Raw genomic sequence first — 66,739 nt, forward strand, 5'->3', positions numbered from 1 at the left:
TTATATTTGATGCTTGAAGCGAAACAACAATAATCTTAGCCTGTTGCTTTTGCAATCGTAAGTAGCTCAGAATACTTAAGGAGTTATCTCTCACTGCAGAACAGTACAAGAATTTCTGAAATCCATTGGGACAAAAATTATTGATTTTATATGATATTTTATCTCAGGACATTTGAATAAGAAGCTTAATTATGGATCTTGGTATTGTGGATTCTATTGAGAAATCACAAAAGATCTTTTGTGATAATGAAGAAGCCGTGTCCTTTTCAAATAACAAGAGCTCAACATCGTGGAGTTAAAATAATTTGTTATTAAAGAAAGGACTGAGAATCATCTGGTATGTATTGATACAATTAGAACGAACGAAATGACTCGAATCCCATTAATAAAGAGCTAGCACCGGGATTGTATTCCCAACATATAAAGAGGATGGGTCTTTTTTATTTCTTCTTATGTATGACAATACATTATGTGAACACATTTGTGTATATGAATTTGATTATCTATGACTTTGTGTATTATTGATTTTGCATAAAGGATCTCTCATATTGGTTAGAGAGAATAGCAGAATAACAATATTAAAAGACCAGCAGAATATGTAAGAGACCAACCTATTCATAAAGGTAATTTCAACATGCTTAAGCACTGAAGGTGAATTATAGTATAGTACATGAGAATATGACATTTTATAAAGGAGTGTTCATCTCCATAACTCATATGATTCATCATTATGGTAAAGGTAGCACGTGAACCCAATAAAGAACTAAATCGAGATAATGGTATAAACATCGATTTAATACACTTTTAGTGTCAATGGTTCAACTGAAAGAATGTTAAACATATGGATCGGGTCCAACTCATTGGGTGACCCGATTTAGCATTAAAAGTATAATGGGGTAGTGGGCATCATAGTGGAAGGTAGTTATTGCTATAAAGAAGGAGGTTATGTGAATGTGTTCACTGTACCGCCATTCCTTCTTTCACTATATAAAGGAGTGGCTAACTGCAATGAATGATGAAAAACCATTACCACACAGTAACAACCTTAGCCTAGCCCACATTCGGTTCAATGGTTTCAGGGTCCTGCTCACCGTTGACCTAAGGCTTGGGCTCATTGTGGGCGTCGACCGAATGAGAAGAACGTCGATTACCCACACACACACTCTATGACATCAACAAGTACACTTTCTATGTATGTTGATGTAGGAAACACCAACAATATAACAACGAATTCTAATATTTTTTAGAAAAGGGTATAAATGTCTTATAATTTTTTTTTGTTTGAAAGGCAAGTTGGGGTTAGGCGGACCCACCGGTTACTATTCAACTTATCACTGGGGTTTGAACCCTCAACATCCCACCACAAAGGGACGTGCACTGACAACTCCTACCAACCACTCCTAGCCCCTGTTGGTATATATGTTTTGTAATTTTCCACAATCATAAGTTAGCTGAAGTTTTTCTTCTTGGAACAAACATAAGTTAGCTAACAAATCTGAGTTGGAGCGGTGGTCTGTTATGAGTAGGGATGGCAGTGGAACGGGGTGAGGGTGGGGGACAAAGTTTTCATCTCCAATTCATTCTTAGTTTCATGTCCTTCATCCTTGGTTCAAACAGGGCATGACTTTATTTCTTTGGTTGTCGCCTTCCAAAAGATGAGAGAAACAAGAGCATGCGAACTCGTTAAGAAGGAGAGAGGAGAGATTCGACAAAAAGTTTTATGTTTGAGTTATATATATATATATATAATTTTATAATATATAACAGTATAATAATATTTTTCTTAATAAGGATCAGGATGAGGCGAGGGCAACAGTAAATCCATCTCCACATATGTTTTGATTTTAACTTCCATCCCCGATCCAAACTGGGCGGAACCCCGTTTCTCCCACCGTTCCACTGCCATCCCTAGTTACGACAAAGTAAACTCGAGTGTGTTTTCTAATTTTCCATAGGTTCAGGCGTAAGTTGTAAATTTATTCTTTTTTCTTTCTCCTCTTTCCTTCTTTTCGTTACCTTTCGATCTGTGACAAGAATACTCGTTCTCTTTTGGTATTTTTTCTGGTTGATTTTGTAGTTCAGGGCGAGATAAGAAGGAATCACAGAGAAAAAGGCGCAGAAGGAAACAGGGTACGCAGTCCACAGGTACCTCAGATCTCTCTCTCTCTCTCTCTAGGATGAAAATTTGAATTGGAGGCGAATTTATGCGTTGGCCGTAGAGGATTCGTCATAGGAGGGAGATGGAAGGGCTAAATGTGATCCTGATGAAATAGATTTGACGATCCTTTGCTAATAGTCGATTTATCGCTCTTCTTTGATAAGAAATTGCTGCAATTGCTGTGTTCATTCTATGATCCTGAGCTTTCTGATTTCCTCTCTCTCTACTGAATTTGTGTTTCTTTTGAGTTGATTCGCTTTTGCTTATATTGTTTCTGGAAGGAGCTCTTATCTATAATTTTTATAATGCCGAAAACGGATAGCGGGAAAAGGAAAAGAAAGCAAAATCTCGTAAAACCATCTCTCTCTCTCAAGTGGAAAAAATATGGGAAGTTTGCGGTGCAGTCTTTTCCATTGTTCCAAACTAGAAAATTCCTTTTCGTATGAAAAATTTCTCCTTCTCCCGAGATGGAGAAATTTATGACAAGTCTCTCTCTCTCTCTATTTCTTTCTCTATTGAAAGTGAAAAAAATGAGAAATTTTTGTTGAAAAGAAAACGTTGCAGTTTTTTCATTGTTCCAAACTAGAAAAATCTTTTCTTCTTATGAAAATTTTCTCCTTCTCTCGAGATGCAGAAATTTATGAAAACTCTCTCTCTTTCTCTCTCTCTTGCAATTCGGGTTTCACGGCACACAAACAAAATAAAATTTTCATACGAGAACTTCTCACATGTAAATTTTTCTTTGCATATGAGATTTTTTCTGCCTTCCAAACGTGGCCAGAGTTAATTTGCTTTTATTTATAATTTTTTTTGAAGGAGCTATTAAGTCTATATTTTTATTTATTTTTTCTTTCCATGGAAGCGTGAAATCTTCTCGCTGGTTGGAATTTTTCCTATGTCCGATCGGGCTGTCTTACCTCTGGAAAACGAAGATGTTGTGATATAATTCCCTGCGTTTGCCAAAGTTTTGCCTTCTGATCTATTAACAGCAAAAAGCAAACTGTCGAGCATTATGTTCTTCTTCTTCTTTTTCCTATGTATGAAATCTCCTTATTAGCTTCAAATTCAAGATCTTCTTCAGATCAGGCTCCTTGCATGTTTTGGTATCACGTAGGCTGTGGGTCTTGGAAAAGGTGGTCTAGAAGGATGAACATAACTGGTACAGATAGAGTAACAAATAAAGGCTGGAAAGTATTTCATGTATTGGCCTTTTGTCTTCAATTGGCAACTAAGAAACATGCAATTGCATTAATTGAGGTTGTAAATTTGTTAATCAGAGACATTAGCTCCCTCGCCGACCCCAATTGTTTTGGGATGAAGGCGTAGTTGTTGTTGTTGTAGAGACATTAGCTCCCTCTTTAGGCAGGAAATATGTTCAGAAGCATATTAGTGAGCAATTCTTGTCTCAAGGTGGAGCACAGACATTTTTTTACATCCAAAGAGTGAAATGACTGTTTTGGATTTAGAGGACGGGGGTTCTGGAGTCGTTTAAATTTGTTTTTTCCTTTTGTTTGGTCAATTTGGTATGGGATAAATAAAATCATGATAAAAGTTGGATCATTTTGTTTGAACTCCTTTAAGTGCACTTTGATTTTCTTGAATGCATGTTTTCTTAGCAAAGTTGGGTTTCTAATTTTAAAGATGTTTAGTTTGATTGGATGTAAGCTTGTACTGTTGTTTCTTGATTGGATGTTTGCTTTTATCATCTGTATAGATGTCTTGAGCTCTGTTTTTTCTTTGTAGTTGGTTAGAGAGCAAGAGAGAGGGAGGAGACACATCCAATATTCCATCTTCTGCTGTTGAGGTTCCCTTCCTCAATGGCTACTCAGCTCTTTGGACGCCTTCTTCGACACACTTCTCTTGATAAAATGTCCCTCCTTCGCAGCCGAGGCCTCTCCTCCACGGCTATACCCATCCGAGCAACCCTCTTTCCTGGTGATGGAATCGGCCCCGAGATTGCTGAATCCGTTAAACAGGTCAGTGCCCCAAAAGTCTCCTTTTCTCTTTCTTCTTGTGGTGTTCCTTTTTTCTCTTCCCACATCTGAATGTAACATGAATTTTATCACCTCGAGCTGGGGAATTATAGAATGGCTTGTATATATCTGGGTTTACCTGTACAGTTGTTTGATTCAATAGACTGAGGCTTTCTTGTTGAGGCCCTGGATTTGCTGAGCCATGTTTTAACATAGCAAATGTTGCTCAATTTCTACGATGTGCAAATATATTAGAACTGGAAAAGTATTGAAAATGATGGCAATCTTCATCTAGATGAACTTGAGATTCTAAACTTGCTTCTCTGTTTGGATCATTCAATGTCTTAAATTGGGTACATAAAAAGGAAAGAAAGGACTTCCAAGTCATATGTCTACAAAGACATTAATAAATTCTGGAAAGTGATATTTTGTTTGGTAACCTTCAATGCCATGTGGACTAAAAGCATATATAAATAGGGAGGTTGCAAGATTGAATTCAACCATGAGAAGAATCTCAAAAGCTTGTAAAAGAACGATTTGGTAAGAAATTGTTATTGGAAATGATTATGGAGTAAAAGGAATTATGTTCTACTCTTTAATTAAATATCTTATGCACAATGAGTATAGTAACAGCAAGCAACACATTGGGGCCAGCTTAAGCCTCTCACAGAGATCTGGAGCAATGAAATTGTTGCATATTTAGAAACATTGCTAGTTTGTCATGGTACGCTAAGGTCACCGACAAAGTATGATTACCATGCCAACACCCGGATATGGACTATGTGTGGGAGTTTGTCTTGTTGTGTATTTGTTTGCCTTATAAAAGGTGGTTGCTCGTCCATCCCCTGACTTTTTACTTTTCTGCAACATTAGAGTTGTCCCGGGCCGATCTTTCAGAATGGGGCATGTGCAGTGCGGTGCTCTACTGAGTGAAAAATGCATTGAGTGTAGGAACACGCGGCATGCGTTCGCTTGATCAGTGACATGCGGTGGTAACACGACATGCGATAAACATCAGTATCATCGTTAGTGCATTGTTGTATGGCAGCACAAACCTGAAGCATTGTTTGATTAAGCAGTGCCAGCGGATCAGAGGATGTTGCCTTTGGAGATTTGGTTAAGGACCTCTCGACTTGCATTGTCCCACGTATAGCGGTTGGACGCACGGGGGTGCATGTGGGTTAGGGCCAGTGTTGTGAAAAGCGTTGAGGCGTAGCGAGGCGCTCCACCAAAATCTGAGGCGAGGCGTAAGCCTCGAGGCGCAAAGAGTAAGCCTCAAATTTTTTTTTATTAAAACTTAAAAAAGACTATAAAAATTATCTAAAATTATAAATAAATAAGAAATGCTTTATTGATGAAGCAACAACCAACAAAAAATAAAAAAATTTCAAATAAATACGGAAAAAATATGAACTGCAACATAGAATATCAGTAAGCATCCTTGTGAACAAAAAACAAATGAATTATTCTTTTCTAAAAAGAATCAAAACTGCCTTGGAACTTAACACAGATCACTTTCTGTCAATGTGCTTAATACAAAAATTCAAAATTGTCATTAGGCTTAATACATCTATATCCTGTTATGGAACTTAACATAAATAAATTTCTGTCAATATCCTTAATACAAAAATTCATCAAAACCAAAAACATGCAAATAGGGATTTCTACGTAATTATTCTTTTTGTCAAACACACGTATCAGATTATTAAGCCTATAAAAAAAAATTAATGCTGGAAAGGCATATCAGATAGACTTGCAGATTATCATCAGAAGCAAAACACGCAGATGTAGGGATTTCAACTTATTATATATTTTTTTCCTCAATGTCAAATCCGCATATCAAAAATTTTCCCTAGGCTGGTAATGCATATCACGTATATTAGCAGATTTTCATTAACAAAAATATGTAGATACCACAATTTCAACATATTATATCTTTTTCACTATCAAACACGCGTATCAAAATTTTCCCCAGTGCTGGAAATGCATATCAGGTGTATTTGCAGATTTTCATTAAAAACAAAAACACGTAGATACCACGATTTCAACATACTATATCTTTTTCACTGTCAAGCACGCGTATCAAATTTTTCCCCAATGTTGGAAATGCATATCAGGTGTATTTGCAGATTTCCAGCAAACGCAAAAACACGCAGCTGCAGTGATCGTATCCATTAACATACAAAAAAATTAACCATCTAATGAAACATAAAACACAAACATTTTTTAATGTAACACCAGGTTTCTGTACATAAAAGAAAACGCAGGACCCCTAGCAGAAACACGACAGAATGTATTTGGCACAAAATCATCCTGACAAAAATAAATAAAATCACGCCTCATAGCAAAGTGTGTAGGTTTCTAATCTTGTGTTTTTCTTTTATTTTCAGATGCATATTGAGAATGCCGAGCACATTCAGAGGTGTATTGAAAACGCAGAACACCTTTGGATGTGTATTGAAAATGCAAAACATACTCGGAAGCATCTTGAAAACGCAGAGCACATTCAGAGGTGTATTGAAAACGCAGAACACATTAACCGAAAACAAAAAGAATAAATTAGAATAGTTGAATGCATTTTCTGTGCATGAACTACGGCAAAAAGAGAGACAAAATCTGTGCATCTGTGCATTTTTTTGTATCACGCGAGAGACGAGAGAAGATATAAGAAGAAGAGGAGGAGAACGAGAGAGCAAAAAAAAATCCATACCTGTTTCAGGGCTCCACCACGCGAGAGAGAATGTTGTGAACTTGTGAGAGCCGTGAGGGAGAGAAGGCCGTGAGAAAAAAACAGAGATAGGGGGTGAGAAAAAAAATCAAAACACATAAAAGGGGTCGGTAGGGCTTTGTTTAAGCCTTATTTTTTTGGCTGAATGAGGGTTTTGACCCTCATTTGACCAAATAAATCGAGGCATGTACGCCTCAGTCCGAGGTGCGCCTTGCCTCAAGGCCTATGAGGCGCACGCCTCAAGGGTATTACGTTTCAAGCCTGCGCCTCAAGGCACAAAGGCCCTCGCCTTGAGGCGAGCCGCGCTTTTTGGGCCTTGAGGCTTATTTTTAACAACACTGGTGAGGGCTAATTCCCCATGAATCACCTTAGGTGGTTCCAACCGAGTACGGTGACTCGGGGCTAGGCGAGTGAATGCCTAGGCATCGACGAATGAGTCTGGGTGGTGCTCTTTGCTATGATGTTCAATCATCAACTGGTCTTCGGACTGAGGGCCGCAAGGTCTTGTTCCTTCGGTGGCGAGGTTTTGTTGTGTCGTGCGTATGGAGTCACAATATGCTTCATGGTACGCAAGCCTAAGGCAAAGTTTGTGCCTCTTTCAAAAGTAATAGCTGGTATGGGACAACTATGCACTAAGCGACATGGACTACATAGAATACACATTTGAAAATGCGCTTGATCAGCTTCCGCTAGGCAGCTGCGCACGGGGTGGTGCGTAGGGCCAATAAAAATGATTCAACACATGGAAATATGTTGATACGCGACTTTTGGCCGTTAGGCTGGTTAGCTTGGGCAGCTTAGCGCGTCGCGGGTTTGCGATGCATTCTATGCCCGTGACAGAGCGATAGAAAGGCTTGCAGCGGTAAGGAAGGATCGTCGCGCCGCACTGACTTATTGAAAAAAGTAAGCCAGTGACAGGAGTGATATATATATATATATATATATATATATATATATATATATATATATATATATATATATATATATATATATATATTACCCGAAGAAACCATATTTAGGCTCGAAGACCTGATCGCACTGGGTCAACCTGCCATACCTACGGTTGTCGGCCCAGAAGCGTAAAACTTCGAGCTAGGATCCTCACCCCTAGGGCCTATGCTGGATGTTGGCTTGCGCAAGGGAGTGACGCTCGCAGGAATCAAACTTCGACCACCGGTTTGATGGCCTAGGTCCCACCCCACTACTCCAAACCTCCTCGGGGTTGGAGTGATCTTATATTTTCTTACAAAAATAAACAACTTAAAAAATGAGCCAGTGATAATGAAACAAACAATACTACCATCTTAAATTCAATAGAAGTCTAGAAGAGATGAAAACTATCGGTTGTAGCTCATACAAGCATGGGTAAATTGACTTATCCTAAGGTATAGGTTGCTTTTTAATTTGTCATTCAAGTTGTTTTTCATCTATGTCACATAGGTGCGAGTACAGAGGGTACGACACAACAATTCCAAAAGATGTGGGTACAGAGACATAACTATATATATAATAGTCTTACAGGATCATAAACACAAAGTGCATATGCACATACATAATTCTGATTAAGGGACAATACAACAGCAGAAAGGCACAACACACGCACTAAGTGCATTCAAGACATTAAAGAACTAAAGAGAAGAACACAAAACATAAAAAATATTCATCTTATTGAGCATGAATGTTTAAGAGAAGCATTAAGAAATGAAAGGGGATAAAATCCCCTTTTTATACACATGCAAGAGAGAGCGAGACCTCAGTAGAGCTGTTGGACTGTTCCACAACTCTATTGACTAGTCAACTGTATGTTTACTAGTAAAGAAAAACCCAACAACTCTATTTGGTATTTGACTAAATAGTCCCTATAAAAAAAAGGACAAAAAGAAAAGAATAAAGTTAAAGTACTAATGTACTCCTAATGGGCACAACCTATTACAAGGATTGAAATAACAAAAATACCCCTAATGGTATTTACTTACATCATTATAAATAATATATATATATATATATATATATATATGTACAATATGAACAAAAAATATATGTATTAATGAAAATACACACACATGTACAACTTAACACTACCCCTCAAACTTATGGTGTGATATACCGAAAGTTTGAAAATACAAAAAGAATCAATGGGAAGGATCAAAGTCTTTAAGTGTCTTCATTGGAAGCCTCCATCTTTGTGTCGCATCGGAGAATTTTGTAAATACAAGTCTTCGAATGTCTTTATTGGTGATCGTTCCCAAATGCCTTTATCGGCTATTTCCATCTCCATGATATGATGCATCAAAAATATTTTTTTCTCAATCCATCACATCTTTAAAAACCTACAGAGAGAACAAAACAAAGGTTCCAACTACACAAAGGAAAATATCCTAACCCAATAGTTATAAAGTTTTTAAAACAAGTTTTTATTAAGAAAGATAAGAGGTGCATACCTCAAGGATAATTTTTATGAAATCAAATCATAAACCCAAAATCAACATATTTTTTTAAGAAAAACAATATTTTTTGTCATAAGAGAATTTGATCACTAAAGGACATATAAATCATCAAGAAGAGATACAAATTTTTGCATAAATAATATCCTAAGGATTTTTAGATTTTTTTTAAATGAAATAACAAATTATCTCCGACAACATGCATATAAATCATCAAGAAGAGATAAATTTTTTTGCATAAATAATATCCTAAGGATTTTTAGATTTTTTTTAAATGAAATAACAAATTATCTCTGACAACATGCATATAAAATATAACAATTCAAAAGAGCCCTCAAGAAAAACGTAGATAATTAAATTTATGCATACAACAATGTGAACAAAATAATTAATATGAAATGCATATATATCCAACATGCAATTAAAGCATATTTAATGCACATAATAATGAAATAGAGTAATCTCACAAATCACAAACCATTAGGATTCATTCACACAACCTATAATGGGCTTAAGCACAAAGGACCAAACATCAATCTTAAAAAATATATGTATATATTATTTAATGAAATGCACATAAGATGCATAAAATTTTATCAATAAACATTTTTCTATACAAGTAGAAAAAGTTTAAAAATTTTATGGATAGATTTTAAAAATCCCACACAACAAAAAGAATGATATTTGCAAATCTCAATAATAGTTCGACCACCCCAAGCAATCCGACTTCCAAACCTCAAAAATCAAGTGTATCCGTTACTAGAACAATAATATAATCACAATGCCACTAATGGGCTAAAACACAAACAAAAAGTGTGAATAACCAACATCTCTTGTCTACATAAAATGACACTTAAACAAGTGTATCATCTACTGGAACAAGAGCATAATCATAATACCACTAATGGGCTAAAAAACACATAAAAAGTATGAATAACCAACATCTCTTATCTACATAAAATGATACTTAAACATGTCTATCAGCTATTAGAACAAGAGCATTATCACAATGCCACATATGGGCAAAACAAATACACAAAAAGTGTGAATAACCAATGGGTGAATATAACTCACCACGTTTGAAAAACATCTTTTGTCTAAATAAAATTACACTTAAATAAGAGGCATAATAGGAGACAACATATGATGTAAGAGAGCTTGTAATAAAAACACACTAATGTCATCAAGAAGGTAAGCAAAAGATTTACAAATAAGGCAAAATTATTAAATTTTACAACATTTCAAAACATCATGGTTTAAAAAAATAGATAACCATCACAAATAAACATAATTATAAGCATCCATAACACAAATGACCAAATATTCAAATGAGTGATGTTGTCATGGGCCTATTTCTTCAATAGGCCAGTGCAACACGACAGTCCTTCCTTACCGCCGCAAGCCTTCCGGTCACTCGCTTGCTGCTTGAGGAAGCTCAGATAACTCAGAGTACAAGAAAGCGAAAGAAGAGAGAGGGAGAGAAATTGCAATCACTTGAAAGTAATCACAACGAGGGTGGACAAAAGAAAGCTCAACGCATTTGCATTCATTCACAATTTTGCCTGCATGCTCATTAAGTTCAGATCTACGGGCTAACCCTTCAGGGTATTGATCAACCTGAACCAAAGTGCAAGGGCGGCCCAGAGAAAGTTACAAGTGACTCAACAGTTACATCAAGACTCAACCAAAGCAAAACATACTCTAGACACAACTATACAAAGTAGGTCATAGGGGAACAAGCTCCCCCCTTCAAATCATGTGCCGCCCTCGGCGCTATCTGTTTCATGGTAGGCCCTGATTTCATCTAGATAACGACTCTTCATTCAGAATGCTCGCTCCCACATCCGTTCCGCTATCTCCTCCCACTGCACAAAATACTTCTTCGCTTCGCCCAAGTAGTTGACCTTGTGGCGAAGTATTTTACTTAGACGTTTTTCGGCCTGTTGTGTTGTCGAAGCCCTCTGCTGGATAGGAGCGCATTGTGGCATGCTATATTCTGGATCCCCCTCGTCCGCATAGAACGGTTTCAGGTTTCACACGTGAAACACCAGGTGCACCTTGAAGTCCGGGGGCAGGTCCAACGTGTATGCCAAATGACCCACTTTCTTGATGATGGTGATTGGTCCCTCGTATATCCTGATCAGTTCATAGTGCCGCCCACAAAAGATGCCTGAACAATCTGAGTAAAGCTTCACCAACAACTGGTCCCCAACACAGAACTCAGTAGGCCGACGACGCTTGTCTGCCCACTTCTTTATTCTCTTAGCCGCCTTGTGTAGAAACGCCTTCGCTAGCTCAGTCTACTCGTGTCAATCTCGAACAAACAGATAGGCGAAGGATGACCTTCCCTTCTCCTGTGCAGATAGAGTATGCAGGGTCAACAATTGCTGCCCCGTAGCTATCTCAAACGGGTTGTAGCCTGAAGACTCATTTTTTTGAAGATTGCAGAAGAATTTGGCCACGTCTAGGAGCTTCACCCAGTCTTTCTAATTGGCACTAATAAAGTGTCGGAGGTACTGTTCCAACAGTCCATTGATGCGCTCCGTCTGCCCATCGGTTTGTGGGTAGAAACTTGTTGAAAATAGATTGGAGTCAAGTAGTCGAAACACTTTACGCCAGAATTTGCCCGTGAAGTGAGCATTGCGATCACTCATAATGCTTCTTAGTACACCCCAATGCTTCATAACATGCTTGACGAACAACTCTGCAATTTTCTCTATAGGGCACTCTTTGGAAGCTGGGATGAATGTAACATATTTAGAGAAACAATTCACCACCAACAGGATGGAGCTGAAGCCATCTACCTTTAGCAGACTAACAATGAAGTTCATGAAAATGCTCTCCCAAGGACGTTCTGGAATAGGTAGCTTAAGGATGCTGGCAGTCTTTTGGTTGGTCCCCTTGTCTTGTTGGTAGACGAGACACGTTCGCACATACCCCTCCACATCGTCTCTCATCTGCGGCTAATAGTAGCCGCGCTCAAGGATTACTAAGGTTCGCTCTTGACCTGGATGATCGACCCATAATGTATCATGGCACTCCTTAAGCAATTCGCGGTGAATGCTTCCCCATCGCAACATGAAGATGCGCTCCCCTTTAGTCATGAGGAGGTCATCCCGTAGCCAAAATCGTCGAGTCTTTCCCACTTGCGCCAGAGAGACAAAGTGTTGCACCGTTATGTCCTGCTGCATTCCTTCGTGGATGCGGTTCAACAATGCACCCTCCAAGTGAACTTCAGAAGCCTTCGCTTGCGCAGCTGTCAGTTCTGCCTTGCGACTCACAGCATCAACAACAACATTGGTTTTTCCCACCTTATACTCTAAAGCGAAGTTAAACTCAACTAGGAACATTTTCCATCGAGCTTGCATGGGCGTCAACTTCTTATGCGTTTGGAAATAGCTCGTGATGACATTGTCCATCTTGACGATGAATTGGATACCCAAAAGATAGTGCCGCCAGGTCCTGAGGCAGTGCACGATGACCGTCATCTCACGCTCGTGCACAATGTAGCGCCTCTCTGCATCCTTCAACTTCGGACTTTCGTAAGCAATCAAATGTCCTTCCTGCATGATAACTCCGTCGATGGCGAAATTTGAAGCATCTATGTAGACTTTAAAGGGTCTTGAGTGGTCCAAAAACCGCAACACTGGTTCTCTTACCAGGGCCTTCTTCGTAAGCTCCTGTTCAGAGCCATACCCGATTCTTCTTTAGCAAATCTGTGAGGGGCGCAACAATGAAGGAGTAGCCTTCGATGAACCGCCGATAGTAATTTGTCAAGCCAAAGAATGACCGCAACTCTAGTACTTTGGTTGACAGACTCTATTCCTGGATGACTCTTATTTTTTGTTCGTCTATACGCACCCCCCCCCCCAACGACGTGACCAAAGAAGCTGATCTCCTCCTGACCGAAGAGACACTTCTTTCTCTTGACAAAGAAGTCATTCTCCTTCAGCACCTGAAACACTGTTCGCAAGTACTCGACATGTTCCTCCATGCTGCTGCTGTAAATCACGATGTCATCAAGATAGACTATCACAAACTTGTCTAAGTAAGGGTAGAAGATCTTGTTCATCAATGTCGTGAATGTGGCCGAAGCATTAGTCAGCCCGAATGACATTACCAGTAATTCATAGGCACTATAACGAGTGACACAAGTTGTCTTTGATTCATCACTGTCAGCAATCCTTATTTGCTAGTAACCCGATCACAAATCTGTCTTAAAAAAGACACGGGCACTACCTAGCTGATCGAACAAGTCTGCTATCAGTGGCAACAAATACTTGTTTTTTACCGTGACCTTGTTTAATGCACGATAATCCATACATAACCTAAGACTTTTAAAAAGATTTTTCTTAAGTATTTTTAGGTGAAATGCAAGGAAGATATGCAATCAAAGTAAGACTCTTACAAGAATCTAGGACTTTTAAAGAGATTTACATTTGCACACTTGTTTTCACAGATTCTTCAATTCTTTTCATCTTTCTTTATTGCCTTAGCTGAAATTCAGTTGTTTCAGTTATTCATCATCAAAATCTTGTACTTGAATTGTCGCATACAACTTCTTTGTCTTAATACAAACAAACGTCTGTTAGATCCAAACTATAAGCCGACAATCTAAACTGACAAAACCGAGGTGCACACATCTCACCCCAATAAACAACTCTAATTCAACAAAAGCAACAATGCCAAAAACAGAAGATGCATTATATAAAAATCTTTTATGGACAAAACAAACGCCATAAAAAGGCAATAATATGTGATGGACAAAAAAAATGCCATAAGAAGACAATAATATGTGATGGACAAAAAAAATGCCATAAGAATGCAATAAGTACTCACAAAAATCAATTTTCAAATAAGTGAGTTCATATATAAGAACCAATTTGAAAAATCAAAATTTCAAATCAAATCCAATAACGATAGATGAAAACTTTGGAATGAATATAGTGCAATCATATGCACAACAAGACGTCAATTGATGCAATCATATGCATAGTCAATATAAGCAAGTTATATATAGAGCTCAATCTAGATTACAAGTCTACTATGATACAACAATGACATATAACATTAAAGAGGGTCAAAACATATATAGAGATTATCAAAGAATCATATAAAAAACTAAGTGCATACACAAGTACAACTAATCATGGATACTTACAAAGAGATCAAAAACTCATGTATATGCAATAATTTTAATAACTTAAAACCACATATCTTATACAAAAGTTATGAAGAATCACATAAGACATGCATAATAACACATTTAAGCATATATGCAAGTAATAGATTAAGACACTAAGGGTATATACCGAAGATGCCATAATATAAAAAATAATATTTTATAAATAACAAATATGTAATGAATCATGAGTCTTTAATCAATAACACACATGTCCACTAAAGATCTAAGTAAACAAACATGTCCATCAATAGTAAAAAAGTACTAAAGTGAACCATGAGGGAAACACTTATAACACCTACAAAGGGCAAACACAAAGAAGTTTTTCATTATTTTCAACTTAATATTTTATTAAAAAACTAAGTATGCAATAAAAACATAATATTTAAATCTCATGCAAAACATGTAAGATAATTTTTATTAAAGAGTTACACGATTAAGAAAATAACACAATCATAAGGATCACAAATGGACTAACAAGAGAAACACCTAATAATATAACTATTGTCTCACAAAAGGACCACAAAAGACATTTATTAAAGTAAATGACTCTCATGATAAATCATGCTCAATTCCTTATGCACAAATAGACAATCTCATTCATCATGTAAGGCAATCACAAGTGCACAAGGATCAAATATCAATATAAAAATTATTTATTCATAAATTAGATAAAATTTTTAATACTTCATGAGCTACTTTAAGTTCCCAATAAGAGAGAAAAATTAAACACAAGTCAAGCAAAATTTCATAAGATCATACTTGTAAAAGACACAACACAATTTCAAATTGTTTTAAAATATATGATAATTTAAAAAAAAATGAAACAAAGTTCAATAATAAATATGAACATGATTTGACATTTATAACCATGAATTATTCAAATAAAGCATATAAATGCCAACAATACATGCTCAAGAATACTAGATCATATACGTACAATATCAAATAAAGCAAGTTTTGAAAAACTAGGATTCAAACTAGATCTCATAAAATCATACACATAATTTCACAAGATCAAACAAATATTATAAACTTTATAAAATATTTGATAAAAATAAATCCAACGCTAATTTTTTTTAAACATTTAAAGATTTTAGTTTTTTTTTTTATAAAAATAACAAATAATTTTTCAAACGTAAGAAAAATGAGTGTTTTCTAATGCATACTCATGAGATAGGTAACACAAGTAATACTTAAAGATATAAGATACATACCAAGTCAAGATTTCTCTTGAATCCAAGTCACACAACCATCACGAAGTATGAACTCGAACCAACGGATCCCAAGATCCAAAAGAGGCAAAATACCAAGAAAGATTGCTTGGTTCTGATACCATGTAATGAAATATGCAAAAATACAAAATGAGGGCCTCTAAGGGCTTACAAAATCATAAACACAAAGTGCACATGCACATACATAAGTCCAACTAAGGGACAATACAAGAGCACAAAGGTACAACACATGCACTAAGTGCATTCAAGACATTAAATAACTAAATAAAAGAATAAAAAACATAAAAAACATTCATCTTATTGAGCATGAATACTTAAGAGAAGCATTAAGAAATGAAAGAGGATAAAAGCTCCTATTTATACACATACAAGAGGGAGGGAGGCCTCAATAGAGCTGTTGGTTGTTCCAACAGTTCTATTGACTAGTCAACTCTATGTTTACTAGTAAAAAAAAACCCTGTCTATTTGGTATTTGACCAAATAGTCCCTATAAAAATAGAAAAGGACAAAACAAAGAATAAAGTAAAAGTATTAATGTGTCCCTAGTGGGCACATCCTATTATAAGGATTGAAATGACCCAAATACCCCTAATGGGTATTTACCTATTACATCATTATATATATACAACTTAACATGGCCCATAGTGGCTGATCATCAGGTACCATAACACTTGCAACTTCCTTTCCTTTATCAACCATGCTATCACACAATCAAACAATTCAAACCAAAAAGACCACATAAGAATAAATCAACAAACCATGCATGACAAAATCAAGAACTAACAATCAAAAGAAATTGAATATAAACTTTTATAAACTGAATATAAAGTAAAAATATATATCTAAATTTTCAACCGAAATATAAAAAAGTACACATTTATATCTAAATTGTAAAATGAATGAAAACTGAATATAAAGTATACACTTGAATTTTTAAACTGAATACAAAGTAAAAATATATATCTAAATTTTCAACTGAAATATAAAAGTACACATTTATATCTAAAATGTAAAATGAATGCAAACTGAATATAAAGTATACACTTGAATTTTTAAACTGAATATAAAGTAAAAATATATATCTAAATTTTCAACTGAAATATAAAAGGTACACATTTATATCTAAAATGTAAAATGAATACAAATTGAATATAAGGTATACACTTAAATTTTAAACTGAATATAATCTTTTTTATTGACCACCTTGGGTTGAGGTAAAAAAAAAACATTGAAATCATGTCCTTATGCAAAAACAGACAAAATACAAAATAAACAAACCCTCATTCTAAGCCTAGAAAAAAAAACCCAAACCCTCATTCTCACCCTAGAACAAAAACCCCAAACTCTCATTCTAACCTTAGAAAAAAACACACCCAAAAAACAATGAATTTCCCCCAAAGATATGTAAATCCAATGATTTTCGGGAAAAAACTAACCACCAAAATGAAAAATCATGGGGTTTTCCCCTTTTTTCATGAAAATACCATAAAACGAAAAAAAAGGAAAAAGATGTTGGAATCCTACCTCTTTACCGCGCATTGAAGGTTGCCAGAGTATCATTGGAGGTGCGCTCGCAGTCGCAGCCGATCGTGGAGGGAGGGAAGATGAGAGGGGGTAAACAAGAGGGAAAACGAGAGGGGGGACAGGGTTACCGTGAAGGGAGGGAAAACAAGAGAGGGGGTAAACGAGAGGGGGGGGGGTAATGAAATAGATTGAATACAATACACATGCAAGAACACACTTTCAATCAAGTAGAATACTTGATTGAATCATCAAACCACCCACACAAGGGTCTAACAAAGTTGATATTGCATAGAGTCACTCTCTAAAGAGATAAAGATACAAGGTCTAGAGAGACCTATTTATAATATATGAGGATACATATGGGGCAGCCTCATATGGCTGTTGGGGCTGCACCCAACAGTCATATTTATGACTGTTGGGGCAGCTCCAACAACTATATGAAGCTGTCCCAATCTCAAAAGACGAAAAATGGAAAAGTAAAAAAAATTAAAATACAAAAAGCAAAGTATCAGCCCCTAATGGGCCGACGCCTATCTAGTGAAAGGAACGAAATACCCTTAATGGGTATTTTGGTTTACATAGGTTTATATATTCATATATAAATATATATGAATGCATACATCTTAACACCCCCCATCAAACTCATGGTGGGACAACCAAGAGTTTGCCAAGTAGAAAATGAAACCGAGGTGACGGAAGCACTTTAGTAAAGAAGTCCGCTAGTTGGTATTCTGAGGGAACGTAAGGCAATGTCATGGTCTTCTTAAAAAATTCTTTACGAACATAATGGCAATCCATTTCAATATGCTTTGTTTACTCATGAAATGTATGATTGCTTGCAATATAGACCACACTCTTGTTGTCACAACATAGTCGGGAGGGTTCTGCAATGTAAATTCTCAGGTCTGCTAGAAGTTGTCGCACCCATACTAATTTAGATGTGGTCGTTGCCATGACACGATAATCAGTTTCAATGGAGGATGGGGACACTTTCTGTTGCTTCTTACATCGCCATGAAATTAAAGAATCACCTACAAACACACATAAACCAGTGGTTGAGCATCTATCATTTACATTCCCTTCCCAGTGAGTCGTCTATATCACTCCTCTCAACCGAAGCAACTCTTTTGTCTTCTTTATGGTCATCCTTCTTTCTTTTGAGACAAAAATGTGTTCTAACCTATGTCACACGGACTCGGCTCCAAGGTCGACGCACCCGCGTCGACACGCACTAGGTCAACCCGACCCTGGGTGCGGTCAACGCACCCAGGGTCATTTTGGTCCATTTTTTGTCTTTTTTTTTTTAATTTTTTTTAGGCTATAGAATTAAAAAAAAATAATTCTTGGGGGGGCGCTGCCCCCCTATAAACCCTCCGCCAGGGACGCCCCCCCTGGACCTCTGCCCGCTGACCGCACAGCGAGACCCGCGCCGGGGGGAACCCCCCCCTCTTGTAAGGAAAAAAACCCTGAATCAGGCTTCACAACTCATCACCTGTCCCCTAATGGGCACAACTTTGACTGAGTCTTTATATATATATATATATATATATATATATTTGAAATTGCGCCGCACCCGCACCCATGTGATATAGGTTCTAACAATGATAACAAATTATCTTTCCACTCTTTTTGTATTCATGATCACCCCTCTTGTCATTCCGTTCATAGTTGTTGGGGGCCTTTCCATTCTCATTTTTTACAAAATGAGGAGGCTTGTAGCTTCTAGTATAATTATCGGGCTTTGTCATGGCATGCACTGATTTTTCATCCTTTGAAACGTAAAGCCTCTTTAATCTATTTTTCTCCATAGTCAATTCTTCAAGAGTTTCTATTATGGATGGAATACCTTCTCTATGAAGGCGAGCCGACTTGGTTTCTTCAAATTCAAGTCTAAGCCCATTAATAAATTGGTAGAAATGCTCCATTTTAATTTGATTTTCACGGAGCTCTATATCTTGTGGACAATGCTATTTTGGCTCAAGAACCAATTCATCCCAAAGAAGAGAGAGAGAGCATTATAGTATTCTTTAATGCTCATCTCTCCTTGTGTCATGGTTCTCACATTGTTTTGAACATTGCATATGTGTGCAATATCTTTAAGACTATACATGTCTTTAAGATATTTTTACGCATCATTAGCGAAATCAAATTTTGCCAAGCTAGAACATTTGTGGATGTCCACACTATTGATGAGCCATCCAATTATTTTGGAGTGGCCCATTCTCCACTCTTTCCATTTTTTCTCATAGTCGTAAACAACTTTACCCATTTCCTCTCCTTGAAGAACAACCTCCTTTCCATCCTCAATTTTTGTAAGAATGAGCTTAGGCTGTTTTTCGGTACCATCCACCAAACCCCATAGTCCTTTTTCTTATATTTTGTGTTTTACTATGGATGCCCACATCACATAGTTGGTATCGTTTAGGCGTACGAGAATGGAGACTACTACTTCCCTCTTATTTTCCATTTCTTTACAACATGAAGAGAAAAAGGTAGAGAGAGGAAGAGGGTGATAGAAATCGTGGTTCTCTGTTTCATACACAAGAGCAGCCGAATGGGAGAGAGAGAGAAGAGAAAGCTACAAGATTTTCCCAAAAATGAATCACCCGACTGTGGTATTGGGCTTCACTATAAATACATGCTGTTACAATTACTAGGGTACGAAAATACCCATCATACAAGAAATGTAAATTACAAAATGCCATTAGTGACTTTAATGAACATGTGCTAATTAGAGTGCTAGTTGGATGAACTCAGATTGGGTTTGGATCTCCAAACCCAGTCGTGTGTACACACTCCTTTTCATCCTCCCTCAAGTTGTACATGGTTTTGAACCATGAACAACTTGCCTTTCAACATCCAGAATCGGTCCTTGATAAGTCCTTTGGTAAACAAGTCAGCAACTTGATCAGTAGTCCGAACAAATTCTGGTTCAATTTCCTTCTCTTCGACTTTCTGTCTTACAAAATGTTGATCAATTTCAATATGCTTGGCACGACTATGGTAGATAGGATTGAATGACATGTTGATGGCACTTTGATTGTCACATAGGAGAATACATTTAGATATTGATTCTCCTACTTCTGTCAATAAATGTCTAATCCATGTTACTTCAGCTGTAGCAACTGCCATTGATCTGTATTCAGCTTCTGTGCTTGATCTGGCAATAGCCCTTTGTTTTCTACTGCTCCAAGATACAAGATTTAGGCCAACGAAAATACAGTATCCTGACACTGACCTACGCTCATCTGGATCTCCTGCCCAGTCTGCATCTGTGTAAACAAGAAGTTCATGCATATTATGTTCATTCATACTCTTTCTGTACAAAAGACCATCTCCAATAGTTCCCTTCAAATATCGAAGAATGCGTTTAACAACTTCCATATGTCCAATACGCGGTTCATGCATAAACTGAGACACCTGATTGACTGAATAGACAATATCAGGGCGAGTAAAAGTGAGATATTGAAGCATCCCCACTATCCTGCGATATCCTGTAGGATCCTCATACAAATCGCCATCTTTAGAACTGAGTTTCTGATGAAGTACACTGGGTGTGCTTAGAGGCTTGCAATCTTTCATACCTGCTTTGCTGAGAACATCAATGGTATACTTATGTTGGGTAAGTGTCATGCCTTCAATAGTTCTGTCAACTTCTACTCCAAGAAAATATCGCAGTTTACCAAGGTCTTTCATCTTGAACCTGTGGTTCAGGAGTTCTTTGACCTGCTCAATGTGTTCAACAGAGCTACCTGTAATGATTATGTCATCTACATATATCAATAATAAGGTAATTGTGTCGTTACATTTGAATATGAAAAGTGAATGATCAAGAAGCGAACGACTAAAACCATATTTCTCTATTTCAAGAGAAAAACTGTCAAACCAAGATCGAGAGGCTTGCTTCAAACCATATATAGCTCGCTTTAATCGACACACATATTCTCTGGAGTTCCCTTCTGCATACCCAGTGGGTTGTTCCATGTACACTTTTTCTTTTAAAGTTCCATGTAAAAATGCATTTTTTACATCCAGTTGACTGATAATCCACTGATGTTCAATAGCCAATGATAGTATGATTCGAATAGTACCCATTTTCACAACCGGGCTGAAGGTCTCATCGTAATCTTGTCTTTGCTCCTGGGTGAATCCTTTGGCAACTACCCTAGCCTTATATCGCTCAATAGTACCATCCGGCTTATACTTTATTTTGTACACCCACTTGGACCCAACTACATTTCGATCATGTGGTCTGGGAACAATCTCCCAAGTGCCACATTCATGAAGAGCCTCCATTTCTTCATTCATAGCTTTAATCCATCGCTTAGAATTTGTTGCTTGATAGAAAGTCGTGGGTTGATCTTCCTTACCTAAAGAGGTTAAGAAGAGTTGAAAATTCATAGTGAAATTCTCATAACTTACCCATCTATCAATAGGATGTCGGGGTCGAGTGGATCTTCTGGGAGCAGAAGAAGAATTCATCTCTTGATTAGAATTAGGAAGAATCCCCTTCTCACGTCGAGAGTAAACAATGCCTTTATACCTTTCGGGAGGCAAGAGTGGATCGGAAATGACACTTTCCTGAGTCGTCTGTACATCATCAGACATGTTTCTCTCATCTCTTTTATTACATTCTGAAGGACAAACATCATTAACACTAGAGAAGAGGTCAGAGTTCAACCAGGGGTGATAAACTTCAATTTCAGGAAGGTTGTCAACCTTGTGATCAAAATTCAATTCATCAAATACAACATTCCTGGATATTTTGATACGCTTGCCCACGGGATCATAGCATCTGTACCCTTTATAATCATCAGCATACCCCACGAATTTGCACTTCAAGGCCTTATCCTGAAACTTATGTCGCATTGAACTGTCAACATGAACATAACATACACACCCGAATACTCGCAAATCATGATAATTTGGATGAACACCATGTAAGGAAAGGTAGGGTGATTTGTTTTCCAAGATATTCATGGGCAATCGATTTATGATATGAACGGCTGAATGAAAGGCCTCTGCCCAGAAGGTAACTGGAAGATTACTATCATGCATTATGCTCATGACACTCTCGATAATATGGCGATGCTTGCGTTCAGCAATCCCATTCTGTTGAGGTGTATGAGGACAAGACACCTGCCTACGTATCCCGTTTGTCTGGAGAAATTTAGTAAAGTCATTTGAGGAGAATTCACCCCCTCCATCACATTGGAAACAAAGGATATTATCAGAGAATTGATTTTGAATAAAGGAATGAAAATTCTGAAATAACTTAAATGTTTCAGACTTACATTTCATAAAGAAGATCCATGTATACCGAGAATAGCTATCAACAAAAATGAGGTAATACCTGATGCCAGACATGGAGGGAACTGAAGCCGGACCCCAAACATCAGAACAAATAATTTCAAAAGGCTTTGAAGCTCTTTTATTAATAGAATGAAATGGAAGAACATGACTCTTACATTGAAGACAACTAGAACATTTCTTATCATCAACATTTAAATTTAGACTTGACTTGGGAATAAGACTGCTAGAAACAAGCTTTTCAATAAAACGACTACTACAATGACCCAAACGACCATGCCAAAGATTTGGCTTATTACACTCAGAAAGGCTAAAAACATTTTTAGAAGAAGCTGAAGAAGATGATGATGCAAGCTTCGAAGTGGAAGGATTCTCTTGAAACACGCACATATTCCCTTGTCGCTTTCCTTCAGCGAACGTTTCCCTCGTGTGGAGATCCTTGACACGAACAGAAAAAGGAGTAAACTCAACTAAGGCATTGATGTCATCAACAAGCTTAGAGACAGAAACAATATTTTTCTTGATATTCGGAGCATAAATGACATTTGAAAGAGCAAGGGAAGAAGTAGACATAGGTATGACAGAGTTTCCAATGTGGGAAATACAATGGTGAGACCCATCTCCAGTGACTATACTATTTTTACCAGCATAGGGAACACAAGTTAGGAGCTTACCAACATCACCCGTGACATGAGTGGCTGCACCAGAATCAACATACCAAGTGCCCTGATCATTTTGCTTTAAGTTCAATTCAGCTAAAGCAGAGAGTAACAACTCCTTCACTTCATCACTGTTCTTCAATTTATCTGGCCCCTTGCTTGTCTCTGGCCGTTTACCTTTATTTTGAGGATTGAACCAACAATTTGCTTTGATATGCCCCCTTTTATTGCATAGAAAACAGGTCAGTATTGGTCTTTGCCTTTGCCCACTGGAATGAATATTAGGTGTAGGTAATATTCCACGACTTCCTTGTCCATTTCTTTCTTGACTCCCTCTATCTCGAAAATCATATGTACCACGTCCTCGCCCATATGCAACTCCTGTGGCAAGAACAGTGTGTGCTCCACCTTGAGAATGAGTATCTTCAGAAAATCCCTTTAGGGTCATCTCATACTGCAAAAGTTTGGCACGAAGATCTTCAAAAGCAGGTAACTCTGACAAACACAATAAGGAAGTAACCATCATATGATAATCCGATCCCAACCCACTCAAAGTCTGTTGCACCATATCTTTGTCACTAATTGCACATCCCACGATGGCCAGCTGATCTGTAATGGTCTTTATTTTGTTCAAGTACTCCATGATGGTCATGGAGTCCTTTCTCAACATTTGAAATTCTTTCTTCAAAAACAATATTCTGGCCTGAGAAACTTGAGAATATGTCTGAACCAATCGATGCCATAATTGCATTGCAGAGCAGTCATCTGGAATTGCCACAAGCACTTCCTGTGATAATGTAGAAGTGATGTAGGCAACCAGCGCCTGATCTCGCTTCATCCAGGATACATATTCTGAATTTCTGACATAGGTAATAGAAGGACCTCCCTCACCATTCTTTGCTTCTTGTGATACGAACTCTGGAGGAACAGGAACAGAGCCATCCAGATGTCCAGAAAGGTCCTGACTTCTTATGAATGGAATGATTTGTCGCTTCCAAGTTAGAAAATTGGAATTGTTGAGTTTTTCAGACACGAGTTGACTAAGAAAGTTTGAGGAAAGACCAGACTGAGAGTGAGGAAATGAGTCCATATTCTATCGAAACCAAAAATATAAGAAGAGATAAGAATTAAGAAAATGACTTTACGACAAGGACCCAATTGCAGTTGAGATCTAATGAAAATCAGAACAGAAACTTAATATCAGAAATTCTGCTGCAAGCCTTTTTGAATGATAAAACTGAGGTAGAAAACCAGAACTATTTACCAAGAACCTGTTCTGAATTAGAGTTTGATCAAAGAGACACGTTACTTTAAAATTAACGGGTGTAATTTCAGAATATGAGGGAATATGGATTTATAACTCTGGGATAGAAACAGACAGTGTGAAACAAAGAATAAGATAAAGAAAGATCAACTAATGTAATATTAGTTAATCAGGACAGCAAGATCTGAATCTGATATGCAGTCAACTTGTAAAAGAAAAAATATTTAACGTGACCCTATTCACGCAAAGATCAAATGATGTGAATCTGATCTTGCGTGAGTATTTGTGCTGTTAACATATAAGATCACGTGCAGTGACAAGTCAAAAGGGAGACAAAAATATGCCGGACGATTCAAAGGCAAATATGATAACAGTGAAATATGATAACATGAAGAAAATAGAGAGGAAACAGTGAAAACAAAAATATGTAGGATGAAGTGAAATATGTAGGATGAAGTGAAACAGAAATATGTAGAGAAAGAAACAGGTAGGCTAATGAAAGAAGGTTGTTCAGCAAACAGTGAAAACAGAAAAATGCAGAGAAACAAGTAGGAGAGATGATTCAAAGACAAGTGAGTGGAAAGAGACTTTACCGGATGGAGAAATAAGATCCTTAAGCTTGGATCTGTAGCTCTGATACCATGATAGAAATCGTGGTTCTCTGTTTCATACACAAGAGCAGCCGAATGGGAGAGAGAGAGAAGAGAAAGCTGCAGGATTTTCCCAAAAATGAATCACCCGACTGTGGTATTGGGCTTCACTATAAATACATGCTGTTACAATTACTAGGGTACGAAAATACCCATCATACAAGAAATGTAAATTACAAAATGCCATTAGTGACTTTAATGAACATGTGCTAATTAGAGTGCTAGTTGGATGAACTCAGATTGGGTTTGGATCTCCAAACCCAGTCGTGTGTACACACTCTTTTTCAGAGGGGAGAAGAGAAAGAGAAAGAGAAAGAGAAAGAGAAAGAAAGAAAAGGTAATACAAGACTTGCTTGAGGGATGACACACTTCCTGATGCAACAATCCTTGATTTGTTGTATCCACCAAGCTCACAATCCACCTCTTGATATTGTCACGATCTTTCTTCACAAAAGTTGCTTTTGGACCACCAAAGCTCTGATACCATGTAATGAAATGAATTGAATACAATACACATGCAAGAACACACTTTCAATCAAGTAGAATACTTGATTGAATCATCAAACTACCCACACAAAGGTCTAACAAATTCGATATTGTATCGAGACACTCTCTAAAGAGATAAAGATACAAGGAGAGACCTATTTATAATACATGAGGATACATATGGGGCAGCCCCATATGGCTGTTGAGGCTGCACCCAACGGTCATATTTACGACTGTTGGGGCAGCTCCAACAGCTACATGGAGCTGTCTCAATCACAAAAGACAAAAAATGAAAAAGTAAAAAAGTGAAAAAAATAAAAATACAAAAGCAAAGTATCAGCCCCTAATGGGCTGACGCCTATCTAGTGAAAGGACCGAAATACCCTTGATGGGTGTTTTGGTTTACATAGGTTTATATATTCATATATAAATATATGAATATATATGAATGCACATATCTTAACGGGGGAGACCAAAATGGCCCCGCCCTTTGGCCCAAGTAAAAAAAAAAAGCGTGTTTGGGTCGGGTCTGGTTAGACCCTGACCCAGCCCATACCTGCACCGCGTCCGGTATCTGTACCCGTGTCTTGCCGTGTCAACATGGGTACAATAGGTGGTATGGAGTGCCAGTGTGACAGTTTTTCATATTTTCATTTCACAGCTTTTAAATTTGGTATATCAACTATGGGCTGCAGAAGTAGCATAGAACTGAGTTAAGAACCATGTAATTTGGGTGACTTGGACATGCCAAAGTACCCATGTAGCATGAGTAGTCTTGAAATGCCAAAGCACCGTTCATTCATGAGTAGCTCAGAAAGGACAAAATCACACTGTTAACATGGGTTCACAGGTCATCAAGAAGTTGAATTTGGCCAACAGGGATTTTCAACTTCTCCATAGTTTGGACTGTTAAAGTTGATATGACTGATTTTGCCCGTCTATGGGATCAACTGTAGCATAATTATGGTACGGATAAAAGTGATAACAGTGTGTGTGTGCACAAGCACGCGACCACATACGCTGCATGGGCACACCAATCTTTCAGACTTTCAATTGTTATAACCTGTAACTGTATCTGTACCCTTGTGACGTAGGTCTAGGGAGGTTTTTTTAGGTTATCATTTATTTTGCACTCTTAACTGGTCAGACAGCTAAAGTAAGAATATCTTTTGTATTAAATCTTTATTAAGATACTTTGTGAATTCACTATTATGAATATAAGTAAAACTCTTCAGGTCTGCTTAATGTTGATCTTTGGGAATGAGTTAGAATGTTGATCTTTGTGGATGGTTTTTGATTAGGAAGGTTAATATTTTTTCATTTTTGAGGTGTTTGGAACTTGTCCTAGTTATTTTTCTTGATTTTTTCATTTTTTGTTGGTAAAGATACATTCAATGAGGTCCAAATAAGGTATTAAAGTATGGCCATAGATATATTATTGCAAGATGTGACAGATAAAACCTTCTAAGGTCGTCTTATAAATGGAACAGGTTATTTATTCTAAAAAATGTTGTCATGTAAGGAGTTGGCATTACTTGTTTTTCTTGATTAATAAGAATTCATTTTGTTCTGATACTAGTTTTTGGTTTAGTTGAAAATTCTGGCTTGTGCACATTTACTGAAGGTTGTCTAATACTAGTGTCATTTGTGAGTGACTTTCCCATAATCAATGGGGTGGGAAATTATACATTCTAAGAAGTGTCTGGGTATCAATAAATTGGTCTAGGAACTGATGCCTATGAAATGTGATGTTAATTTCCATGAGTGATTGGTACTTTTGCATGTTTAAGTCAATTTCGGTTTCTTTACATCTATAACCTACTAAGGCTACTGTATTTTTTTTTTAATATGGATACTATGGATACTACATTAAAACCATTTTTTAGTTAAAATTTTATGTTGGAATGAACTTCTAATTTGATATTGTAAAAAAAAACAATTCTTATTTTCTCATCATAAAACAAGGCTAATTAGTGCATGAATTTTTGGGTTGATTCTCAGGCTAGCTTTTACTAATGTAGGTGTTTAATGCTGCTGAGGTGCCCATAGAATGGGAGGAGCATTTTGTGGGGGATAAAGTTGATCCTAGGACTGAAAGCTTTCTGACTTGGGAAAGTTTAGAATCAGTGCGAAGAAATGGTGTTGGCTTAAAAGGTCCAATGGCCACACCAATTGGAAAAGGCCATAGATCATTGAATCTTACCTTGCGGAAAGAACTTGGTCTATATGCCAATGTTAGACCTTGCTACAGTCTTCCTGGCTATAAAACTCGATATGATAATGTTAATCTTGTGACAATTCGTGAAAACACAGAAGGGGAGTACAGTGGCTTGGAGCATCAGGTAACCTCTCTTTTGTTTGCATTTACCTGGAACCATGTCTCATCATTGATCTTTTTTTTTTCACCTCTTAATCAGGTTGTAAGAGGAGTTGTCGAGAGTCTCAAGATCATTACTCGGCAGGCAAGTCTGAGGGTAGCGGAGTATGCTTTTCACTATGCAAAAACCCATGGAAGGCAAAAGGTTTCTGCCATACACAAAGCCAACATCATGAGGAAGACTGATGGACTTTTTCTTAAGGTACATTCGACTCTGCTTTCTACGCTTGATACAGTGTTTCATTTCTTGCAAATGCCACATTAATTGTCTAGTGTCTTCGTCTGCAGTGTTGCCGGGAGGTTGCAGACAAGTATCCTGAGATCAATTATGAGGAAGTCATCATTGATAATTGCTGTATGATGGTAAGCTATAACATTAACTGCTTCTATGATGACAGGAAGAAGAAAATTGTTTCCTTTCTATTTAATCTTCTTACTGAAATTCTTCTAAAAAAAATCTTATTATTTGAATCATTAAGTTATCCTCAGGTATTACAATTTCCAAAAATTGTAGTCCAACTTTACATATCTCTTGAATGTTGGATCTTCTTTATTAAATTTAGTATGCACTTCTATTCCGTGGCTTACCTTGAGCTTAACCTAATGATTTTGCACTTGCAGCTTGTGAAAAATCCTGCTCTTTTCGATGTATTGGTGATGCCAAACCTCTATGGGGACATAATTAGTGACCTTTGTGCTGGATTAATAGGGGGATTGGGTTTGACACCAAGGTATGTAATTTTTGTCTAATTATGTCTTCTCTGATGTAGCAAGTTCCAAAGCTCATTAGATTTTGTCAGCTGTAATATTGGTGAGGGAGGTATTGCGCTTGCTGAAGCTGTGCACGGTTCAGCACCTGATATTGCTGGAAAGGTGACTCTCTCTCTCATATGCGAATTAGGCAGCAGCGTTGCATCACTTGTTTCTTTAGTGTCGAAAAAATTTCGTTTCATATCCATAGTAGCCTGGTTTCTAACTTGGGCGATCCAAGTTACAAGTATATAGTTGCAGTCTGGTTATCACTGATCATCTGGGTCATATTTATGTTCACCACTATGATGTGGATATGTTTTGGCAAGACTATGCCGAGGGTTTGAGTTTTTCTGTTTCAGGAAATTGTCACCTGGGGGAGCCATTTTAGAGACAATGTGATTTTATTGTCATCAACTTGCGCTAATGAATGCGTTACATTTCACTAGTCCATGGTGTCCAAGTTTCTCTGTTCACCAGGTCACCTTTCAGTCTCACTTCAAATTCTTCTTTTTGAAAAGCTTAACATTATTCTGAACTTCGGATTCTTCTATGGAAATTCTTGAAAGGTAACTTATTAAATTGCATTTGGCAACAAGATATACAAGTTACACTTAATTCATTGTATTTTTGCACTTGCTCTGCAAACAAGAAGCTTAGTCTGAATGGTTGAAGATCATAGTCTTCAGCAATGGTGCATGACAATATTGATTATTAACCTGGGTGTGTTTCTTTCTTTTCTTCTTCTTTTTTAATTGAGGGACGATGATTGCAGAACCTTGCAAATCCTACGGCTCTACTATTGAGTGCAGTCACTATGTTGAGGCATTTGGAGCTCCATGACAAAGCAGACAAAATTCAGGGTGCTATCCTCAAGACTATTGCTGAGGGGAAGTGCAGGACTGGAGATCTTGGGGGCACTGCATCAACATCCAATTTCACAGAGGCAATTTGCAACAATCTTTGATGTGCTCAGAAAAATGGCTTACTGGCTGATGTTTCCGAATAAGTTTGGCACGACCAACTCATCTGCATGAAAGGATTGTGGGTGCAAGAAATTGGCCCCATGTTTTCTTAGATTTGCACGGTCCAATAATTTTTTGTTGGTTAAATGGCTCTGCTTTCCTTGTAACTTTATCCCTTTTGATGCTTGGGAGTTCAAATTTTTTTTACCTATTTATGTTTTTTTTTTGTTCCTCTTTTCTTGAGAGAGAGAGAGAGGTTTTTAAGAGATTCTTCCCAAATTATGGTGTATGATATTTTGTAACCATCCGTTCATGATGAACTTTTTCAAAAAGCATCCTTCCCAAAATAACTTGCTGGATTCAGATCAATGTCTGACTATATCCCATCAGTTTGTACCCTTAGTGCAGATGCTAATAGAATTGAAAATGAGTTTGAGTAGGTGGCAAGTCAAAAATTCAACAACTGTAGTTTTTTTGGCATGAAAAACATTTATTTTTTACATATATGGTGTCGGATTGAGTCAAAACAAGTTTGGAATCATTGATACCACATGGAGGTGCTACCAAAACCTTACCGCCCCCTGGGTGGTAGGCAGCTACCACCCAACTGGTCTGCCATGATAGACGCTCAGGGCACACACGCTCTGTAAAGGGCCTTTAGCGGCACCCTTTGGCATTTAGTCAGAAAGTGGGTAGGCAGCTACCACTATATATATATATATATATGTGTGTGTGTAGGCAGCTACCACTATATATATATATATATATATGTGTGTGTGTGTGTGTGTAGAGTAATGAGTAAGTGCTTGAACATTAGGTACTTGAACATGTTGGCCGCCCATCGTGTGCTTGATGGAAGACTAGTGTCAAAAGTGAGTTTTTTTGCCAAATGAGTAATAGTGGCGCCAAAAGTCGCTGCTAAAGGCCAATAGCGTTGACAAAAATTGCTGCTAATGGTCAATAGTGGCGATTTTTGTTTCTGTTATTGCTCGTTTGGGCGGAAAAAGTCTCTTTTGACGTTGGCCGTCCATCGCATTCAAGTACCTAATGTTTAAGCACCTACTACTTTTCATATATATATATATATATATATATATATATATATATATATATTCCATGATACCATTTGGTTGTACACGCTTTTGTTTTAGGAATCATTTGATAAATTTAACCATATAGATGTGTGGCATGGTTTATTTACTATATTAAAAGGTTTTATCATATTTAATACATAAATTTTTTTGAGACAAAAATCAATGGCTCACAATTCATGAAAATGAGGATGGTTTAAAAATGGCATAGAACATCGTATTTGAGTCAACTTTAACACATGAAAATAATAAATAAAATATGCTAAAATGATCAAATAGTTGGATTTTGCTTCCGAAGCTTAGAAGAACTGTAAGACCCACAAAGTTTTAGGAATTTTAAAAAGAAATTAGTGTTCAGTGTGAATTTTTTTATTTTCCTTGTTTAATTGACTTGTTTGAATGATTTGTATTAAATTCCTAAGTTTCGGGTTTAACTTAGGTATAGTTGACAATTAAATTAAAAATTGTAATTAATTAGCAACTTAATATAATTATTAATTTATTGACTGAATAAATTAAGTTGATGGTTAATTACCCTATTAATTATAATTAACTATGCAAGTTATTTAAACCATAGTTAGTAGAAAATTAATGCTAAGTATTGAATAAATAAAGTTAATTAGACTTATTGGGTTTGGATTTGACCCAATTGGATTTAGATCCAATGTGTAGTTGACTTTGTGCGAGAGTTTTAAAAATAAATATAAATATAAATAAATAAATCCAATAAATAAAAAATATTAAAATTGTTAGAATTTTTGTTGGATTTGAACCAACCCATTCACAATGGGTTGAAGCATTTTTCTATGTAAAGGCTTTTTGAAAAACTCATGAGAGGGGTGGAACCCAAAGGTCCTTCTTTCATTAGAATCCCAAGGTGATCTTAGAAGGATCTTTCTCCCTCTCCAAGGTTAAACCCAAAATAAATATCATTTTCTAAGGCCTTTATGCATGTTTTCATTTTGGTGCAATTTGAAAATAATACTTTTTGGTTTTGGAAAAGAATCATCTTCTTGAAAATCAATTTTTGGAGATGAGGGCTTGACCTCATCTCAGCCCCTCATCTCCCTCAATCACTCTCATTCACTCATCTCATTCCAACTCTAACCTTACCCTATAAAAGGTTCCCAAAAAAGTGAAAAGGGCTAACTCTTCTCAAAAATTCAAAAATTACACACATTCTCTTCTCTTCTCTCTCTCCACCGAATTTTGGATGCTTTTTATCTCTACCTTCATTGGTGTAGGATGCAGTATCTTGTGGGACTTTATCCTACACATTTTTTAAGAAGAGGATCATTGTCCTTTGGCAAATTTGTCTCCTAAAAGTTAAGTAAAAATCACTATCATTTAGTTTATTTGTTGTGACATTCATCCACTGCATGTACATGTGTTTTTTTTGTAATACATGTATATATATGTGAGTATTGATATGCATGAGAAAATCCATGTACATGTTAATCCTTTTAATAATCTTTTTGTAAACTTAGATGTATTTTCAATGGTTAGCATCTATTTTGAATGCATGATCATTTGTTAGATTTCATCTACATATATTTTCAATGGCTACAATCTATTTTTAATATATGTTCAATGGTTAGATTTCATCTAGATGTATTTTTAATGGTTAGTATCTATCTTTAATGCATGTTCAATGATTAAATTTCATCTAGATGTATTTTTAATGGTTAGTTTTAATTTTTATGCATGTTCAATGGTTAAATTTTATCTAAATGCATTTGGAACAGTTAGTCTTTATTTAAATGCAAGCATAAATCCCATTCAGATATGTGATCGAATATATTAGATTAAAGTTTTATGGTTTAGAAACTTATTTTTGAAAGTTTTTGATTTATACTACGCATAAACCTATTTTTATAAAAAATTGTGTGGATTCATGTACAAAAATACAATATTGTGTGTTTTTCAATTTTTGGTATGCTAGATATAGATTTAGACATTTAGTACCATGCTAGGGGTCATGTAGGTCCCATTGGATGAGTGTCCTCGTAGTTCCTTGCATGATTCAAGAAAATTCATAGGGTCTCTTGATTTAAAATAGAGATTTCAAGACCCATTTAACTATCATTAAATCCAAACCCAATCTAAACTATTATATATATATATATATATATACACATTTACATATATATATTTTAATTAAATTTATTTGGGTCTCAAATGAACCCAAATTCTATTTATTTAAGTAGGATCCATTTAGAATTTAGATAGATCCAAAACTTATTATATTCTAATAAAATTCACAGTACACTAAAAAGAATCATTTAGATCATAAGTGAATCCAAATCTTGTTTTCTTAAGTAGGATCTATTTGAGTCTCAAATTGAATTCAGATCCAAACAAACTCATTTTACCTTCATGAGATCCATTTATGTCTCAAATAGATCCGAAAGCCTTATTTACTTATTGGCTTCCAATTGGATCTCTAAATGGGACCAAATGTTAATTTGCATAATGAGATCTAATTGAGTCTTCAAGTAGATTCAATATCTTATTTTCTTAGTAGGATCCAATTTGTTCTCTAAATGGATCTAAAATACTTTTTACATTAGAGGAGATCTATTTGGGTCTTAAATGAATCCAAATCTCTTATAGGTCTGGTTCAGACCCTGATCTGAGTCTAAACTCTTTCTATATCCATTTGGGTCGACCCAAATACTATGCAAATTTCTCATAATTTTTTTAATTAAACATTAAATAACTTGAATAAATATTGAAATATTATCGATAATGAATTTGCTAATTAGTCAACCGATAAGTTTTCAGGAAAAAAGCTTCTAATGAATTAACTATAATAATTCACAAAAATATCTTTTTAATTCATTTCAAAATTCTAATTTTTTTTAGACTTTATACAAATTTTTTCTCTTATGCGAACTTCCTTTTCAAATATCTAAATATGCGAGTTTGTATTGTTTAGGTACTTTACAAAGTCTAAACATCATGTCAATTTATTTATTATTTTTCTTTTTTGCCTTTTATGAATCAGGCATTGTGTAAATCGTGATAGGACATATCGTTCACATAGACAAAGCTCGTAAAAGCAAGTCTCGATAGGACAAATCATTTTCGCTTTATGTATGTGGCTGAACAAACCGTGATAGAACACTTCCTCTATAAAAATAAATTATGATATGTTATACAAAGAATTATATATTTATAGAATGTTACGTTACTACAAAGAATTATAACTGGTTGCAAGCCAGTCCGTATCAAGTAAATCACGATAGCATAAATCATTTCTGACTTGTGCTTTTAGATCCAGGTAGCTTGTATTGATCCAAGCTAGTTGTGAGATATAGATGTTGCAACAAATATCGCGATTTACGCACTGACGTCTATGTCCACCACAATAATTTTCCTTTGTTACTAAAATATTGTTATTATATAAAACTTAAATCGATGTGGTTGTAAGTCAATTTGTATTTATCAAGTTACCTCGATGTGGTTCGGCTTAGATACAATACATGACCATCATCATCGAAGTTAAAGCTTCATCATCAAAGAAAACACAAATGGTTTGGCATAGATACTCCATCGCTTTACAATTACAATACATCATGACCAATGGCTTGACTTAGATACAATACATGGCCATCATTATCGAAGTTTACATATAAGATGCCATTATCATCATTTTGAAGAAAACATAGATGTTTTCTTCCACGAAGTATATATCAGCATTCCACTTGACATGCGATTTATAAGAATGGATCCAATGGTCAAGCACATATCAGCATCACGACCAAGGCAACAAAAAGGTACCAAATGTGGCATATTTGTCATAAAGTATATCAAAGTAGATGGAACAGATCTATCCTTGGTTATCAACATCACCCCCCGGTCTATCATGCACAGGTAGACGAAACAAAGAAGAACAAAGAAGAAGAAAAAAGAAAAAAATGAAGAAAAAGAAGAACGACATAAGAAGAAGAAGAATAAATAAGAAGAAAAAGAACGACATAAGAAGAACAAAGAAGAAGAAGAAATACATGTGCGTGAAACCCTAGTATATGTAAAACCTTAATATAGATTTGTGTAAAACCCTATTCTATATAAAACCCTACCCAACCCGACCCGACCTGTTGTCCAGGTCTAAAACCCCAATCTATTTAACCTCCCTTCCTCTTTTATGCGGCAACACAACTTCTTATTCTTCTTTTTTCTCTTTTGCCTTCATCTTCTTCTTCTTCTTTCTTGTATTTTCTTTTCATCTTTGTTCTTCTGTGTTCCTTCCACTTGTTCTTGATAGATGTGGTTTGATGCTGATAACCTAGTTATTTCACACCTTGAGGAAAGATCTAGATAGATGATTATGGTGGTTATCTTCTGTGTATACATCGATATATTCATGAGACATACAACTACGACATATTTATCGTGAAGTATATCGAAGTTTATGCATAATATAATGACCATAATCATCTTCAATCGTTGCCGCCATACCGAAGCAAACACATATATTCTACATGATAGACATAGGGTGATGCTGATGATCGTCTATTTGATCTATTTCAAATGTCAAACCCTCAATTGTTCGCAAACCATCCTTCGCAGTTGAAAAAATATCTGCCAAATCTTCGATATACTTCATGACAAATATGCAACAGTCGTGCGGTTCCATCTTTTCTGCCTGTAGAAACATATCGATGATGATGAGATTCCATATATTCTGCAGCTCCATCTTCTCTGCCTGGATTGCATTCAAAGCACATCACTATTTGGACGTGTGGGTGATGCTGATGATGATGTCTGTTTTCTTCGATGATGATGATCATGTATTGTATCTAAGCCAAACCATTGGTTATGATGTATTGCAACTAGATACTTATATTTTTTGTAAATGAATGTGGTTGTAAATTACGTCAATTTATAGTTATGAAGATACCGCGACAATGATATGTCTTTGTTTGTCTTTGTGAACAAAATCGATTTGTATTTATGAAGTTACCTCATTTGTATCGTTGAAGTTACCTCAATTTGTACTTTATGAAGTCTAAACATTGTGTTGATTTGTTTATTATTTTTTTTCTGCCTTTTATGAATCAATCATTGTGTAATTTGTGTTAGGACATATCGTTCACATAAACAAAGCTCATAAATGTAAATCGCGATAGGACAAATCATTTTCGCTTTATGTCTGTGGCTGTAGAAATCGTGATAGAACACTTCCTCTATAAAAAATAAATCACGATCTCTTATAGAAAGAATTATATAATTATAGAATGTTATATTACAACAAATAATTATAACTGGTTGCAAGCTAATCGGTATCAAGCAAATCGTGATAGAACTGGTTGTACAAATCGTTTCAGCCTTTTATCAATCATTGTGTAAATCGCGATAGGAAGACAACTTGTAAAAGGAAATCATAATTTCTATAGTACACAACGCTAAACGCTTCTTCGATTTTTATTTATAAAGGCCGAACATTATAACAATTTGTTCAGTGGCACTTGTGTGTTACACTTATTAAAAGAAGAATTATACAATTATAGATTATCACGTTACAAAAAAGAGTTATAGAATTATAACAAATAATTATCGGCATACAAAAATCACATATAGTTTATTCAGTGGCACTTGACGACTCAGATGGACTATGACATACAAATCGTCTCTTTCTTTTCCTTGGTAGACTCTCTTTTCTCGGTGACCTCTTGGTTCCTTTGATCTTATTAAAATCACTGGTAATCATCTCTACCCATGTACCATATTGTGACCGCATTTGTCTCCCCAAATTTTGCACCTGCTTTCGTAACTCCTTAGACAAATCACTACTGATTTAAATATGTAAATCGTTCATGCTTCAAACGTATAAATCGTTGTAAAAATCACACCCTTCATAAGTATATATCGTTGTAACGTTTGTGCTTCATAAGTAAACATCGTTGTATGATTTATCAAACTTAAGTACAAATCGTGGTAATTTTATAAATCATAAATACACATCGCTACTACGTCAAACGTATAAATCGTTGCTACACCGAACGTACAAATCGCTACTGCATTAAATGTATAAACCATTTCTACATTCAAACATACAAATCATTATAGAAATTTAGCCTTCATAAGTACATATTGTTGTAATGTTTGGCCTTCATAAGAGCAAATTGTGCTAACTGTTTTTTGACACCCAAAAAGTGGATAGGTAAAAATTGATTTGTTTCAGTATGAAAATAGGTGTTTAATAGCATGAATAGTATAATAAGTTATAAGATTTAGCATTCAGATTTATAAATCGATTTGTTTATATAACAAAACCTTACACAAAACTCATCGAAACGATAGGAGTTTTGGTAATCCGATACTGGAGGAGAAACACCCAGAAGGTAAATGTAGCCGATGGTGACAACAGTGCTCCCACTACGCAGACAATGACAAATGGTGCTTTGACGATATTAGACGATGACAAAGGTTACTCCAGTGGCAACAAACGATGGCAAAGGGTGCTCCGACGACAACAAATGATGATAAATGGTGCATCGTCAAAGGGAGCTCCTGTTACAGCAGATGGTACATCGTCAAATGGTGACCCAACGGTATCAAGGGAGTTTACTGCTTAGGGCGAAAATAGAATGTTTGGACTTTAAAGAGTTAATATCATCCTCTCTTTTCTGGATAGATGTCATTTTTGTCCTTTTCTCTACGTAGTCAAAGGGTGATCCGACGGTATCAAGGGAGTTTATTACTTATAATGAAAATGAAATGTTTGGACTATGAAGAGTTAAGATCATCCTCCCTTTTCTGGATAGAGGACATTTTTGTCCCTTTCTTGAACCATGGAAAAGGTACTTAAGTCTTTGCAACCGCACCTGACTCTAATGCTAAGTGATGCCAACACACATGGGAATACAAGCCCCATGTGCTTATATACGTGGCACTCATTCGAACCCCCAAACACGCACTTGTGTCTTTGGGGGATATAACCTGTGGGAGGGGGTTGTGTGTTCTCCCTCGAAGACAAATTTGTGTGTTCGGTTGTGTATGGAAGAATATCTTGGGACCCACGATAATTCATATGCCAATGTCACCCATGATGATTTTATAATAAAATAACATATAAAAAAGATAAATAACATATAAACAAGATAGATATTCATTTGACAGAAATGTTCTCCCACAAGATAGATATGCGTATGGCGAAAATGTCCTCCCATAAATAGCTTTGCACATTCCCGCGAGTCCAGGTTCCCGCCTTGGTTTTTAGCTTGTGTTACAACACATTATCGTTTTCTCGTTCCTGCCTTGTGTTACAAAACATTTTCGGGTTCGTTCCTACCTCGTGGAGATAACTATAAATCGATCGACTGGTTCGATCATTGGTTGGTGTCATAGGGGGATTCCTCGACCATCACTTTTTACAGTCTTTTCTTCTTCTTTGTTTTCGTTAGGCAGTATGAAAAAAAGCAATGATGCACAAACATTCCAACAAGTGCCATTAAGGCATCGTGAGTACCTTTTCATGTCATCATGCTATTGTTGAAGAACATATGTCATCGTGAGTGCCATTAAGGTGTTGTTTTGTTATTGCAAGTCAATGTTGGCTTTTTGACGGTTAGAAAATTGAAGATATTTGTAAGACGCTGGGACCTATTGATAAAAATGCTTGGTTACAGATGCGAAGAGGAGCCTCTACCCCATCTGGTATCGTCCATTCACTCAGTATATATAATGTAATGCGAATCATGGTTGTAGTAACATACTACCAATTTGTGAGATATTGTTTTGTTTATTAATATCGATTTATAAGCTATTATGCTGAATTTTCGTATTGATTTGTAATATATTATGCAATATATAAATCAATTTATAAGATATTATGTGTTTTCTAGTGTCGATTTGTATGATATTTGTAATATGATTTTAAAACGTGTGCGTGCAGAATTTACATTATTGTGCGCTTGTGGTAGCGATTTGCGTATTCAAATCATTGCTCATTTAGTGATTTATATTGAAATCGTTTCACAACGTTGTGGATATAATTAAATCGTTATCACGTGAATCACTATCATCAACACACATCTACGATAAATTGTTTCTTTTATTCTCATGGTAAATAATAACTCGATGCATAGTATAAGAAAATAACAAATCGTTGTTGCTTTTATAATGTGATTCATTCAATCGTTTCTTTGACTTGCTTAACTTATCGGTATCCATTGTTATATGCGTCTTGATTAAATCGTAGTAAACGTATGCACTGGCTAACGTAAATTGATATCTTGCTTATAACAATGGTGAGCTTATCATCTGGTCGCAGTGAAGATGATGTATCTCAATCATTGGAAAGCTATAGAGAAGTGAACATCTATACTAATGACGCACCTGAAGAAGTGAATATGTGCACTAATGATGCACATGATAACAAGGATGCAGACATTGGATTCACTCTTGACTTGAATGTTCCTGCAGAAGAAATGCAATTTGATAATGAGGTAGACGATCATGACAATACACTAATAAAGGTGCAGGCACTGGGAATGTATATGATAGTACACTTAACTTTGTTCCCATAAAAAAAATGCAGTTTAATAATGAGGAAGTTGCATACAAATTTTATAATGATTATGCATTAAAACTTGGTTTCAATGTTAGAAGATGTTCTTGGTCAAAAAATGCATAGGGTGTCATGGTGAGAAAGACATTTGTTTGTTCTAAGAAAGATTGGAAGAAGTCACATGGAAATCCAACAAGGCGCAAGCCAGATTCAAGACGTGGCTGTTTGCTTGTCCTTTCTCGTGTATTAGTTTTAGGAGTGTAAGTGGCCTAGAGCTGGTCAGGTTTTATTCATGTTCTATGTAACCTGATCTTGCATTGGGTCTAGACAATGGATGCAAACCTAAACCTGTTTGGATTGAGCCAATCCAATTCTATTCCAAAATTCATATTAGACCAGTATAGGGTTTTTGTATATGGTTCATTTTTGGTTCAGGTCCATGTATATAGCATTTCACGTGATAGGCAGGATGGTCAACAATGGTTATGATCCCAGTTGGGTTGGGTCATAGAAGGCCTTATTATTTAATAATAACTTCATTTTTGAAAAGTACAACAGCTATGCATGAAGACAATAATGGTGTATATAGCTATAATATAAGTTCAGATAGTTTTTTCAACAATAATATCATAAAGTTAGGCCGGGTAAAATTTCAATAAGATGAAACTAGTTAACATATGAATCAGGTACACATTTGTGTATAATTACTATCCAAGTTTGAGTTTGCTAATTGGGTTCATGCCAATCAGGTGTAGTCAGGTGCAATCAGCATCAATGTCAACAAAACCTCGATGACTACACCTGACTGGCATGAACCCCATTAGCAAACCCAAACTTGGACGGTATTTATAAACAATGTGTACATGATTCATATGTTAACTAGTTTCATCTGATTGAAATTTTACCTAGCCAAACTATATGATATTATTGTTGAAAAACTATACGAACTTATATTATAGCTATATACACCATTATTGTCTTCATGCATAGTTATTATACTTTTAAAAAATAAAGTTATTAGTGTGAAGATCCAAATTTTTCAAATTTTTTCAAAATTTCCTTTTTGCCCCTGACCCCTACCTTCTGATACAATTGAGTCAATTTCTAACTAATTCTCGGATTCACTTCCTTGTTGAAGATCCGAAATCCAATTTCATTTTTCGTATTTGACCCAATATCGAATCTAGATCTGATATCCGAATCCAATTCTGAGTCTGAATCTTCTATTTTACAATTTCATGCCGATTTAAGTCATAGTTGCAAATCGATTTCGCAGCTACGATTTGTCTGATCGTGATTTGTGTTGACGAGTTTTGTCTCGTTAACGATTTTCCTTTCACGATTTACACAATCACATATGAAAGACACAAAAGATGATGAAAAACAAATCCAAATGAGACTTGCTAACGTGATTTGACTGATTCGTCCTATCGTTTTGATTGGTTTTGTATAAGGAAGATGAAATTACATTTTTTAACTTCATTACTGCACAATGCAATTTATCAACTTTGTTTTTTTGGTAACTAACATTATTTGTATCGATACTGGCGGTATGTGAAATGATGTTTCCTTCATATATGAATAACACATTGCACAAGTACTGGATGGTGTGATTATCCTATGCTTCGTGAATGAGAAACAGACAAACCGACGGTTCCTTTGTAAACATCGTGTTTGTGAATCAAATATATAATCTGCTTCATCGCAAATGGATATCAATGAAGGAGACAAGGACAGCTACACGACCAACGATGGCGATTCAGGCGTATATTGTCTAAACATCGTGTCCATTTTCTTCAAAATTCATCTATTTCATGTCGTTTATGCGATTTGTGTTGTGTACTGTATAATGGAATTTTAATATCGTTTATTGAATATTCTGCTAATGTCATATGAACATTCACCAAAAAAGTTGGGCGAAAACTCAACAAATCACTCTAAGACAACATCAATCGGCTACAAGATGAATTCGTAGAAGGAAACACTATCAGTAATTTTGTTTGTATGAAACCACTATCATTTATCTATTTACGTATGCCATGGGTATGTACGTTAACAAGTTTATATTTGTTGCAAATAGACTATATCCGATTTTGTCAAGTATATTAAAAGCAACACAACAAGCAAAACTAGAAGCATCATCAACCCTTATTTCATGGTATATCGGTTCTCTTTTATGTTTATTTTGGTTTTTGATTTACTTTTGTTGCTTTGTGTTTTAACATTGCTATTATCACTATTTCGGTCAATAGAGTATCGTACGTCGATTGCCATACTCCATTGGATTTCAAGATGGACTATCATACTGGGTTAACGATGATCATTGCAGAGACTTTTGATCAAGTGAAAACGTAAATGAACAAACCTCTTGTGCAAGGTTACAGCATAACAGTCCTAACACCATTTGTACGATCGATTTGCAGATATTGATTCCTACACTCTGACAATCAGAAAAGCATTGGGTCTTATACGTGATGGATTTACATAAAAAACAACTATGGTGTTATAATTCGTTGGACTTATACAGTGGTTTACAGTTGACATTTCGCATTTCGTAAGATTCCATCTATAAGGATATCGTATCATGTACGGTGGTCAAGAATTTACTTTCTTCTGCATTAATCACAGGTCGATTTCGTCAAAGACGTTTTGGGAGTTGACGTTATAGAGTGGATCTTTCGCTTTGCACATGATGCTCCTTTACAAAACAATGGCATTGATTGTGGCGTATTTGTAATGAAGTATATTGAAGCGATATACAATGGTCGAGAACTTTATTTCGATGCTGTATGGTATTTATTACCCTCTGTTATTGAGAACTCAATGTATATATTGGTGCCATATTACATTTTTGTTGCAGGTTGATATGCCTGGATTCCGTATAGAACTATGCAAAAAATTAATGACATTTCTAATAGCGGAAGAGCAAATAACTTAGCCGCTAAGAATACCTAAAAGGCAATGAATGATGGGATCCCCCACGCAGGAGTAATTTGATGTGCATCGACTACCAGTAGATTTTATAGACTGTACAACCAATTTTTTTATAAACAATTCTTGTAGACTATGTATATAAATTATGTAAATATCACTAGGTTCAAATAAATAAAATTTCAATTTCACTAAATACGCTAATAAATTGGACTTTTATATAGTAAAATCAAATTGTTGTTATGTTCACCCTTCGTAAATGAAAATCGTTCACGAACAGAGATTGCCATCCAGTTGTGTCACGAGCGATTGTCATTCAATTATGACTAACATAGACGTCAATCCGTAAATCGTTATACCATCGCGATTTACAAAATGACGTCTATCTTTTAGACAATGAGCTTTGTCTAAGTAAACGATATGTACCATCGCGATTTACACAATGACCTATGAAGGCTACAAAACGAGTTAGATTCAACGATAAGTGAGCTCTATTGTCATCGATTTGTCTATGTCATCGATTTTTCCTAATCGCTTTTACGGGCGATAGGGAAAGATGGTTTAAGGATTTCAGGTTTTGCTTCAAAGATAAAAAATGAGTTAGATTCTTGAATACAAACAATTTTGTTCGAAAATAATAACAAAGACATATCGTTGTCGCCGTAACTTTGTAACTACAAATCCATATGATTTACATGGATTACATGATTTACAACCACATTCGTATATAAAAAATATTAGTAGTTGGTTACAATGTCTATGTGTAGCTGAGGATACATCCTCTCCAAGTAAACGAGCTCAATAGTAATGGCATCCCACTGTACCTTTTTTCTCAGTAAACGAGCTCTACTGTTTTGTTAAACTCTTAATAAATCCGACAATATGAAAATTGAGTCATACAAAGAGTCATGACAACTAAATTCATGATAATACTTAAAAATAGTCTACACGCGATCCCTGTGTTCCATAGCTCACTCTCGAATTGATCTGAGCCTATCATGAAACAAAAAATATAAGGCACTGCATTAAGTTTCACAATAAATGCAAACATCCTACCAGCATTGATTACATACCAAAAGATTTGTAAAACTGAAGCTATCGTTCCAGAAAATCTGGTCGGGAGGATCAAAGGTTACAACGTTGGACATTACGTCTGTAGGGTATTGCTGCATGTTGAAAATTACACAAGTTAGATATTGATAAGATTCACGTAATGCAATTTACATGGAATGTAATATAATGTCTTACATACCTGTTCATGCGAAGAGCTTTGTTGTTTTTGATTAGAGGTTGGTTGTTTCTTAGACCTTTTCTTGCTAACCAATTCTACTGCACCCTTTGCCCTCCAACGACTGCGATCAGAGACAGATTTTCTTTTGATACCCTTCGCTTGGTGATTATTTTCATCATAATCAACAACGTTCACTCTTGACTTGTTGAAGATGATGTTTACGCTTCGGCACAACTTCTCAGGAGTGTCAAGAAAAGCATGATTTTCACCTACGCTGTTCGCTCTCATTATCTTGAACTGGTATTCGTGAGCTACAAGAGCCTGATGGTGAATTAACTGCATATTTTTAAGTAACTCCCTTGACGCTTTTCTCATGCATACATAGGCTTCTTCACTTTTCGATGCCAAATCTGCAACATGCATAAATGACCTACACAGTTGTTGATAACGGAAGGCTATGTGACACTTCTCATCAACACCAGATTGACTGACATTATGCATATCCAGCAGTTCAATCTTTGCTTGTCTCTTCCATCTTTGCATTAAATATGACTCAGGTATTTCTTGTATCTTCTCTTAATTAAATGCCTTTAATGCATGATGACATAAAATACCTTTGAATTCATACATTTTGCACGTATATTCAACTTTTTTGTTGTCAACATTGTACATGACATGTGCTTCTTGCCTTTTCTGATGCTCTTCGCCCTCCCATAAAATATGGTATTTGTGCATATTTTCGGTTTGCACGACTCCTTCTATGTTGTAATTCATGACATGTATAACCTCTTTCTTAATCCATTCAAATACAGTTAGTGTATACAGATCTGCAGGTCGCATCAATATTTTCATGCCCACAGTTACAGGGCATGTATTAAAGCATTTCACATCTTGTTTAAGCTTATTTTGTCTTAGACCGTCTACAAATAATTCATATTGTTCCATGAAGCGAAACATTGTTAAACATGAATACCAGGTTTTCTTCAGCGTGACATACATAGATTCAGCTCTTTGTGTGCTTATCATACCTGCACAAAAAGTATTATCTTCCATATGTCAATGCCCACTTATCTTTTTCTGCATATAAATTTTGTAACCACAGACAGTCTTCAAGGTCATATATCTGAATCGTTTCCTCCCAATCTGACATAAAGGTGACCTCGTTTACGCTCTCAAGTATACATCTTGTAAACTTTTTGTCAAACCTTGTCTTCTGATTAAATATCTGTTATATGTTCTTTGCTGCATTTTGAAAGATATGCCACAAACATAGGCGATGATGTGCATCTGGCCACACATGAAACACTGCAACCATAATTGCGTTATCACCATCTATAAGTATAACTCTAGGTTGCTTCCCATTTATTGCCTGTGTAAATACTTTGAACAACTACTCAAAGCTTTCCTTGGTCTTGTCATATAAAAAAGCACCGCCTAATATACAACTCTGTGAGTGATGGTTCACTCGACAAATTGTGCAAATGATCACTGCTCAATATTAATCTTCACTGTCGTATAAAAAACAAGCACATCATTAAAACATTCATAATCTACTATTGACTTTGAATCTGCCCAAAACATATTCACAGCATATCCATCTTTATTCAGTTGCATTACACTAAAGAAACCAGAGTCAATGTTTGATTTCTTCTGTAAGTAATCAATCAAAGAACATAATTCTCCATTCTTCATGTTATCTGTCCTCTTCCTTCTCAAGTGATTTCTTAGATCCATAGGTGTGAATGACACATTCTTGCGACCACCATCTATGTGTGCGAACAAATTATATGTCTTCCTTGGTGCAATGCCGGTGCTATCAGTTATTTCAATCATTATAGCATGCGTTTCAGTTACTTTATGATGTGACCTTAACATAGAAGTCATAAATGAAGCAGATAAATCATGATTATGATCACTGATTAAAATATAAACTATATATTTCTCATTCGGAAGTCTTCTTAACACCATTCTAGCTGGACATCCACATCTTGATTTTAGCATGCTCCTTGTTGGATTTTCAATTGATTTCTTCCAACCTTCCTTAAAACAAACATGTCTTTCTCACCACGACACCCTGTGCATTTTTTGACCAAGAATACTTTATAACACTGAAGCCAATTTTTAAGGCATAATCATTGTAACATTTATATACAACATCCTCATTATTAAACTACATTCCTTCTACGGGAACAAAGTCAGGTGTACTATCATGTACATTCTCAGTGCCTGCACCTTTATCAAGTGTACTGTCAGGATCGTCTACCTCCTTATCGAATTGCATTTCTTCTGTTGGAACATTCAAGTCAAGAGTGAATCCAATGCCTGCACCCTTGTTATCATGTGCATCATTAGTGCACGTGTTCACTTCTTCAGGTGCGTCATTAATATATATGTTTACTTCTCTATATCTTTCAAATGATTGAGATATATCATCTTCATTACAACCAGATGATAAGCACACCACTGTTATAAGCAAGATATCAATTTGCGTTAGCAAGCACATACATTTACTATGATTTATTCAAGATGCATATAACAACAGATACCGATAAGGTTAAGCAAGTCAAAGAAACAATTTAATGAATCGCAGTATAACAGAAACTGCGATTTGTTATTTGCTTATACTATGCATCGAGTTACTTACCATGCCAATAAAAGAAATGCCATGTCGTACACGTGTATTGACGATAGCGCTTAAAATATATCTACGATGCTGTGAAGCGAGTTCCATAGAAATTGCTAAATGAGCAACGATTTGAATACGAAAATCGACACTGCAATCACGTAAAAATGTATTTCTGCACGCACACATTTTAAAAGTTTTTATACAAATATCTTACAAATATATACTACAAAACAAATAATATCTTAAAAATCGATATACATATCGCATAATATATTACAAATCGATACGGCAATTCAGCATAATACCTTACAAATCGAAACTACAAAACACATAATATCTTACAAATCGATAAATATATCGCAAAATATATTATAAATCGAAACAGAAATTCAGCAAAACAGTAAACAAATCGATATTAAAAAATAAAACAATATCTCACAAATCGGTAGTATGTTACTAAAACTGCGATTTGAGATACAATGCATATACTGAGTTAATGGAGGATACCGGATGGGATAAAGGCCCTTCCTTGCATTTGTAAACAAGCATTCTTGTCAACAGGTCCCAACGTCTTACAAATATCGATAAGTTTTCAACCATCGAAAGGACAAGATCTACCTGCAATAATAAAAAAATGCTTTAATGGCACTCAAGATGGCATACGTTCTTCAACGATAGCATGATGACTTGAAAAGGTACTCACGATGCCTTAATGACACTGGTTGGAATGTCTATGCGTCATTGCTTTCTTCTATAATGCCTAACGACAACGAAAAAAAGAGAAGACTGTAAAAAGAGATGACCGACAAATTTGCCTATGATGCCCACCAATGATCGAACCAGTCGATCGTGAATACGGAAATGTTTTGTAACACAAGACAGGAACGAGAAGAAGACAATGTGTTGTAAAACAGGCTAAAAAACAAGGCGAGAACCTCAACTTGAGACAACGACAAAGTTTGCATTGTCAAAGGGAGCTCCTGTTATAGCAGATGGTGCAAAAGTTTACTGCTTAAGGCAAAAACGAAACGTTTGGACTTTGAAGAGTTAACATCATACTTTCTGGATGAAGGACATTTTTTGTCCTTTTCTCGAACCGTCGCTTCCCTTCTTTTGAATGGAGGATATTTTTGTCATTTTCTCGAACCATCATTTCATGGCGAGAATAACAGGAAGAGATACTTAAGTCTGTGCAACCACACTAGATTCCGATGCTAAATGATGCCGACACACACAGAGATACGAACTCTACAAGCTCTTATACGTGCCGCTCATTGGGACCCTCGAACACGAGATGTAGCTAACGGCCGTCTTCGGGGGAGAACACACACCACCCTCTCCAAGCAAACAGATCAACTTTCACATGGCAAGCAAACCAGAGGCAGTTAAGAGCACGAGAAAATGGTTCAAAACACTCTCATCAAAGAGGATTGTTGTGGATTGAGCAAAAGCTAGAAACAAAAATGAATCAAAGGCGCGTTTGGATTTATGGTTCATTAGGTAAAATGTGAAATTCTCAATGAGGTGATTGTGAATTCAGGCAACTTAGGGAAAATAAAAATCTATATTCATCAGTTCCAAGAATTCAAAATACCGTATGTACAGATGCTATTTAGGATTACAACATAGAAAGTCCATCTTTGTCCTGAGGAGTAACAAGCCGACAATGAAAAAGACTGGAACCCAATTAGAATTCTCAGCTCCATATCAAAGGGAACCGCAAAAGGAAAAGAGAGTATTTGCACATGTATGGATTTTGCAAAGTTACCGGAAGCTCCTCCTTAAGAGGAAGTGCAACAGGGAAAACAAGCCCACACAGAAAATGGCTGGAAACCAATTAGAATTCTGGCCAAGTAAAACCAGCTTCTTTGAAGATACATTTTCCCTGCAACAGATTAGCCGGAATGCTTGAGAGACTAGATGAAAGGTTCTTTCAAAGCGAAAAATAGACAAGCTCAAAGGAGGAAATGTGAATGTGATTAAGTAGCAGTAAGTTCTTTCATGAGAAGAAAAGGGGAAAAGAGAAAAAAAAGTTGCATTTGACAATATTTATGCAGTGTGGTTATCACTTGAAAGCTCCATTAGCACTCACCTAGAGGTAGATGAACTCGATGCCTTCCCCAGATCAAGCCTATCAGAAAACTCTTCAACAACATTTTTATCACCCTGAAATAGAGTAGTATATGTATATGGGAAGATGAGCCTCTTGAAAAGCTTGTGCACTGCAAATTCAGATGGTTATATTGATACAAGATGCAATAAAGCCTGCAGAGCTGCTCATAACAATATATTGAAAATGTAAGCAATAGATGGTTCATCATATTAGCTTTAACATTGTATCAACAGGGTTTCCAATAACCTGCCACTGTTCATCTCTCGGTACAAGAGCAGTTTTCAATAAATGGCAAAGCAAAATTTGTGGACTGTAACTTCAGATTGTTATATTTGATGCTAAATAGAAGAAAACCTGCATAGGTAGTCATAACAGTATAATTGGAAATACATGTAACAAATAGATGTTTCAATACATCATATTTGCTTCCATAAATTTGTATAAGCACCATTTTCATAACCTGTTGTAGTTCATCTCTTCGTCTAATATGGGGGTGGATATGGGATGGATATGGGCCAGATCATGTCAGATGCAAATGCAAATCCAAATCCAAATCCAAAATACTCAAAAACAATTCAGATACAAATTTGGATCCGAATGATATCTGATAAGGTAGAATTGGATCCAGACACAAAATATATGTTTCAATACCGGATTTAGTAGAAAATGGCTATAAACAAGCTGTTTACATGAGCTTTTGAAAAGGAAACAGGTAATACTCAATCTGTGTATTACCTTAGAATTTGCATGAACTGGGCCAGAGTCTCTTCCAGGAGATTGACTGCTCTGAACAAGTTCAAGTTTGGCATCAACTATGGCCCTTGCTAGAACCAAATTAGAATTCTCGTCATGTAAATCCAGCTTCTTTGAAGATACATTTTTCCTGCAACAGATTGGCAGGAATGCTTGAGAGACTAGCTGAAAGATTCTTTCAAAGAGAATAATAGACAAGCTCAAACTAGGAAACGTGAAAGTGATTAAGTAACAGTAAATTCTTTCATGAGAAGAAAGGGGGAAAAGAGAGAAAAAAAAGTTGCATTTTACAAAATTTATGCAGTGTGGTTATCGATTGAAAGCACCATTAGCACTCACCTAGAGGTAGATGAACTTGATGCCTTCCCCAGATCAAGCCTATCAAGCCTATCAGATAACACTTCAACAACAGGCTTATCACCCTGAAATATAGTATATGTATATGGGCAAATGAGCCTCTTGAAAAGCTTGTGCACTGCAAATTCAGATGGTTATATTGATACAAGATGCAATAAAGGCTGCAGAGCTGCTAATAACAATATATTGAAAACGTAAGCAATATATGGTTCATCATATTAGCTTTATCATAACACTGTATCAACAGGGTTTTCTATAACCTGCCACTGTTCATCTCTCGGTACAAGAGCAGTTTTCAATAAATGGTAAAGCAAAATTTGTGGACAGTAGCTTCAGATTGTTATATTTGATGCTAAGCAGAAGAAAACCTGCATAGGTGGTCATAACAGTATAATTGGAAATACATGTAATAAATAGATGTTTCAATACATCATATTTGCTTCCATAAATTTGTCTAAGCACCATTTTCATAACCCGTTGTTGTTCATCTCTTTATCTAATATGGGGGTGGAGACTGGATATGGGCCAGATTATGTCAGATGCAAATCCAAATCCAAAATACTCAAAAACAATTCAGATACAAATTTGGATCAGAATGATATCTGATAAGGTAGAATTGGATTCAGACACAAAATATATGTTTCAATACCGGATTTAGTAGAAAATGGCTATAAACAAGCTGTTTACATGAGCATTTGAAAAGGAAACAGGTAATACTCAATCTGTGTATTACCTTAGAATTTGCATGAACTGGGCCAGAGTCTCTTCCAGGAGATTGACTGCTCTGAACAAGTTCACGTTTGGCATCAACTATGGCCCTTGCTAGAATCAAATTAGAATTCTCGTCATGTAAATCCAGCTTCTTTGAAGATACATTTTTCCTGCAACAGATTAGCAGGAATGCTTGAGAGACTAGCTGAAAGGTTCTTTCAAAGAGAATAATAGACAAGCTCAAAGGAGGAAATGTGAATGTAATTAAGTAGCAGTAAGTTCTATAATGAGAAAAAAAGGGGAAAAGAGAAAAAAAAGTTGCATTTGACAATATTGATGCAGTGTGGTTATCGCATGAAAGCTCCATTAGTACTCACCTAGAGGTAGATGAACTTGATGCCTTCCCCAGATCAAGCCTATCAAGCCTATCAGATAACACTTCAACAACAGGCTTATCACCCTGAAATATAGTATATGTATATGGGAAAATGAGCCTCTTGAAAAAGCTTGTGCACTGAAAATTCAGATGGTTATATTGATACAAGATGCAGTAAAGGCTGCAGAGCTGCTAATAACAATATATTGAAAATGTAAGTAATAGATGGTTCATCATATTAGCTTTATCATTTTCTATAACCTGCCACTGTTCATCTCTCGGTACAAGAGCAGTTTTCAATAAATGGTAAAGCAAAATTTGTGGACGGTAGCTTCAGATTGTTATATTTGATGCTAAGTAGAAGAAAACCTGCATAGGTAGTCATAACAGTATAATTGGAAATACATGTAATAAATAGATGTTTCAATACATCATATTTGCTTCCATAAATTTGTCTAAGCACCATTTTCAAAACCCGTTGTTGTTCATCTCTTCGTCTAATATGGGGGTGGAGACTGGATATTGGCCAGATTATGTCAGATGCAAATCCAAATCCAAAATACTCAAAAACAATTCAGATACAAATTTGGATCCGAATGATATCTGATAAGGTAGAATTGGATCCAGAAACAAAATATATATTTCAACACTGGATTTAGTAGAAGATGGCTAAAAACAAGCTGTTTACATGAGCTTTTGAAAAGGAAACAGGTAATATTCAATCTGTGTATTACCTTAGAATTTGCATGAACTGGGCCAGAGTCTCTTCCAGGAGATTGACTGCTCTGAACAAGTTCACGTTTGGCATCAACTATGGCCCTTGCTTGAACCAAATTGGAATTCTCGTCACGTAAATCCAACTTCTTTGAAGATACATTTTTCCTGCAACAGATTAGCAGGAATGCTTGGTAGACTAGCTGAAAGGTTCTTTCAAAGAGAATAATAGACAAGCTCAAAGGAGGAAATGTGAATGTGATTATGTAGCAGTAAGTGCTTACATGAGAAGAAAAGGGGAAAAGATAGAAAAAAAAGTTGCATTTGACAATATTTATGCAGTGTGGTTATCACTTGAAAGCTCCATTAGCACTCACCTAGAGGTAGATGAACTCGATGCCTTCCCCAGATCAAGCCTATCAGATAACACTTCAACAACATTTTTATCACCCTGAAATAGAGTAGTATATGTATATGGGAAAATGAGCCGCTTGAAAAGCTTGTGCACTGCAAATTCAGATGGTTATATTGATACAAGATGCAATAAAGTCTGCCAAGCTGCTCATAACAATATATTGAAAATGTAAGCAATAGATGGTTCATCATATTAGCTTTATCATAACATTGTATCAACAGGGTTTTCTATAACCTGCCACTGTTCATCTCTGGGTACAAGAGCAGTTTTCATTAAACGGTAAAGCAAAATTTGTGGACTGTAAATTCAGATTGTTATATTTGACGCTAAATAGAAGAAAACCTGCATACGTGGTCATAACAGTATAGTTGGAAATATATGTAATAAATAGATGTTTCAATATAGCATTTTTGCTTCCATAAATTTGTATAAGCACCATTTTCATAACCCGTTGTTGTTCATCTCTTCGTCTAATATGGGGGTGGATATGGACTGGATATGGGCCAGATCATGTCAGATGCAAATCCAAACCCAAAATACCCAAAAACAATTCAGATGAAAATTTGGATCTGAATGATATCTGATAAGGTAGAATTGGATCCCGATACAAAATATATGTTTCAATACTGGCTCTAGTAGAAAACGGCTAAAAACAAGCTGTTTACATGAGCTTTTGAAAAGGAAACAGGTAATATTCAATCTGTGTATTACCCTAGAATTTGCACGAACAGGGCCAGAGTCTCTTCTGGGAGATTGACCGCTCTGAACAAGTTCACGTTTGGCATCAACTATGGTCATTGCTAGAACCCAATTAGAATTCTCGTCATGTAAATCCAGCTTCTTTGAAGATACATTTTTCCTGCAACAGATTAGCAGGAATGCTTGAGAGACTAGCTGAAGGGTTCTTTCAAAGAGAATAATAGACAAGCTCAAAGGAGGAAATGTGAATGTGATTAAGTAGCAGTAAGTTCTATAATGAGAAGAAAAGGGGAAAAGAGAAAAAAAAGTTGCATTTGACAATATTGATGCAGTGTGGTTATCGCATGAAAGCTCCATTAGGACTCACCTAGAGGTAGATGAACTTGATGCCTTACCCAGATCAAGCCTATCAAGCCTATCAGATAACACTTCAACAACATGCTTATCACCCTGAAATAGAGTAGTATATGTATATGGGAAAATGAGCCTCTTGAAAAGCTTGTGCACTGCAAATTCAGATGGTTATATAACTTATATTGATACAAGATTTAATAAAGGCCGCAGGGCTGCTCATAACAATATATTGAAAATGTAAGCAATAGATGGTTCATCATATTAGCTTTATCATAACATTGTATCAACAGGGTTTTCTATAACCTGCCATTGTTCATCTCTCGATACAAGAGCAGTTTTCATTAAATGGTAAAGCAGAATTTGTAGACTGTAACTTCAGATTGTTATATTTGATGCTAAATAGAAGAAAACCTGCATAGGTGGTCATAACAGTATAATTGGAAATACATGTAATAAATAGATGTTTCAATACATCATATTTGCTTCCATAAATTTGTATAAGCACCGTTTTCATAACCCGCTGTTGTTCATCTCTTCGTCTAATATGGGGGTGGATATGTTCCAGATCATGTCAGATCCAAAGTAAAATGCAAAATACCTAAAAAGAATTCGGATACAAATTTGGATCTGAATGATATCTGATAAGGTAGAATTGGATCCAGACACAAAATATATATTTCAATACCGGATCTAGTAGAAGAGGGCTAAAAACAAGCTGTTTACATGAGCTTTTGAAAAGGAAACGGGTAATATTCAATATGTGTATTACCTTAGAATTTGCATGAACGGGGCCAGAGTCTCTTACAAGAGATTGACTGCTCTGACCAAGTTCACATTTGGCATCAACTATGGCCCTTGCTAGAAGCTCATCCTCTACAGCACTAAAGAAACATCGACGTTGTTTGGCATCACGCACTAAATCTCTCCATATGGAAGGTTTACTGCCCAAAGTTCTTCCATCTCCAACAATCCAAAGACAATGCCTGCATCAGTTATTTGAAGCCAACCAATGATGCACTTTTTTCTACAAACTAGTGCAGGTAGAGCTAGTAACCAAGCTGAACGAACTGAACAGAGCGTGTTCAAGCTCCGCTCGTTCTTGTGGTGAGTCAAGCTGAGCTCAAGCTCATGGCAAATCTGAGTTAAACAACCTGAGTTTGAGCTGGCTCGTATACCCAAAAAATCATTTTCTAAAGCTAAAATTAATAGAATTGAGACCATAAACCTATTGAGCAGACGGCAGATCAGGTGCAATCACATTGCACACTTTGGTGTGCAGCTACACCTGATCTGCCTTCCATCTTCTGTTGGGCCCCTCACCTGACAGGCTGTACCCCAGAGAAGGAAGGCAGTGAGGTGCAACGACACACTCAATGTAATTTGATTGCAACTGATCCGCCCTGAGCAAGTTTCAAACTGGCTCATTACAAAATAAATACATTGTTTCCAAGCTGTAAGCAATAATATTTGAACTTTAAACTTATTACTTGCAAGCTAAACCTTCAAAGGTCTGCACTCTATGATATAAAATATATTTATTAGTAACTAACAAGCCTGTACGAACTGAAGACTCGCTGCTCTTATTCGGCTTTCCGAGCCTATTTCACGAGTTCAAATGAGCTCCTTACGAGCCAAGCCACAAACGGCTCGTCTAGTTTCCCAGCCCTAAATGAAAGAGATGCAAGAGAGAGAGAGAGAGGCCACATGTGGAGTCTCAAATATGCAAATCACAGGAATACCTAGCCCTTGTTAATGCCACATTTGATCGATTGTGGTTGCAAAGGAAGCCGATTGATCCCCCATTGTTTGATCTTACTGTGGAAAGAATTATGATATCTTCCTCGCTCCCTTGGAAGCCATCAACAGATTTAACTTCTACAACAAATTTGTCATACATCTGGTACTTGGATGAGAGCTTCTTCTGAAGTATGGCAACTTGAGCAGTGTATGGGCATATGACACCAATGCTCAGAGTTCCACCTGCACCACCCCAAGCTGTAAAAGTAGATATTTAGCATAAAATTCCTTCTGCATGCACTAAAACATTGTATCCTGACAGTACTAATGTAAAACTGAACTCTCAACATATACCAGAAGTTTAAAGAAAGAGCTTTTCCAAATTAAACCAAAACAACTATGAACATGCATAAAACGTCTGATTGTTCAACTAACAAAAACCACCCACAACACCTTTCGTAGCGAATCATCAAATAACTAAAATCAAAGGAAACCTGAAAGTCACTTTTTCTTTTTTATGGGCAGAAAATGGGCACTTTCAAAATGAGCTTATCATCACCTTTAAAAAGCCTTTCAACTATTTTAGAGACAACAGCAGCCTCCACCACGTTCTTCCAGCTGTGTCCTATCCCATCCTTTTCCTCCTCTCCATCAGTAACACTTATAAAAGAATAGCTTCCAAACATTCTTCCTTCAAGATATCTCTTTTCATAACTTCTTTTCTTGACATTTTCACCATCCAAAATCTTGTTTTTGTAGAATTGGGCGTTGGGAAAAGAGCTTATTGATGGATGCATTCTGTATTGTACATTTAAAAGGTGCTTATGATGTCCTAGCAGGCTCAGCCTCTCAAACAAGCTCCTTCCGAATCCAGATTTATCTGACATCTGATACAAAGAACAAAAAAAATGATGTAACTAAACAAAGATCATACATTATATTCGCATAAACAATAGACTAAAAGATTTCAAAACTTCAAACCTTGCTCTTAACCACTGCAGATAACTGCAGTTCATCCCCTATAAGAACAGAGTGTTGTAAACCCTTAAGTTCCAATGGTATCAGTGCCTCGCATTCTTTAAGTTGTGCTGCTTCATCAATGATCAAGAGCTTCATATGATGAATCCTCAACCTATGCAATCGAGCAGAGCTTGCAACAGTGCAGAAGAGGAGGGAAGCATTGCGTAAGCATAAACGCGTTAATGAATCAATGCTAACTCTAGTGGGCATTGTCACAGCCTTGTCAAGATATTCAAGAATCGCAATGCATACCATTCTAGTATGCAGCAGCTTCTTTTCAGAAAAGCAATCGAGAGAGAGACCACGAAAACTGTCTTCGATAAAAAATTCTCCAATACCAACCTCTTCAAATGTGGCAAATAGACTCTCCAGATGAACACCACCATTTTCAGCAATGCGTAGCAAGCTTCTAAAAGAAGCAAACGTGTCCAAAAGCTTCCTCATGAATTTGAATCCATTGTTTGGAATGAGGGACATAGGAAGGTGGGTGTAAAAGACGGGAACAAAATCCTCGAGTCGAGTCACAATAATGTCAAACCGTTGTCTCAGGAATTGTGGAAAACTAACAACTTCTTCCTCACTTTTGTCATTGAGAAATGTATGGTATTGAGACAGGGGATCCTTCAGAAGGTCAATCATGGATGTTGCCCAATGCTTCCACCCACTGAGTGGACCAAAAAAAGCAGTAAGCTTCTTAATGCGTGCATCCAGAAATATGTCTTCGAGATCACCGTCAACTTTCAGTTTCTCTTTGTTGCCAAACAGGATCATGTCTCCCAAGTAACAGCATGAGAATCTGTTTCCAAGCTTCTCACGTGATCCTCTGACCAACTTTACCAGCCGTGACGCAATTTCCGTGACAGCAACGTTTGTTGGGGCACAGGTGAGTGTGCTGCACTTCAACTTTAAGAGCTGCTCCAGGAGCCTGCAGATGGTGCTGGTCTTACCTGTGCCAGGAGGGCCCCAAATGAGCTTCACCAGATGCGAGTGAGTGCAACGTGCAGCTGCATACACGGCGATGATCGCATCGATCTGCGACTTGTTCAGCTTTGGCAAGCTTAATTCCCTACGTAGGTCTCCCCCCATCTTACCACCAGCCTCTTCAGATGAGCACACCCCACAAGCGTCCTGAAAGATATTCCGACCCTTTATAGAATTAGAATCATCGAAAGCAAGGTGGTCTGTATATGTCACATGGATGGACGGTGGTTCATCAGGTGCAATCTCATTACACTTTAGTGTGCTGCTTCACCTGATCTGCTGGCCCTACAGCTGACGGGCTGTACCCAAAAATGGAGGGTGGTAAGGTTCAGCGGCCCACTCAAAAGTGTGCAATGTGATTGCACCGTGCAAGCAGCGTTCAAGTGTCACATCCACACCCGTACAGATGCCATGCTCTTCCAGGAGGATTCATGTTACATTGAAAATGGCAAAATAGTGGCAGCTAATTAATTCTTGTTTAAAATTGAAAACTGTGTATTTTTCTCAAGTTTTTAATCCATAAAATAAATACACTAAAAAATTATGAAAATTTTGTATACATATAATATAAATAGAAATAAATTTTTTTCCTACCACGGTGGGTAAGGAATCCTTTAGATGAAACTCACAGGGGAAAGTTGTTTTCACAAAATCTGATCTCATGGATGTAGAATGTTCAAAATAGTAGGAATCGACCCCCTTGGGTCATTTTTTTTCTACATAAAAATATATTTCTTTAGAGTTCTAAAAATTTGATACATTGTACGCTGTTCATTTTACAATCCAATAAAATCTGACACATACCTCAAAACAACATGATTCTACTAAACTTTGATATGTAGACAACATCTGCAGAGTCAGACGAGCAAAAACACTGGATAACAAAAAGAAGAGGGATTCTTACCCACGAGGGTAGCAAACATTATCCTTTATCTAATATAAACATAAAATGACGCAGCATTTTTTGTGTAAAAGATGATATCTTGATATTTTGACAATTTAAAACAGCAACTAAAATATCACACTGTTCATGATATTTCCATAATATATATTGCTGATATTTCTCACTGTAGTTCCAGGCACAGAAATGAGACAAAATCAAACTTACTGTTGCCATACTTGAGTCGGTGCTCTGCAACCTTTTAATAATATTCAAGTTTCTCCCGCTGCTAATCTCAAAGTCCAATGCGTCCGAAATCCTTCTATACGTGGTCACATTCATTAGTGAGATGGCATATCGAAACTTGATTTCTGCATCGCATTTTGGAGCATAAACTGTCATCACATTTTCATTGTCCTCGGTGATCTTAGTCACAACCGCGAAAGCATGAGCTGATCCGTACTTTCTCAAGTCTGAGACAACTTTTGGCTTTATGGTCGATAAGATAAGAAGATCATCAACCCTTGGTTTGGGGAGTTCGCCATTGGACTCTGCTCTGTTTTTCCATTTACCAACCTCGATCTCGAAAATGGAAGATCTTTTCTTCATAGACATGCGGGCACGTAATATTTTCCCACTTGGTGCCTTGGAAATACCTTCAAAGCAAGAGCATAGCTCCGACCGGGTCTCTTCCATCAGTGGGAAAAAATAATATCCTAGATAACTCACAATCGAGGGAAACGTCAATGGGATTTCCACAACCTGCATGCAAAAAAAAGGTGAATTAGTTGCAATTAAAGATAAGAAAAAAAGGTTTAACTCACAAGAGGGCGGGCGAGCCCATTAAATGACCCGTTATCGGTGAGGGTTCCTCATCATCTAAAAAAAATAAAGGAAGAGCATATCAAGTACTTGGCCTAGCACCTTGCAAAGGTATTCGCCAAGTGAGTGGATGCCACACTTTCCCTTGATGAGATCCAGTGACCAAGGTATTGCAAAGTCCTTGGTTCAAACACTGGATGCCATGCATCTATTCATTTGGAGGGGGGTTCCCAGTGAATAATCATACATATGCTTTATATTTTATTCATCTTATTTTATGCATGATTAATAGAAAATCACATTAAAAACTTATTTTTATCATTAGTTTTGAGAAATCGTATTGAAATAGAAATTATCAAAAAATCGTCAATTTCAAAGTTTGCCTTGCATTTTTCAGTGTTTTATTTAATTTAAGAGTTTTTAATTTGTAGTTTAATTAGATTAGAAGGGTAGTTACTAATTTTAATTAGTTTAAGAAAAACTTTTTTTGAAAAATACATTTTTGAGGAAGACCTGTTTTGAAATTTTTGAAAATATTATAGACTTTCATAGAAAATAGTGTTTTGACCTAATTTTTATTATAAATAGATTTTTTTCAGCATGAACTCAGAAAATGCAAGCCTCTTCTCTCTCTTCTCTTCTCTTCATCCTCTTCGTTCCCAATCGGTTCTCCCCCGATCTCTTCCTTTCTCCCTTTGATTCATCTTGCTTCAAACGTTTTTCTATCACCGGTTCTTCTTGTCTTGGTCGACCGAGGTACATGCAGCTCAGAGAAAAAAATACTTCTTCTTCTCAACCCTTTCATCAAAAGTGGATCGCACGGTTTGCTTCTTTTCTCCCATTTCACCGTAGTTTTAGTTTTTTGCATATCATAAATCATAGCATTGCATGTAGTTTCGTTTGATCATTGCATATTCATCATATTTAGATTAGATTAGTTTAGATTCAACATCTGAAAATATAAAAAAAATATAGCTTAATCTAGTTTAGCCATTTTTCTTGGTTTGCGCATAGAATAAGATTATTTTATTCAAATCTGTAGATATAACATAGAGTAGTTTTATATTTTTTTATGAGTTTTACTTCAGTTTAGGTTTGGATTTAGGGTAGATTTAATTTAGATAATGTTCTTTATTTTTTGCGTTTATTAGATTAAATTATTTTGAATTTCTTAATTAGCTGATTTAGGTATATTTAAATTTCAGCAAATAGTTAGTTTTACTTTCATGTTAAATCTGATTTTTTTACATCAATTAAATTTAATTAAGTTTAGTTTATGTCAGTAGATTAATTATAAATTAATTAGTTAATTTAAATTATTTGATTTTCATTATTAAATTAAATTGTTGATTTTAGTTAATTAGTTAATTTGTTGATTGCTTGCTTAATTAGTTGATTAAATTCTTTTTTAGAAATTGATTAGTATAGCATGTAAGTTAAATTAATTTAGTTTATTTTATAGTTCATGTTTTCTTTTAGTAGTTAATTAGTTTAGTTTATTTCTTGTTATTTGCATTAGTTAATTTCATAAATTGTTTCTTGTTAGTTAGTTAATTAGTTATGCAAATTTATCTTTTAGTTAGTTGATTCATGTTAGTTTTTAGTTACTTATAGAATTAGTTATGTTATTTTGTCTTTTAGTGTAGTTTTATTCTATAGTTTATTTAGTGTTTTTGTTATTTTTCGTAAAACTAACCCTTAATGTTTTTGTAGTTTTTCATCGTATCTGTGTTTCATTTGTTTATTTTTATAGAAAAGTGTTTAGACGTACGGTGAACCCTCAAAAGTACTCTTGAAGAGCTCTCTGAAGTCTCTAAAAGATTTCCTCAAAAAACCCTTCAGGCCCCTCAGGGAACCCTCAATAAGAAAAAATAAAGAACATAAGTTAATATTCAAACATCAAGTGAACAAAAAACTCATAGCACTGAAGACCTGTTCTTTTCTTTTTAGCTTAGGTTTTTATTTTATTTTAATTTAATTCAATTTGGGTTTGTAATAAGGCACTTATTATTATTTTTATTTGTTTAAGCCCTTCGTAGATGGCTGCACTCTCAATTATTTAGTTAATTAATTTTTATTTTTCAAGACAATAAAGAGTAGCTTAGTTATTTGTGGAATACAAAGTATTTTTCTCGTTCCTTGAGTTCGATTTGAACTTACTGGTTTTTATTATTTGATGCATGGTTTGCATAAACATTTTTATTGAAAATAAATTTTTAAAATACTTTATTGAAAAATTTGTATCCGTTAGCTAAAAAAATTGTAAACATCTACCACCTTCTCACCTTGATAGGCCTCTCGCAGATAAAACCGTTAAGGTCAACTTTGACTTTGCAACTAGAGAGACCTGTAGCTAGTTTTTAACTCATGTCTCATCAACTTGGTGACATTCACAAGTCATCCATACCAGATGAGTGGAGCTTTTATGGGCTTGTATATATTTTGTATTGCTTTAAAATATCTTACTAGATTTTTTGTTAGTCGGTTTACCATACCAGCTACCTCCTCTTGTATTGCTTTATAATATCTTACTAGATTTGTGAGGCTGAAAATGGATTGGATTTGGTCGGACCTCCAATCCAAACCTGGAATACCGTTGTGGGATGCCCACAAATAAAATCAGAATGCACTTCGGAGAGAGAGAATTCTAACTTATGATTGGACTTTACCCGATGCAAGTTCAAATTTAAACAACTCGAGGTCACTTAACGTCCCATTCATGACAGCATTATCATATAGAATGCCCTTCAGAATTTAGATTAATCATGACAGAAAATTCAACAAAGTTTACATTCATTAAGCATCCACAATGTATTTAAATTATAATTTTATTGGAATGAAAATCTCAAAGTTTCCTAGAGACCAAACCTATAGAGAAGGCCTTGCCTGAGTTTTACCTATTATGACCAAGGCAAATTGGCAACTCAGTTAACACCATGTTGCCGACTCTATGAGTTGCTAGCTATTCAAATTTTGGTCTTCACATGAACAACTCTCTCCCGCAAAAAAAAAAAAAAAATCACATGAACAAAGAATAAGGCATACTGCTAATTTTAGAGCTAATAAAAAGCTAGAACGTGATAGGATCATTGAGCTGACCTTGCCCTTGAAGAGGTTCTCATTGAACACGTCTTGTATCGACCAATTCAGCATTGTATCCACCAGATTTGGCATGCTTCCTCTTTTTTACACTCCTTGGTAATTTCCCTTCTACAAATGCAGCAAGTTCGATCTAAGAACACCAACGGGGGCTGAGCTTGTCTGGTAGGAGCAGCTAGTGCACGTTACCTTGTGTTGGGATGGTGCAGGTTTAAAACCCAATGGTATATGGTTGTATAACTGGTAGGGGTCTGCCTAACCCCAGCTTGCCTATAAAAAAAAGTTTAGATCTGAGAACCATGAAAGTTGACCATCTTAGAAACCTTTACCCAGTTCTCTTCGTCATTAAGAAATGAACAAAACCAAGCACTTCAATTAAAGCAAAAAGGAGAAAGAAATGAACAAAACCAAGCACCTCAATTAAAGCAAAGAAATAAAGGGGATTCGATTCCTGCACGGGATCAGGTGCAGATTTTTTTTTAATCAATAAAATCTGCTTGTTAATATTTTAATATATGGAATACATTTTTTGAAATGTATTAAAAATATTAAAATAATAAATACGTGTCAAGGTGTGTTTTAGTGCGCCTGACTTGGCTATCCAAGAACAAGAAAATGATTTTTCGCAGCACCAACTAAACTTTAGATTGAATTTTAGATTTAAAGAAACACGAACATCCCTACTCCAATTCTGTCTCTTGGCCCATAACATTCGGTCAATTTAGGGTCCAAGAACCCAACCTTGGTTCAAACTCAAGTCCTAGTCGTCTCATTCAAGGAGTCAGCCCAAGTCAAGTCAACCGTTTCACAAACCAGTTTATCAGGTTTTTCTGATAACTATGTCCACAAAATAAAGCATGAAAAGCATAGCCCCCCCCCCCCCCCCCTCGGAGGCGATCGTCCAAATATTTTAAATTACAGGTACATCTGAAAACTAGCCTCTTGGATTATTGAACATAGCATAAATCATGTGATCATTCTTTCCAAAAACCATTGGATCTAATTTTATCCAATGACCAACAAAAAGACAGTAGTGTTGTTAGAGGCGAACGCCTCAATACCTAAAGCGTACGCCTCAGAGGCGAAGCACAAGCTCAAGGAACCGAGGCACTGTAGAGAGGCGTTTGCAGGCTTGAAGCGCATGCTTCACATGGGTGAAACACACGCCTAGCGTTGAGGCGCGTTTCGCTTCTAATTAAGGCGTATGCATCATGTAAAAAAAATGTATCGGACACATGTCAGACACGTGTCGAACACACATCCGAGGTCGTTCTGCAGTGGCAGACCCGGATTGGATCCAAGCCCAATCCGGACCTGCCCCGAGGTCCGGGTTCTTGAATAATCGAGTCTGCGTCTTTAAAAGACGCAGCCTGAGAGGGGCGAGGGGTAAAACCCTTGTCTCTCTCTCTCTCTCTCTCTTCCATCTCTCTGACTCCCGTCTCCTCCCCTTTCTCCACAGCCGTCGGTGATCGTGCCGACGACCTTCACCCGCAGCATCCCTCATCGGAGCTCCGGTGAGCCACCCCTCTGCTGACAGACCCCGTCGCTCCCTTCTCTCTGTGTTCGCCGACATCCACCTCAGCGACCACCCGTGGCCGATGGCAGAAAGGCACTGACGACAATGTTGTCATCCTCCTTCCTCTTCTTCTCTTTATCTCCTCCCCCCCCCCCCCCCCCCCCTCTCTGCTAGTGTTGACACCCTCCCGTCAGGCACCCTAACCCCCTTGTCCCTTTGCTAGGTATTCCTGCTGTCACCAACCACCCCGATCTCCCTTTCCCCTTCTCTACTTTCGTTGGTGACTAGCGACAAAAGTTGTCGGCCTTCTTTTTCTTCTTTGTGCCTTCTGACCATCCAGAGTTGCTCTCTTTGTCTTTGGCTGGCACTACCTTACCGGAATCCTTCTCGACACTCCTTGTTCGACGCAACACCTCATCTGAACCCCGACGTCGGTGGTTCCCAGGTATATCTCTTTCCTGTACTCTCACTTCTCTCCCTGTTTTTCTCGCTAGAGACGTCGGCAGGAGGTCACCAACCTCCTGCCTCCCTTTTCTTTTTTTGCGTTTGTTGGCAGTGGACCAGAGCCACCATCGTGGGTGGCTCTGGATTTGCCAAGAGGGAGGTGCTGAGCACCCCTCCTCATTGTCTTCTTCTCTCTTCTTCGTCTCCCTAAACCCTCCTGTTCTCAGGTCGGTGCACCGAAGCCACTGTCATTTATTAGTAGTTCTTATTTAAATTTTTCATTTTTTATTAATATTATATATTTTATTATTTTGATCATGAAGCTTACGCTTCAACGCCTCGCTTCATAACAGGCTCAATGTCTCGCTTTGCCTTATCGCATTTAACAACCTTGGTAACCACCGTGGGGGTTGTCCATGTGGCCAGCCGGGGGGAAGGGTTGTTGAGTTGAAGGCCTTGAATCAAACCCAGTTGATTTACAGGTGTGTCCATAGCTTTCAGAGATGGGCCACGTAAGGTATGGTGGTTGTGGGCGCCACCTGAGGTTTTCTCTCACTTTGGTGAGAGTTCCTCCTCATAAAAATGACAAACAATAGTAGGTGCTTTAGGACCATTGTGTCATTATATATATATATATATATAGAGAGAGAGAGAGAGAGAGAGAGAGAGAGAGAGAGAGAGAGCCGTCTAACCAAAGGTTCAAAATCTACAACTAATGATGATTGGACAGCTCCTCTTCTCCAATTTTTGAGTGTTTCATCTATGAGACCTTATATATTTGCTCTTTATAATTTATTTAATATAAATATGCTATATACGAAGACTTTACTACATCTAGACACGACTCACTATGCACTAAAAACTTTACAAATCCAATGTATTAATGATCATCACATTGATCATTAGAGAAGGAGCATCGTCCATCATCAATGGTTGTAAATTTTGAACCTTCCGTTGGTTGGATGGTTCTCTCTCTCTCTCTCTCTCTCTATATATATATATATATATATATATATATACTATTGCAATCATTTGTGTAATCTAATCTGCATCTCATGAAACAAGTTCTTTTGACTTAATGTAACATTGGGGATGTATTTAGTATAGTTGATCTGCTAGAAATCAACTATTAAATTGTGTTTCAAACAACTAAGCAATCTCTCTCTCTCTCTCTCTCTCTCTCTCTCTCACACACACACACACACACACATATATATATATATATATATATATATATATGAAAATTGACCATATTGTATAACAAAAACCGCATGTTTTTTCGAAAATACCCTATAATTTTCAAAATCTGCCCCATGTCCAAATTCACAAATGCCTAACTTTTTTAAGACCTTTTTACCCCCTTTACACGTGCAAACCTCTTGAGGTTTGCATGTGTAAAACTTATAAAATTTTGATATTTATTAAATAAATAAAAGAGATTTTTTTCACATTGGATTTGCTATTAAATAAATTAAATTTGATCCAAATGGATCTTGGATCCGAATAAAATCTTATGGACCTAGTATACAGATTTGGATATGGTAATTGGATCTGAATCTCGAATAAATCTAAAATCCAGTCGAAAATTGGAGTTGGATTCTTAGAGATCCAAAATATTATGAGATCCAAATAGGATCCGAGATTTAATAGGAAACCAGAGTTGATAAAATAAATAAATAAATAATATATATATATATATATATATATATATTATAATAACTTGTGGTATAAGATTTTGGATAGGGTGACATGCCCCTAATGGGACCCACCTAACAAGAGAGAAAAAAAAATCAATGGGATGATTCACACATTTTTAGGAGAAGTTAGGAATATGAGAATCAAAGTTTTAAATAAGGCAATATGACCTTATCCTAATACCCACACGTTTTTTTTTTTACTACAAGTCAAAATTCATGAAAGGAATCAATGAGGGAAAGAAGGAATAAGAAAAATAAAAATCTTACTAAGGTAAGTGTTGACTCTTCTTCTCAAATACACATTGTTTTCAAAATGGCTGACATGTAACCTTAGCTGAAAAAAAAAATATAATATATATAGATAGAGAAAGAATAAAAAAAGGAAGTAGTCAAGAGAAAAAAAATGGGAAGGAGAAATATGTGGTGGTATAGCCCCCACACGTTTTATATTTTTAGATGACCTTACTTTCCATCTAGGCAATATTAATTTGCTCTTAATACCCACACGTTTTTTGAAGATGACTAATTCAAAAAGAAAGAGAAAAAATGGAATAAATTTCACCAAGGTAATGTTGATCTTTTTTATCCTCCTCCCACATTCACACGTCTTTGGTAGTTAATGCCATGTGAGCATGGCTGAATAAAAAGAGAAAGGTTAAAAGGAACAAACAAATAAAAAGGCAAGTAAAAAAAATAAGAAAAGAGAGGCCAGCACTCTCACACGCCTATAGGGGTTTCTTAACAACTTAGGCAATAAAATAATGATAAAGTTTCAAAAAAAAAAAATCAAGTTGTAATTGATTTTCACCTTATACATGAAGACCCATTACAGCCTATCATCTCTTTATATACCTCATTTTCACTATCTCTCATCTCTCTCTCTTCTCCTCTTCTTGCTCTTTTCTTTTCCTCTTTATTTTTCCCTTTCCTCCACCCATTTTGGAGGAACTGGACAACGTGCAGCTGGGAGGAGGATGACAACCTATTGACCTAGCCATACTCAGTCATGTTTGAAGATTAGATTCGTCAATAGAGGTAAGGGCATAATAAATCTATGTGTGTACATGGTGCTATGGAGTACACGTACGTTGTACACCATATGCAAACACGTATGAAATTCAACCATGGGTCTTGGCCATGGCTGATGTGGGATAGAAAAAAAAAATGTTGGGTAGCTTGTATGTGCTCATGGCAATTCATTTTTTTTTTCATTTATTGCATGCTTGTATACTATTTGAGGTCTCTTTTGTAGCTTATATGTATTACATATATCCAGCCATGAATATAGATCATGGCTAAAACTGTATGGGTTATGAAAGATAGAAGTTCAAAAACATTTTGAGGAGCACGGTTTACAAAAAAAAAAGTGTGATTTTTGCCAAACCGTGATGCTCTTTAAAAACATGGTTCAAGAATGGATCATGGTCCAACGTGTGACTTTTATTTCAGTTGATATATATATATATATATATATATATATATATATATATATATATATATATATCAAAAAACAAAAAGGTTTTCCTATTAGGTATGTGATAACGTTGCATGGTGGTTAATGCTGACTTAAAATTATTACTTAAAAGAAAAATACCAGAAAATAACCACTAAGTATACACATTGTATGCATCTAAGTCCATGCATGAAAGTCCGTTCATTATGTTAATCCTTACACATTTAAATTTCTATTCTCTCTTTTATGTAAGATGAAAAAAAATAATAATACTTGTCATGTTCAAGATGCCTTGCATTGATCAAACATACTAATTCACTTGCCCAAATTGGTTTTAGACATTTTATGGTAGAAAAGTTGTTGGTTAGGTTCGTTTTATGAATTTTAGTTTTTACATGAAAGATGTGCTCTTCGTGATCTTCACATCATCACATCTGCTTGCACATGGTTGAAAAAAAAAATATTTATGAATATAACATTATGTAAGATATGTGGT

At 36.2% G+C, this 66,739-nt stretch overlaps 2 protein-coding genes across 3 annotated transcripts; one reads left to right on the top strand and one right to left on the bottom strand.

Moving 5' to 3' along the window:
* The first annotated feature begins 1,542 nt into the window (after positions 1-1,542).
* LOC149817080 (isocitrate dehydrogenase [NAD] catalytic subunit 5, mitochondrial-like) lies at positions 1,543-29,918 on the top strand. Of its 2 annotated transcripts, XM_089987390.1 has the most exons (9): positions 1,543-1,963; positions 2,078-2,145; positions 3,902-4,134; positions 27,635-27,955; positions 28,031-28,192; positions 28,279-28,353; positions 28,612-28,721; positions 28,791-28,863; positions 29,516-29,918. In XM_089987390.1, exons 3-9 carry the CDS (start codon positions 3,976-3,978, stop codon positions 29,705-29,707), a joined length of 1,092 nt encoding a protein of 363 aa, XP_089843516.1. In that variant the 5' UTR covers positions 1,543-1,963; positions 2,078-2,145; positions 3,902-3,975; the 3' UTR covers positions 29,708-29,918. The 2 variants fall into 2 exon arrangements, with proteins under 2 accessions (XP_089843516.1, XP_089843517.1); XM_089987391.1 differs by lacking the exon at positions 1,543-1,963 and having other exon boundaries at positions 2,006-2,145.
* Positions 29,919-48,190: 18,272 nt separating this feature from the next.
* LOC149817081 (uncharacterized) lies at positions 48,191-61,208 on the bottom strand. Its single transcript, XM_089987022.1, has 15 exons — positions 61,134-61,208; positions 57,441-57,974; positions 55,313-56,479; positions 54,891-55,218; positions 54,334-54,589; positions 53,364-53,577; positions 52,608-52,690; positions 52,253-52,400; positions 51,504-51,577; positions 51,147-51,294; positions 50,414-50,550; positions 50,059-50,206; positions 49,308-49,390; positions 48,951-49,098; positions 48,191-48,268 (listed from the first exon to the last, which is right to left on the bottom strand). Exons 1-15 carry the CDS (start codon positions 61,206-61,208, stop codon positions 48,191-48,193), a joined length of 3,621 nt encoding a protein of 1,206 aa, XP_089843148.1.
* Positions 61,209-66,739: the final 5,531 nt, after the last annotated feature.

The sequence above is a fragment of the Nuphar pumila genome, chromosome 14 (genome assembly GCF_984573655.1).
Source record: "Nuphar pumila chromosome 14, dmNupPumi1.hap1.1, whole genome shotgun sequence".
In the NCBI taxonomy this organism is placed as follows: Eukaryota; Viridiplantae; Streptophyta; class Magnoliopsida; order Nymphaeales; family Nymphaeaceae; genus Nuphar; species Nuphar pumila.

Coding starts and splice junctions, on each gene's coding strand:
- LOC149817080 (XM_089987390.1), top strand. CDS start 3,976: ATGGCTACTCAGCTCTTTGGACGCCTTCTTCGACACACTTCTCTTGAT. Junction 28,354..28,611: donor TTGATAATTGCTGTATGATG/GTAAGCTATAAC, acceptor TTGCACTTGCAG/CTTGTGAAAAATCCTGCTCT. Junction 28,722..28,790: donor GGATTGGGTTTGACACCAAG/GTATGTAATTTT, acceptor AGATTTTGTCAG/CTGTAATATTGGTGAGGGAG.
- LOC149817081 (XM_089987022.1), bottom strand. CDS start 61,208: ATGCCAAATCTGGTGGATACAATGCTGAATTGGTCGATACAAGACGTG. Junction 51,295..51,503: donor TCGAGTTCATCTACCTCTAG/GTGAGTGCTAAT, acceptor AATCTGTTGCAG/GAAAAATGTATCTTCAAAGA. Junction 48,269..48,950: donor CAGTTCATGCAAATTCTAAG/GTAATACACAGA, acceptor ACTCTATTTCAG/GGTGATAAAAATGTTGTTGA.